We start from the raw sequence: 53,116 nt of genomic DNA on the forward strand, positions 1-53,116 counted from the left end.
AGTTTATTAAGAAAATGTTCTGCATCTCACTTTGGTGAATGGCATCTGGGGTCTTGAAAGCTAAAGAGTGGTCATTTAAGATGCATCAACTGGTCCCAACCCACCTGGAGCAAAAAAGAATGAAGAACACCAAAGACACAAGGAAAATGTTAGCCCAAGAGACAGAAGGGGCCACATAAACCAGAGGGTCCTTCAGCCTGAGACCAGAAAAACTAGATGGTGCCTGTCTACCACCAATGACCGCCCTGATGCAATGGAGAGTCCCTGGCCACGCAGGACAAAAATGGGGTGCAGAACTCAAATTCTAGTAAAAAGACCAGACTTCATGATCTGACTGAGACTGGAGGAGCCCCAGAAGACACGGCCTCTGTGAGATAGGGTTAACCGTGCTGTCAGAACAAAACAGCTGTTAAAAGATTACTATCTAGAAGTTGGGTAAAAAGGAACCATACCCTGTCAACATGAGATAAGGCTGAAACAACCAGTGAATTACCATCTCCTTCTTAGTGTTTTTCTAGTCCCTTCCCCCTTTTCAGGCTCCTGTGCAGAACAAAGTGTGACCATTGTTTAAGCTTTGTTAGGCCTCCGAAGACAGTGATCCGGTGCCAAAGATCAGTATGCTTGTGCTATATCCCATAATAAGTGATGCTAAGGGCTGCCAAGAGGACTCCATCTTGAATATCAGCGGGTTCCATCTTGGATTCCAGATGCCTGGGCAACCTAATTAACATACATCGCCATTCTGAGAAGTACCAACCCTTGAAAGATGCCCGCTAAATATTCATTACTCTATTGTCTGCACGGAACCCATATAAGCTCTAGCCTTGCTTCCCTTTTCTTTTGGAGAGGCTTAGATCACCTCTGACTCCTTTTGGTTGACTCAAGCAAAAAAAAGGTTGCTGAAGATAAAGTTTGTCTTTCTCGTATATTCTTACTCGGGAAAAGACAAGGACCCTTTGTGTAAGGTTGGCAGTTGGCAATTGGTAACATCTGGGCTCTCTGTTAACCCAGAACTAACACCATTACCAAAGCCAACTCTTCAGAAAAAGACTAGACTCGACTATAAGACACAAGGAAACCCTGGTGGCGTAGTGGTTTAAGTGCTAGGCTGCTAACCAAAAGATCAGCAGTTCAAATCCACGAGGCACTCCTTGGAAACTCTATGAGGCAGTTTTACTCTGTCCTGTAGAGTCGGAATCGACTCAATGGCAATGGGTGTTTGGGTGTATAAGACACAAAATGATACTTGTGAAGAGTGTGCTTCTTAGTTCAAGTAGATGCATGAAACTAAGTGGGCAGCTCCTGTCTGGAGGTGAGATGAGAAGGCAGAAAAGGATAGGAGCTGGGAGCTGGTTGGACACGGGAAATCCGGTGTGAAAAGGGGGAACATACAGTCACATTATAGGGATAGCAACTAGGGTCACATAACAATGTGTGTGTAAATTTTTGTATGAGAAACTAACTTGAGCTGTAAACTTTCACCTAAAGCACCATTAAAAAAAAGAAAAAATAAAGGAAAAAAAATTACTATCACAAAATGGAGGACAACCGCACAACACTGGGAATCACGGCCTAACCAAGTTGACACGTATTTTTGGGGGACACAATTCAGTCCATGACAGTTATCTGTTTCCCCAACCAGAATACAAACTCTGTGAGGGTAGGGCCCCATCTGTTCATTCCACAAATATTTATCATGGGCCTACTAAACATTGGTCCCTGTCATAGGTGACCAGGGAGGGTGGAGTTGTGGTGTGGAGAGAAAGGGTGTGGCAGTCATGTGTGGGACAAGGACCACCCCTAAGTTTGAGCGGCACAGGTATGGAAGGTGGATCTTCCCCCAGAGTCTAGGCTGTGGAGAGTAGATGAAATTGAGGACGCTGACTTGCTGGCAATTGCTACAGAGTGAGGCGTGAGGTTATCGCCGCGGTATAAAAAACCAAGTCTGTTTAAGATAAAATCACAAAGCTTTATTCCAAGCAACGATTACAGTTCCAACTGAGAATAGCACAGCTCATTAAGATGAGACAGTGGTATCCAAAGAAGGGGGTCTGACTCAGGGATAATCGTACTGCTACAGCAGACATCAGCCACAGGTTCTTCTTGATTGGTGCATCTCTGATTAGGGCGGGAGGCAGAATCTTTGCGGGGAGAGGTACCTTATTGGTTCAGAGGGTATAGCTGCTAAACAGTGATTGGTTACCAATTAATAATAGCTACAGAGATTACAGATAGTTTCAGAGGACCCTTAGATAGTGATCATAAAATGCTTATGTGTATTTTCTTTGTCTATCTTCAAAAAATACCTTGCTGGCAACAGCACCCTGACAATACTCTTCCTGAGTACAAGTATTTTAAGGGGTGCAGATGGTCTCTTGGTCAAGACCCCTCAGGGTTGGAACCAGACCGGTTGGAAACCCTAGTAGAACTGCCCAATAGGGTTTCCTTGACAGAAATCATTAGGAAGCGGGCTGCCACATCTTTCTCGGAGAGTGGCTAGGTTTGATCCGCCAACTGTTAGCAGCCAAGCGCTTAACCACTGCGCCACTGGGGCTCCTTTGAAGTGTTAGATAGTACTAAGTTTTAATAATTAGAATGAGACTGAGATGCTTTTTTTTTTTAATAGACTCTCGAGAGGGGTTAAACAATCTTTGAAAGAAAGAAAAATATTTCACTTTTATATCTCACAAGTTGAGACAGACCTCTCAATCAATATAAATGTAAAGAGCCTTATGATAGAAGTACAGGGAGCTTTAAGTACATATAGCACAATGACCAGAGCCAACCTAGGGAAATGGTGTTTATGTTGAAGAGCTTCTCATTCCCAAAAAAGCCTGGCCTTTTCACATCTCCCTACCTTTGGATTCTGTTCCACTTCCCTAGATGCAGTGCTCTCTCCCCTCCTCCCTACCAACTCCTACTTATTCTTTAGGATCCAGTTCGTGAAGCCATAGCCACCTCTCCCCAAAGGAGTAAGTAACTCCTCTGAGCTCCCGCGACACGTGGGCGCACCGTGTTAAGGGAGTGTGTGCACTTGCTTGAGTCCGCCACAACACTGTGAGCTCATAGCAGCCTCAGAGCCAAACACAGGTCAAGCTCACTAGGTGTCTGCTGAATGAAGGAATGAACGAACGACTGGATTTTTAAACAGGGTTAGCGCTAAGCTGGGGGTAGGAGAAAATGACTCAAGGCGGTGAGCTGAGCTCCTTAGAGCGGCGTCTTCACGGAACCGAGTCTGGGCTGGACAAATGCAACAAGCCAATCTATTAGGAGCATCTCAATTGAAAGTAGGTCAGTCTCTTTCTACCTCTTTAAGAACTTGAGGCTTCGTTTCCGCGCTTGCGCATTGAGAAAGTAAACACCTCTCTTTTCACCCTCCCCCGCTTCTCCCAATTGCCCTAACCGGGCGCAGCCGTCTCCCATACTTCCCTTCTTCGGGTGGGGTAATGGTCCATCCCAGGGTGCCTGGCTCGAAATGGAGGGTGGTGAGCACAAATGGTACGCCCCACTGCCTTTATTACCTCCCGCTTTCCGCTTGCCCTATGTTCTAATTCCCCCTACTGAATGAGGTCTAATGGGCTGACCCAAAAGGGGGGGAGCCGGGCTGAGGGGACCGGTCTGAGCCGGTCTGCGACGCAGGCGCAGTGCGGATAAACAGGAAGCGGGCGGTAGGGGCAGCGGTAGAGGAGACATAAGGGCTTCGGTGGGGAATCAGCGGAAAGGAGATAATCAGGAGGGTAACAGAAGCTAACTAAAACGAGAAAAGGAGCTTTGGCCATCTGCCTTCAGAGAATAAGGGGTCGCGGCCTCGCTCTCCGCCCCGGCTCCCGGCTCCCCAGCTGAGGCTAAGCCTGCGGCTGACAAAGGGCTCGCGCGGGTGCCGCCGCCCTTCTCATCCGGGCATTCGGGCCCCTGCAGAGGAGGAGGGGGAAGGGCAGATAGGGAAGGGAACGAGCCGGAAAGGCGCGCGCTCGGAGCCAAGGCCCTCTCCAGGGCTCCGGGCCAGCGGCCCAACGGACTGAGGCCGAGGAGGACCTGCAGAGGTGGCGGCGGCCGGAGGCAGGAGGATGGTGCAGAAGGAGAGCCAGGCGGCGCTGGAGGAGCAGGAGAGCGAGCTCAGTTCCAACTCTGCAGCCGCCTCCGCCTCCGCGGGGGCATCATTGGAAACGCCGGCAGCTCAGGCCCCCGGAGATGACAACCCAACCGGGGCCTCGGGAGCGGCGGTGCCCGGGGCTGCAGGAGGGGCTCGGAGATTCCTGTGTGGCGTGGTGGAAGGTGAGCGCACGGGCGCGGGCTGGTGGGAGCGCCCTCTTTTGCGCTCTAGTGTTAAAACATTCGATTCTCGTGGGGGAGGGGGTGGCGGAGAATGCAGGTGCACCCTGGGGGGCGGTGCGGGGCGCGGTGCGTTGTTGGGGTGGAGTCCATTCCGACTCACCGCGACCCTGTGTGTGCAGAGTAGACTGCCCCATAGGGTTTTCTAGGCTGTGACCTTTTGGAAGCAGATCGCCAGGCCTGTCTTCTAAAGTGCCTCTGGGTGAGTTTGAACCGTGTGCTTTAAGCAGCTCTGAAACATTGTTGGAGTCTTCGGTTAGTGCATACTTTCTCTGCGACCAATCAAAAGGTTGGAGCTTCGTGTCCCCGCAGAGGCACCTCAGAAGAAAAGCCTGGTGATCTGATCCGATAAGTTAGCCATTGAAAACCCTGTGGGGGGCAGTTCTGCTCTGACAGACATGCGGTCGCCATGAGTCGGAGTTCACTCTAAGACAACTAGTTATTGGTTAGCTAGCTAGGTTTGAAATTTGGCCCTGCTAAAACGGAGGTAGAGGCTAAGCGGTGGGCAAGTCTCTTCTTACATTTTGAAACAGTGTGGAATTCCCTTCTGGCTACTCACGGACTTGACCCCACCCGTTCTGGGCTTGGAGCCAGGTTTGCTCCGGAGGAGACGGTGGGTAAGGAGCCTCATGTTAGGCTCAGGTTTTTACTTCTATTCCATAGAGATTTCCGCGTTCAAATGGAAAAATAAAAGTGTATAGTGGTTTTGTCCTTACCATTTTGGGCGAAAAAAAATCAACCCACACAGACGTGTTTGTACTCCTGGAGTGAAGATATGCACAGTCGGCCTGTAAAAGCCGTTGCCGTGGTTATAATGCCGGTTGCTGTCTGTGGATTCCAACACATAGCGACTCTATAGGATATAGTAGAATTTCCCCATAGGGTTTGCAAGGTTGTAAATCTTTATGGGAGCAGGCTGCCACATCTTTCTCCATCGGAGCGGCTGATGGGTTCCAACTGCAGACCTTTTCCGTTAGCCAAGTGCTTAACCATTGCGCCACTAGGGCTCCTAGTCCGCCTATAAAAAACCAAATCTCTAGTATTATAAATTTCTCTCTGCCCCCACTCCCTTTGAAGGTTTATTTGCAGCCTAGAAAATTGTCCTCTTTCCCCTGAGGGATAATGATTTGACTTTAATAACAGATTCTTAAAGTACCTTGCAATATGGAATTTTAATTTAGTGGCTGTAGAAGAGGCTGCCTTCTTCCTTTCCATTTGCAGTTTAAAAAGCACCAATGTTTTTTTTTGGGTAGTTAGGACAATTAGCAGAAGATTGTTTCAGAATTTCTGAATATGAGTGGGCAAATATTCAGCCCAGCAGTCTATAGGAGCATGTATCAGTTGGTCTTTCCTCCAGTTCAGCGATATTTGAATTTTCTGAAGTATTTTGACTGACCCAGGGTTGCTTGGAGGGGCCCTGTGGTGGCGCAGTGGTTAAGTGTTTGGCTGCTAACCAAAAGGTTGGCAGTTCGCATTTACCAGCTGCTCCTTGGAAACCCTATGGGGCAGTTCTATTCTGTCCTGTAGGGTCGCTATGAGTCGGAGACAGCAATGGGTAGGGTTGCTTAGTTATCTGATTTAATAGTCTTTCTTTTCTTTATATGTGTAATTGTGTGTATAGGAGTAACACTGTATAAGATTAGTTTTTATAAAAAAAAAAAAAAAAAAAGCACGAAGGTATGGAAAGGAAAGAAGGGTTACCCGCCTGGTTAAGAGCTTCAGCTTTTACAGCCTTGTCACCGTATAAGCGTAGAGTAAGATGGGTGGTAGTTACGGTATATTAGATAAAAGTTTAATTGTAGGGGAGAACAGACTAATTTGCGGCTGCTGTAGGACGCAAAACAGTTTGTTCAGCTTAGAGTTAACTGTCTTGCAGAATTTGGAGGATAGAAAGCTGCTTGTTATATTCGATTGGGGTCACTGTTTATGAAAACATGATTGTTTTGTGTGACTTATGAGCTAATGTATTTATTGGGCTTGTTTCAGTGCAGTCAGGGAGATTCTGGAAAACGAATCTGTATTTTGTCATCAAAGACCTTGAGGTGGAGGGTGGAGAGGGAATGCTGGGGATACAGAAATTTTAGAGCTAAGCTAGAGTGAGTTTCTAAGGAAACTTTTGCCTGTCTGTTATCCCTTTGTTCGTTGTAGAGAAAAGCTCATTGTGTTTAAATAATCTGGTTTGTTTTTCAGAATAGTATTAAAGGGGGGACTCTTCTGTACTAGAGTTGTCTTCAATTTTGTAGTCTGTTCTTTATGCCCTCTCATTCCCTTCCGTATTTCCTTGGTGATTGAGCACCTGAGTTGGTGCTGGTTTTTTTGTTTCAGTTTGGCATCATTCCTAAATGAATGAGGATAGCAGATACTACTGTAGGTACTGCCAGAATGCCTTTTTTGTTTCCCTTCCCTCACAAACCTTTGTTTGGTTTTAATCCATGGTAACAGCACTGCTTTCTGTTTGTGGGGCCCATCTATCAAAACCACAAACCTGACTTTCAAAGAGCAAAGTTAGGGCTTCTGAAGATTAAAACGTAAGACACTTGATGGAAAATCATTATTTTGATATTGGAGTGGTTCTCAGTGGATGTTTAGTGCCTATTTCCTTTAACAGAAAAATGACAATGCTGAGCACTGTAGGAAAGCTAAAGACTTGTAGAAATTTAACTTAAACAAGAATATTTTAAACCACCTGTAAGGGCATTATAGGGTCGCTATGAGTCGACTTCCACTGCAACAGGTTTGTTTTTTTATAAGACGGAAACATTGAATTGTCAAGCTTGGAAGTGCTACAGTTTCATATCTTAGTATATGATGAATTTTCCTCTGGTCTGTCATTGTCCTTGTTTGTGGCACACAGTAATCATTCTGTCTAGAGATTCAAGGTTAATACATTTCAGAAATTTCAGTTCTAGGTTTGTCTTCTATGTAGTCTCTGTGTGTGTGTGTATAAAGAGCATTTACATGTTAATTAGCCATCTTCATGGTATCCCTTAGAGGTTGTCCTTATCACTTGAAGATGAGATATAGGTGGAGATATAGATGAGACAAGATGTGAGTTCTGTGTCGTGGGGCACACTAGGGAGCCCCAGCACCACTATTCACACCATCAGTCAGTCTGCAGTGTGCTTTACTAGTGCCCCGCCCTCTTAGGGGATGCTCTGGGGCAGGTCACATACTTTAAATTTTCAATTGTTAAAACCTTTGCTTTGGAATTGAGATTGCTTGAGAGATCTCCCTTTGGGCCAGCTCCACTGCTCAATTTGTTGTGAAGGTGGTTTCAGGCATTTTTTATTCCTTTGATTATATCAGGAATTTAAAAAAAAAGTGATCATGAAATGAGGTCAGTCAGATTCCTTTCTAGATCCTGTTCTGATTCATTTCCTACCTTACTTATCTCTTGTCTCCCTTTTAAAGCAATTTAACTCCCCTCCTAGGTAGGAATTGTTATTATTAGTAGATTTGTATTACTTTGCTCCTCCCCCCTTTTAAGATGGAGGTTCTTTTAAAAAGTTAGATTTAAATGTTTGGTTTTTATTGGCAATGAAAAGAAACGATATGGTTTAGCTGTTTTTAAGTAACTATTGCTTAGATAATAAATGTTTATGGTAGAAAAATAAATTAAGCAAAAAGGGAGTAAAAGTCACCTTATAATGACACCACCCTTAATGTTTTACAGCCTTCAGATTTTGTTTTGTTGCACAGTTTTTACAAAATGGAATTGAATGTTTTTTTTAACCTGCTCTCTCAATAAACAGCTTGTCATGTTTTAAAACTTGAAAATAATTTCATTCTTGCTTTGAATCTAGGATTTTATGGAAGACCATGGGTTATGGAACAGAGAAAAGAACTCTTTAGAAGGTGAACACTTAATATTTTCCTTTTGTTTGAAAAAATATTAATGTCGACTAGGTCAGGTACAGTTTGATGACCTTAATTGCAGAAATTATTTTACCTTAGTCTTTTACTTCTTCTTCACCTAGGCTGGTGGTTTAACTTACCCTTAGGAAGCTGAATAGGTTTTGGGCTTCACCTAACTCACCCGGTACTATTGTATTTTTACTTAAAACTGTTTAATATGTGACATTCCTTGTAATCTTTCGAAATTCTACTGATTAAAAAAAGGTTAAAAACCACTGTCCCAGAATATTACTAGCTTTGTTTGAGATTGTGATACTCCAAGTAAAGGGAAAATTTGAGATTTACAGGTTATCTGTAAGTGTTGCCTGTTTATACATATGTAATTTTCTTTCCTCTAAGGCTACAGAAATGGGAATTAAATACATACTTGTATGCTCCGAAAGATGACTACAAACATAGGATGTTTTGGCGAGAGATGTATTCAGTGGAGGAAGCTGGTAATCTTTTTCTTTTTGATCCGTAAATTCAGAGTATGTGAACAAAACTACATTTTAAATGTAGCTGTGTGAGAATTAAGTATTTCATTTTCATCATGTCGTACCTGTTGACTGTTTAGTTTATGTGAGTTATCGACGATTGAGTGGCACTGGCAAAGTTAAGGCTATAAGTGTGATTAATGGATGGGCCAGTCTGACTCCGCCTATTCTTTGGTCATAGATTGTACTTTTAATTGCAGCCAGTAGTCTAAACAATGGGCCACTGGGCAAAGAGGTGCTGAAACAGGGCCAGGCCTAGGGCAAGGCAAGTGAGGTGTTCTTGAGCACAAAATTTAAGGGGCTGAAAAATCAGTAACCAAGATAAATAATTTTTATGCAACATTTAAAAAAACCACAATTAATGCAAAAATTGAAAAAAAAAATCCACAGTGAACAGAATATCACAGTTTTAAGTGAAGACAGAATCTGTATTACTGATTGTTCTTCTTGCTTTAGACTGTAGTGTGGCTTGGCATGGCACTGTTACTGGTCCTGTCTTTATTTAAAATAAAGACCTCACCCTAGCCCAGGCTTGTACTGAAATAAAGAGCCATCATAGATTATCCTTGCTATATGTGTTCTTACATTCATAAATAAGGTAGTAATCAGAAAATGTCCATGTAAATTAGAAGAAATGCTGCTTTTCTTGGAGGACTTGAGTGAATCAGGAAACATTGTTATACTTAAAATTAAGTGATACATACTTGTCGCTAACAAGTTTTTGGTTACCAGGCCCATACAAAGAACTGGAAACAGAGAAGTTTTCTTGAGTTACGAAGAAGCAATTAAAACTTATCCCATCTCCTAGTGTTACTGTTTACTACCTTATATAATTTAAGTGTGTCTTCAACTTAATTGTTTTCTGTGGTGCTGGTAATGAAATTTAATGTGTTCAATAATCAAAATATAATCAAATGACTATCTTGAGATACCACAGAGAGAGTTATTTAAGGCTATACCCTGTGGTTTGGAGTAGGAGTTTTAAATTTATTTAGAAAAAGAGTTAACACATTTTAAAAGCTTCAAGATTTGCAGTGAATGTTTGTCCTGTGGTTGTAAAGATGAGTCAGGATTGTTAGGGACCTCACTTAACTCTGATTCTGAAGAAAGCATTTTCTCCTTTCCAAGTTATAAAGTAGTATATGTAGATTTGTTTGTTTTGGAATTTCAGTTGTTCAGAGACAGCAAAAAAAAAAAAAAAAAAAGATGAAAAAAATTTATACCTCTCAAATGCTGTAGGAAATAGAAATGGTTTATGTACACTACAAATTGACACTTCTTATTTTTGAGAAATGGCAGCGAAAGGAAGAGAATATTGTTTTTTGCCTGTTTCACAAAAAGTATAAGACTCTACCATTTGGAAGTGAAAAAGAGGGGCCTTTTATTTTCTGTTGGTTCAAATAAATTAAAGGTGTGAAATCTGTAGTTTTTTTTTGTCTTACTGTGACATTAAATCATATTAGGCTTGTGCCATTTTGTATGGCCTATTGTTGTGTTGAACATGACATTTTGTGAAATTTAAGGAACTTCTCCTTTCTTGCCTCATAATAAATTAGATAAAATGGCCTTCTCTTATCTTCAGTTGAAAGGTGTAAAGGTTCTTTTAGTTTTCTGTGCTACTTTCTGAAAACATGGGCTCTATTCTTCAGAGCAACTTATGACTCTCATCTCTGCTGCACGGGAATATGAGATAGAGTTCATCTACGCTATCTCACCTGGATTGGATATCACCTTTTCTAACCCCAAAGAAGTATCTACGTTGAAACGCAAACTGGACCAGGTAACATCCATGCTTTTTAATTATGCTTCCTGATTCATTACTTGAAACTACGTTTTGAGTTTTTATGATGTAAAAAGGAAACCAAATTTATTCTTCTTCGTTTCTGAAGGATTTTTTTTTACTTTAATGCTTCTGAGAAAGGAATATTTTTCAAAGTGATTCCAAAGAGCTTTATTAGATGTACCAGTGCTTCTCAAACTTCAGTTTGCATAAGAATTGCCTTAAGAGAATGCTGATTATTAGATTCCATCCTGGCACTGTGGGGTGGGGACCAAGAGTCCAGGCGATGCTGAGATTCGGATTCAAGAACCACATTTTGGGAAACTCACACATACCATTGGATGCTTCACGGAATTTTTTACTGAGACTATAGAAACAGGGTGTTACCTGTTAGACATCAGTTTTTTCATTTATATGGACAAGAGATATGATTCAGTCTGGGAATGATTGGCTAGTTTCCCAAAATGAAAAGAAAAATAAACTGTTGGGAAACCTGAACATATTCTAAATTCTACTTAATGCAAAAGCTGTTTTTGTGACGTTTAAGACTTCCATTTTCTGTAGACAGAGATTTATATTACCCCTGTCATTAAAATGGCTGGTAAAAATTTTAAGGTAGTCAGAATTTTCATGAGTGAGCTTTTAAGAGGTTATTTCCCTATTTAATTAAATTCCACTAGGATGTTCTGCTTCAAATTCTTTCTGATTCATGCATGAATTAAGCTTATCTGCAAAGGGTTTAGTTAGGAATAGAAGTAGCCAAAGTGTCCCTCAACAAATGAATGGATAGCCAAATTGTGGTACATATTTACAATGGAATACTTACTGTGCAACCGTAAAGAACAATGATGAGTTCTCAAAACATAACATGGTTGGACCTGGAGGGCATAATGCTAAGTAAGATAAGCATATAAGGACAAATATTGTATGATCCCTTTTTTATAAGAAAACAAACATAAAAAAAATAGAGACCAGTGTTCATTGGTGGTTTCCAGGGAGAGGAGGGTGGGGAAAGTATGCTTTATACTGTAGAGACTAGTTATTTTTGGTGATGGGAAAAGTGGCACCGAATGTGGATGTAGTGAGCATAGCACAACCAAAGTAAAAAAACAAACTTTTCAGTACATAGGGGCGGGTATAGGCAAATTAGTGTACAGGTAGGTATAGGTGTGTATATAAAAACGAGAACACCTGTACGTGTAAATACAAATACTTCACCCATAAATACAAATATGTAGGTGCAGGCCATATATTCATTGACAACACAAATACGGATACTCCTTAGACAACCAGACGCCCTCCAACGTTGGTTTTCTGGGTTTGAAGGCTTAGGACGACCATAGCCTCATGGGACAATTCAGTCAGTTGACAGCTCACAAAAATGATCTGCTTCCTAGTGAAATGAGTAACCATGTAAGATACAGCTACAGGTCTTAACTCACCAGAAGCAAAAACAGTAAGAAGGTAACCAGAAGCACAGAGAAGAAACAAGTCTGCAGGAGCCACAACCTCATCTACTGTGAGACCAGAACGACTAGATGGTACCCGGCTACCACCGCTGACTGTTCTGACCTGAGTCACAATAGTTGGCCCCAGATAATACGGGAGAAAAATACAAAGTAGAACTCAAATTCTAAAGAAAAAAAAAACAAAAAGTCAGACAAACTGAAATAGTAGAGAACAGAGGACTCCCTGAGACTATAGATGTGAGATATTCTTTAAACCTAGAACTGAGTCTGTCCCCTGAGATCACCTCTTATAGAAATAGCAGAGCCCGGCACACAAAATAAAGGAAATTACCCTTAATATCGGTGTCCTACTTAAAAAACATGGACATGAGACCAAAAGGTCAACAGTTACTCAAGAGAAAAGATGAGAAGGTAAGGGAGCAGGGAAAGTAGAGTACCAGAAAGGGAGCAAACTGAACACAATTAAAGAGAATGTTGACATATTGTAATAAGTGTAACTAATGTCTTTGAACAATTTGTATGGAAGTTGGCAAATAGGAACCTAGGTTGCTGTGTAAACGATCACCAAAAACTCAATAAAATATTTTTATAAAAGGGAGTTTAGTTAGGGTTAATATGCCTTTTAGAACTAGAGCAAGGCCTGAGTTTTTCTTTTTTTGAGTTTTCTATTGTTCCATGTTTTAGAATTTTTCCGGCTCTGTTGTGCTTCTGCAATTAGCACCAAAGGAGATACTTTGTTGCAGGAAATTTGTTGGAACATGTTGGCATATTGCATCCAAACACAAATGAAAAGATGGGTTCCAAAACTATCGTCTAGCTCTTTAACTTGTAATTTCTTCCGTTTGAAATATAAAAACAATAGGTCTTGCTTTGAACATTCTGCTAAGGAAGGTATTTGACTTTAAATTATTTAGAGTATGCTTTACTATTTGGAACCCTGTATTTTTCTCTCTAAGATGAACTCATGAGTATCTTGCTTTTCTCTCTTTCTAGGTTTCTCAGTTTGGGTGCAGGTCATTTGCCTTGCTTTTTGATGATATTGACCATAATATGTGTGCAGCAGACAAAGAGGTATTCAGTTCTTTTGCTCACGCCCAGGTCTCCATCACGAATGAAATTTATCAATACTTAGGAGAACCAGAAACTTTCCTCTTCTGTCCTACAGGTATAGTATATAATAGCGTTACATTTAACCTGTCGTTAGTGGACGTTGATTCCGACTTGTGGTGTACCTCATGTATTTTGAGTAGAACTGGTGTATAAAGGTAGAAATCCTTTTTCTGGAAGACATATCTCAAGATCTTAAGTTGGGGAAACTTTAAGGACTAATAAATGACAACTGAACAGGCAAGGAGTCCCTGGGTCATGTAAACAGTTAACATGCTTAGCTGCTAACCAAAAGATAGGAAGTTCAAGCCCACCTAGGAGTACCTCAAAAGAAAGGCCTGGCGATTTATTTCTGAAAAATCTACCGTTGAAAATCCTACAGAGCACACTTCTGCTCTCACACACACACAGGATCACCATGAGTTGGCATTGACTTGACAGCAGCTGGTTTACTGGTTGGAATAGGCAAGAGATAAAAGATTTAGTTCTTAGTATTGGAACTGTATGAACATTACATTTTCAGTATTGAAGGAAGGATAGGATTATTGAAATGAAAACTGGAAAAAAACAAATTTACATTGCTTTTAACTTAGTCGCTTCTCATTTCCTTCTGCTTGTTCTTTTCATTGCGCGTGCATAAATGTATCCTTTCTTCACTCTTCCCACTCCCATCTAGGCTCTTATTTCCAGTAGTTAGCATAGAAGGCTTCATTTTTCTCCTTTTTCCTTTCTTTCCTCCACCCCCCTTTCCATGGTTCCTTCCATTTAAAACATTTTAGTTAATTGCTCTTCAAAATTCAGCTTTTAAGTTTTTCCCCGGACTTGACTTCTTGTTCAAGAAGAGAAAAATAAGTTAGTTCTAAGAAATTTTGGACTGAATTATTTAACTTAGCGTATATTTGTCTGTCTGAGAGTATAATGAGCCATGAATGTTATCGCAGTAGTCTAGTACTATATGAGTACTCAAATAATGTTTGATAAAGTCATACTCAGAATTACTTAATTCAAGCCAAGTTATAATTTAAGTTGCAGTTGAATGCTAATCGCCATGGGCATAATCTTGTATTAGGTCTACTGTGATATTATCAATTCATTCTCTTTGGCCTCTGAGATTATTGAGAAATGTGGGCAATTCAGAATTATGTTCAAAATGCTAAAATTCTAATTGTTTCTTTAGTAAACTCATATTTCTAGTGAATGTGGGACAACCTATACTGTGGCACTACTGTTGGAGGAAGAATATCAGATTTTATGAATTGATTCTTAAATGAACTACCCACTTGAGTTTATTTTGGGCATAACATGGGGAGACATCATTTGGATGAATAGAACTTAGAATTGGTAGAAATTTTTCCCTACTAAAAAACCCATGACTATTTTGCTTTTTCCCCCTGTTTTCAGAATATTGTGGCACTTTCTGTTATCCAAATGTCTCTCAGTCTCCTTATTTAAGGACTGTGGGTGAAAAGCTTCTCCCTGGAATTGAGGTACTTTGGACAGGTAAGCTTTTAATTTTAAGATTTATACAGTAAAACTTGGATTAACCAGAACCTAGAGAATTGGCTATGCCGGGTAATTGAAAATTTTGTGTGTGTGTGTGTGTGCGCGCGCGCGTACCTTAACCAGAAAATTTTGTATTCGTTGCTAAAGTACTCTTTCTTTTAGAAAACATAGATTCTTTGCTTAATGCAAAAAACTATAAAACACTTCTTTGAAGATTTTGCTGTGAATCTAACTGGGTAATTAATAGAGACTTATAGAGAACTGAGCTAAAGGGTGTTGATCCCAGTCCTAGGAGACTGTTCCATTTTACGAAAATGAAAGTTGCTAGGCAGATTAGCAGCTAGTAATCACCTGGTTGATTAGCTTTCATTCTAACAAAAGGCAGAAATCATTCCAGAGTTTAGATTAATTAGAGTTTGTTTCACTGAGCATTTACTGTATTATAATGGACATAGTGTGAAGAATCGTTTCTTACTAACATATCAGTGTAAAGAAGCTTGCAGAAGTCTTACACCTTTTGTGTACTAATTCCATTTCTAGAATCTAATTCCATTCTAGAAATCTTTCTGGGGAAATAAAACAAACCTTTGAGTAAAAACATACTTGTTTCTGTGTTTAAAAAGGAAAATTATTGTGAGGTTTATATATAATGTGGAAAAATACAATAAAATGAAAAGTTTTATGTGGAGTGTATTTTAAAGACCCATGTGAGGTTCTTTTAACAAGCAGTGGTCATTACTTCTAGGTCCCAAAGTTGTTTCTAAAGAAATTCCAGTAGAATCTATTGAAGAGGTCTCTAAGATTATTAAGAGAGCTCCAGTAATCTGGGATAACATTCATGCTAATGACTATGATCAGAAGAGACTATTTCTGGGCCCATACAAAGGAAGATCCACAGAGCTCATCCCACGGTTAAAAGGAGTCCTGACTAACCCAAATTGTGAATTTGAAGCCAACTATGTTGCCATCCACACCCTTGCTACCTGGTACAAATCAAACATGAATGGAGTGAGAAAAGATGTTGTAATGAGTAAGTAGACTCTCTTTGGCCCTTGATCTTGGAGGAGAGCTGGGGTTAACCAGAGCCATTGGCAAGTATGTATTCCTTTGTCATCACAATTCAATAGCTTTTATTAAGGTATATTGTTTAATCTTGTTAATGAGGTATGTGTATGATAGAAGAAATTCTGAGTGACCTTGAATAAGTCGCCTAATAACCTCTTGGTCTCAGTTCTTCATTTTTAAAATAGGACTCAGCCTTTGAAGTCTTTGTAGTCTTTTAAGTTCACGCTAACCCTGATTCTATTTGGGTTTCTGGATGATTTTATTAAATGGGATATTTTGGATGATTAGATATTCTTGTCTGAGTTATGCCATATACTATTTAGATTCAGCTTACGTTTATGGAAAGTACTTCATTTTAGACATTGGCTTACTAATTTATATTTGGAAAATGCCAAATAGGGTTCTAAGAGAATGCTGACTATTAACATTTTTTTATTGTAAAAATATATATAATAAAACATTTGCCAATTCAACAATTCTTACATGTACAGTTCAGTGACACCAGTAGCATCATCATATTGTGCCACCGTTGTCCTATCCTTTTCAAAATTACTAACATTTTTCTTTTAAAATATATAAATACGTAGGTAATAAAACGTACGTGGGCTCTCTGTCGGTTTTCTCCCTCCCATCTCCCCCAGGCATTATTATTTTTGTATTTTTTCCCCTCCCCATTAAGATATAAGCCCCTGAAGGGTAGGGAATATTATCTTTATGTAAAGGCAAAGTGCCTTGCACCTTGCATTACAAATCATTTGTGCTCAGTGGACATTCATGAATGACCGTCCCAGTGATTCTAAAATTAATCTCATTTTTACATTTAATTGCATTTTAATTTTACATGTATTTAGCAGTGTGTTTAGGTGATTTTTTCTGGGTGAAATGATTTTGTGAAAGGTATTCTTCATGTTTGTGTTTTATGTTTAAGATTCGTTTTTGTTCCACTTATTGGTTGTACTGTAACAAATAGTGTTTTGCATTTATTATTCTCCCTTGCCAGGAGGCTTTTGTAATCAAGTTTTTTTTTAATGCTCTTTCTCTTCTTTTGCAGCTGACAGTGAAGACAGTACTGTATCTATCCAGATAAAGTTAGAAAATGAAGGCAGTGATGAAGATATTGAAACTGATGTACTCTATAGTCCACAGATGGCTCTAAAGCTAGCTTTAACAGAATGGTTGCAGGAGTTTGGTGTACCTCATCAGTACAGCAGTGAGTTTGGCTGTGCTTTGTAAGGGGGTTGGATCACATGGTTGAGTCATGAAGTAAGGAATACCGTCACGTGCCTTACTTTAGAGGCTTACCACACAAAGTGAAATTAGATGAAATTGAGGGATCTAGAAAATAAACTTTTAAAAAAAATCTTACTTTTGGTCTTAAATGGCTTTTATCTTGATGGAATGGTAATTTATATTGAAATAGCTACTTAAGTGTTAATAAATACAATTTTTTAAAAAAAGATAATAATAGATGTTGGCATGTTTAGGGACGTTTTATCACCTCTACATCCCCTGCCCCAGTGGTCTAGAGAAACTGCACTTTTTCACAGGCCTCAAGTTATTTGATACTCCAGTTACAAATATGATATGGAAGCATTTCTCTAAATCTGATTTGCTCTGTTGCTAATTCCTCATTATCTTTGTGGCAATTTTTTTTTGGTAGGTAGACAAGTTGCACACAGTGGAGCTAAAGCAAGTGTAGTCGATGGGGCTCCTCTAGTTGCAGCACCCTCTATGAATGCTACGACTGTCGTTACAACGGTTTACCAGGAGCCCATTATGAGCCAGGGAGCAGCCTTGAGTAGTGAGTCTACAGCTCTGACCAAGGAAGAAGAAAAGAAACAGCCAGATGAGGAACCCATGGACATGGTAGTGGAAAAACAAGAGGAAACAGACCACAAGAATGACAATCAAATACTAACGGAAATTGTTGAAGCTAAAATGGCAGAGGAATTGAAACCAATGGACACTGATAAAGAGAGCATAGCTGAATCGAAATCCCCAGAGATGTCTATGCAGGAAGATTGCATCAGTGATGTTGCCCCTATGCAGACTGATGAACAGACAAACAAGGAACAGTTTGTGCCAGGTCCAAATGAAAAGCCTTTGTACACCGCAGAACCAGTGACTCTGGAGGATTTGCAGTTACTTGCTGATCTGTTCTACCTTCCTTACGAGCATGGACCCAAAGGAGCACAGATGTTACGGGAGTTCCAGTGGCTTCGAGCAAATAGCAGCGTTGTCAGTGTCAATTGCAAAGGAAAAGACTCTGAAAAAGTGAGTATGCTTAATTTACCTGCTTTTCTAGCCGGCATGACCCCCTTTCTGGTAATATGGAGGAGGTTCATAAGTGACTACCCTGGTAACTGGCAGAAAATTGACCACATTTTTTTTTTTTTTTTCCTGCCTTCTCATCTTGCCTCTGGGCAGGAGCCACCCATTTGGTCTCCTGTATCTGCTTGAACTAAGGAAGCACACTCTTCACGAGTATTAATTTATGTTTTATAACCTAGCCTAATCTTTGTCTGAAGAGTAGGCTTCCGGAATGGCTTTAGTTCTGGGTTAACAGGGCTTCTGGGGGCCATGGCTTCGGAGGTTCCTCTAATCTCAGTCAGACCATTAAGTCTGGTCTTTATACATGAATTTGAGTTCTGCTTCACACATTTCTCCTCCGCTGTCCGGGACTCTCTGTTGTGCTCCCTGTCACGGTGGTCATTGGTGGTAGCCAAGCAGAAAATTGACCGCATTTTATTATCTAAAGAGTTTCAGCCAGTGATTCTTTAATATTTAGGATAAATTGCAGGTACCTGATAACAAGCATTTTAATTTATAACATTGTATATAGATTATTTTGTTAAGCTTGCCAATTTTTGAGTCTTTTTATTGATCCTCAATAGATTGAAGAATGGCGGACACGAGCAGCCAAGTTTGAAGAGATGTGCGGACTGGTGATGGGAATGTTCACACGGCTCTCCAATTGTGCCAACAGGACAATCCTTTATGACATGTACTCCTATGTCTGGGATATCAAGAGTATAATGTCTATGGTGAAGTCTTTTGTACAGTGGTTAGGTAGGTGCACCAGGAATAATCTCTTCTCCTCAAACATAGTCTCTTAAAAAAAAAAAAAAAGACATTATCCCACAGGGAGAAAAACATTTTAGGGAATTGGCAAGTTTCCAACTCTTAAATTCTTTGCCTAAGGTTCTTTCAAAGGTAGGCATTGTTGCAGACTTGAGATGGCAAGTCTCAGTAATTGAGCAAATTAATTTTTCTCCCTTGGGCTAATTCAGCATAAATATCTTGAAAATATGTTAGAAAGTACGGACTTTAACTTGCTCTGACTGAATGCCTCCTGGATGGAACCCTCTATACCACTTTTATCTGATTTGGAGATGAGACACTATGAAATGTGACTCCATAAGCTCTCTGCTGCTTCCTGTGTCTTGATAACATTATTGCTGTGTTTAACAGAATAATTACTGAAATGACCTGAGGGGCCTGGCAAGAGGAAGCCATCCTCCCAGCCCTGTGCGCATGCGAGCTTTAGTGGAAGGCTATTCTGGTGCTACTTGGTATTATTCCACATGGTTTTTTTTTTTAATCCTGCTACCAAGTAATTGATTTAGCAGGGGATAGAAACTGCAGTCCCCTAAAAACTCTGCTTCACTAAATGGACTTCTTTGTGTCTCCCTTGAAAACTGATTTTCGGAAATTCTCCAACTTAGTGAAAAGCACCAGCATGGCCGCGTTTCTCCAAGGACTTCATTTCATTTCCAGGTTTTCAATCCAGCTGTAAGGAATATGTGATGGACTCACATATAGCACACAGCAGGCAGCAGGGCTGACTGATAATGTCATAGTTTTCATAGTAGTCATAAATACTCTGATGGGCTACGTGGTCTTGGTTGTGAAACAGGTATCTGAAACACTGTGAGCTTAGATTAAGCAGTGGTACTAATGAGATATCTCACTGCTTTTTACATGTTTTGGCTCTTTAATATTAAAAAGTAACAGTTTTCCTGTGGTAGGAGTAGGTAAAAGAAAAGGCTTGACTGTTAATTTAAAAATATAGTGCTTTCTTTGGGTTGCTGATAGAGCACAGCAGGTAGAAGAGAGAATTTTGACCCTCTTGTTAAAAGGCTCCAAAACATCTCTTGTCTGTGGTAGCTGGCTGCCCTTAAGGTCATGGAAAACTTCTATATTGGTTGTTGGATGAAGGCATTTGCTTTCAAAGCCTCTGGCCAAACCAAACCACAACCAAGGCAGCTGCCGTTGTGTTGATTCTACTTTGTGGTAACCCTGTGTGCGCAGAGTAGACCTGCATTCCGTAGGGTTTTCAAGGCCATGCTTGACCTTTTTGAAGCAGATCTCCAGGCCTTTGAAGGTACCTCTGGGTAGGTTCAGACCACCAACCTTCCAGTTACTAGTCAAGCCTTAACTCTTTGTGTCTTCCAGGGAGTTTCTTACGCTTCTGGTCGGGGGCAGAGGGGGGGGGTGGAAACAACCCTGTTGCCATCAGGTCGATTCTGACTCATAAGCGACCATGTAAGACAGAGTAGAACTGCCCCATAGGGTTTCCAAGGAGCAGCTGGTGGATTTGAACTGCCCATTTTTTTGATTAGCAGCTGAGTTCTTAACCGCTGTACCACCAGGGCTCTGGGCTTCTGGTCAGGGTGGGTATAATTAATTCTTACAGGGATTTAAATCTCAAGTTTCTAAGGCCCCTAGGAATTTTGAACCTGAAATCTGGATCACTGAGCTTAATGAAGTATATCACCTAAAAATTTGATATTCAAGTTTTAATTCAAGAATTATTAAAAATTAAATTTTTCATTGTGTACAGTATTGTTTCTGTCTCCTCTCAGGCTTTACAGCTGTTTTATGCAGTTACGAGGCTTTACAGCTGTTTTATGCAGTTACGGGGGTAGCTTTCCAAAATTGTATAGAGAACCATAATATAGTCTCAAGGTCAAAGCATTTTAGAAGTTTTAAGTAATCCTGTTGGTATTCACATACCTTTACAAAAGCTCATGACAGGGAGAGTGTTTTCATAGTTACGTAGTAATTCCAGGGGGTCACTGATTAGAACTCTTTGTTTTCCTCCTCTGTCCAGTCCAGTTGGCATTCAGTCCTTTAAAGAATGTGGCTACGGAGTACTTTTGATTACTAACGACTTCTATTATCTTCTTCCCCATTGTGTACAGATGGGAGAATCCTCAGCACAAGTGTCTACTGCTATTGGATGGACAGCGGCAGATGTTCACAGCGCGTCATGATTAATTAGTTTAAGTTGAAAGGTTCTGTCTGTGTGATAGCTCAGGTAGCTTTAAGGACAGGAGGCATGAACTGAAGTCACGTTTGCGCAGCGACTGAGGCATTAACCATGTTTTCATTTACACAGCTCTTCGTATATGCAGCTTTTTGTTGTAATAGTTGAAAGTGCTAGTTATGCTGTGGTCTCAAAGTAGGGGGTAGGGGAAATTGGCTGGTCTTAAAGTTTGAGAGGTATAGTCACCCTCCACCCAGGTGTAAATTACACTTAGTTATGGGGTGGGGCAGGTTCGCTTCCTAACCTAAATTTTGACCCTGTTTATTTTACAAATACTACATGATACATGTTTTTTAAACAAAACAAAACAAAACCCCTACCCCTAAAATTTGACAAACCCAGGTAGAACATTTTAATGGGCCTGAATTGTCAAGGAAAATTGGTTGCTTTGGGACTGTCTGACTAGCACACTATATCTTGTACTGATGAGACTGTTAACTTGAACAGGAGGTAGAATGCTGTCTTCAAATGGAAAAGAACTATTTTGCGCTGCTTTATCTTGTCAGAAGACTAGGCAGGTGATTTTGATTTGGTCTCCAAACATTGCCTTTAATTATCTCTTGTTAGCTACCCTTAATGCCCATGAAGTTGCTTAAGCAGCGACCTTACTGCTGACTTCTGGGCCTGAGAGCTTGCCATTCCATGCGTGCATTCCGTGTATTGTACAGATTATAATGGTTGATGAGAGGAACTGGATGCTGTCATACTTTTAACAGAAGGGTCTTAAAAGGAGCATCAGTTGACTTCCCTTAGTTCTCAGAATCTGACAGACTATGGTATTAATAACTAGCTAAGTCTGAGCTTGGATTGTCCTCATCAGAAAAAAAGTTTTCATTGTGTTTGGTTCAGCTTTTTGAATAGTTTCTTTTAATTATTCTGCTGACCTTAGTTTTCTGACAAGATTAACCCTTTTCTCCCTTTTTTCCCTTTCCTGTACCCTTCCTCAAAATGTAAAATGTGACTTCAGACAGGTTTAACTCCTTCATGGGCTGTGATAATAAGATTTGTCTCATCTCATTTATTTCAGATTATGTTACTGAAATTTCATTAAAGAGCAACTAGGTGGCTTGATTTTTATAACTGTATCCAGGGGCTATATAAACTTTATTCAAACTCAGGACTTCTTCCTATTATCTATATCAGTAGAACTGATAACAGTGATTATTTATTAACCAGAGGAAGGAACATCAGTATTGGAACTCCATTACTTATTTTTAAAAATAATTATTATCACAGCCTTGCCCTGAAACCCTGGATGATTATTGTTAGAGAGCTAGTTCCACAAAGTGTTTGTTAGTTTGTTGGACATTTGAGACCCCAGGAAATCCCCTTTCTCGTAACATTCTTCGCTTGGATCTGATCTCAACAGGGTGTCGTAGTCATTCTTCAGCACAGTTCTTAATTGGAGACCAAGAACCCTGGGCCTTTAGAGGTGGTCTAGCAGGAGAGTTCCAGGTATCAATATGAATTCACAACTGAATTGACATTTTCTTTGTTTTATGAGAAACCTTATGTTGCGCATCAGATGGCTGGAAGGATTGGTCTGCCGAAGGCTTTCTGGTCCCAAATTCAATTTAGTTACATAGCTGGATTTTAAATCAAATTTTCCTCCTCTTTCACAGTAATTTCTGAAGGAGATGCTGCCAATTCCCCCGCGCCCGCGAAGCGCAGCGGCTCTAGGTATACACTTCACATTGTTTCTTTGCAGGTCGCACAGCATTTTAATCTGCGCCCGCAATGCACAATGCGCGCATGCTTGTCTGCCAGTGGAAATTCCATGAGCAAAATAGATGAACAACCATGCAACTGAATGGTGAAAGATCTTTGGATACCTTTTCAATTATTTTATAAATATAGCTTGTGCTTGAAAGAACAGTCCATTAATGACAATTTGAATAAACTGTAAAGCTTCTTTGAAATTAAAATTTGTTCATGGACTTTTCAGGTGCTCTACTTTTCTCCCCTCAACAGGTGCTCTGCTGCGCACAGCAAACTGAAGCGCATTGCTTTGGGGATAAAGCGTCTCCTGGACAGATAACCCTCTTCAGACCAAACCTCTCCTCCTGACATTCTGTTCTGCCATCTTTTAGTAGAGAGATGGTCTATATAAGATTGGTTTAAAAAAGTAGATTTGTCATAATTGGAATAGTTTTTTTTGTTGTTGTTATGTTTTTTTACTGTAAATTTAAGCCCCCATTAATATGCCACTAAAGCTATGTAACTCAGTTTGGGTAATTTCTGTTCTGAGGCTCTCCCCTCCCCCAGCAAAGAGGTGTTTTTATTAGTAAAGCATAGTACACCCCTCTTCTGTAGGTCTGCCTGCAGTAGCCAGTTAGTGTTAAGTTGGTAATCTGCAGTGCACACCCATTTGAGTAAATGAGCATCTTCCTAACAGTGATGTATCTCCTTTTTTTTCTTCCCACAGCGTTTGCTGCCAATTGATGGGGCAAATGATCTCTTTTTTCAACCACCCCCGCTGACTCCTACCTCCAAAGTTTATACTATCAGGCCATATTTTCCTAAAGATGAGGTAATTGTCTACATACCAAGTTGGTATATGGCTGTGGTGTACACTTACTGCTTTCCTTTAAATTCAGTGGTTAAAAGAGTCTGTTCTGCATCTTAACATACAAAATTTAGATGAAGAAAGTAAAAAAAACATCGACCACAGGAGGGAGAACATGTACAGAGAGATTTGAGAAATAACCTGAAGAGTTCAGATTCTTAACATCTTGTGCTAAACACTTTAAGTCCTCCCCTCAAAAAGTCAAATGAAATACATTCAAGATTGGAGTTACTGAAGAGTCAATGTGTCTGAATGTGTCGTCCTTAGGTAGCTAATTTTCTCCAGTATATATTAATATTCTCTTAGGTTTTGGTTGTGAAGTGCCTGTAGGCTATTGGCTCAGCCAAAGAAAGAAGTAAGCCTATTTAAAGGTTTAAAATAATCTAGAAGTATTGTTAACATATAGAAGACTGATAACTTTTAGTCTCATAGTTTGGTAGATTTTGTGTCTATTACTTATTACTGAAATTATTCCCTACAAGGCAATTCTCATTATTTTCTGAAACCATGCTGTTTTTCCACTGGTTTTATGAGTCTAACTCAGTGCATAAACCTTTATTTAACAGAACTGAGGTGGTATCTGTAACAGGCCAGCTCTTTTGATACTCCCTCTTGTAGAGATCCAGACAGACTTATGAATCATATTGCTATTAGATTTTGTTAACATTTTTCTTGATGTTTTGCTTAACTAGATTATATTTTCAGGCTTCCGTGTACAAGATTTGCAGAGAAATGTATGATGACGGAATGGGTTTACCTTTTCAAAGTCAGCCTGACCTTATTGGAGACAAGTATGTGATGAGTCTTTGGATTTGGGAGTAGACATTTGATAGCCAGGTGTATCATAGCTCTTGAGGGGAGGTAATGAGTGAAAAAAAAATTTTTTTTAATCCCACTTTACTTCAGTAAAACCTGAATATTAATGTGTACATTTCTAGTTTTTTCTGACATGAAATATAGTTTCCATAGGTTGTCATTCAAGTGCTTTAAGGTCTTGGTATATATTAATGAAGTCTGAGATTTTGTGTTAATAACTTATAGACTTCACTCTGGCCTCTTTCTTTCTGAGCAGGTTAGTAGGAGGGCTGCTTTCTCTCAGCTTGGACTACTGCTTTGTCCTAGAAGATGAAGATGGCATATGTGGTTATGCCCTGGGCACTGTAGATGTGACCCCCTTCATTAAAAAATGTAAAATCTCCTGGATTCCCTTCATGCAGGAGAAGTATACCAAGCCAAATGGTGACAAAGAACTCTCTGAGGCTGAGGTAATGCACAAGTTTAGAATTATGGGAATTTTTTTTTCCGTGAAGTATTTACTAAAATAGAGAGGTAGGCAGATGCATCATAAAATCTCAGTGCTTTCTGATTTAATTTCTCACAAAAAAGAATTCTCGGGGCTTTTTTTTTCTTTTTGTGGTAAAATATATATACCGAAACATTTCCCATTTCTACCATTTTACGTGTACAATTCAGTGACACTAATTACATTCATCATGTTGTGTAGTAATCACCATTTAGGACTTATTCTTAGCATGACATTGTTCACTGTTCCCTTTGTTAGAACAGCTTTTTATTATATAAGAGTATTATAATAGTTCCTCAATATATAGACCGTGGTGTGTGCATTGGGTACTCGGGAAAAGTTTAGATAATTAAAGTATCTCATTTGGTGGTTTGACAGGAGGCTAGCTTGCCTTTTCAGTAATGCATATTTTAGTGTGATTAAAAGATAATAGGGCTGAACTTCTTGAAGAGTTGCCTTCTGTTAGGAGCAGTCCTTGATCTATGTCAATGAATTTTTTCTCCTAAAAGAAACGTGCCCCACATTGTTGAGTTTATAATTTTTTGGTTTATATATGAGCATATGTTTGTTTTTTATAGTTCCTTCTTGAGGGTAACTTTTATGCTCAGCAAATAATTTTAGATCTATATTTGGACTCTTATTCTTCCATGTTGTGGCGCTTCCCATTTTCTAAAATTCTCCACCCCTCTTGCCCATACCAAAATAATTCGCATTCTCTGTGTAGTTTATTGCTATTTATCTTCTGTCCTTAGCCAGACAGTTAGGTAATACAGAGAGGCTGATTTGGGGTGACCTTGATGCTTGGGATGGCCTTGACACTGACACTACAGCATGCTTGTGATTGAGCTGTCGATGTGTTCTGTTCCACATCTGACAGTTGCAGTTTTCGGCATAGGAACATGAATAACCAGCTTGTCTGTTACAAACTTTTATTATAATAAATGTTTTATTTCGAAGAATTTTAGATTTACAGAAAAGTTTACCAAGATAATACAGACTTTTTGTATCCCCTCCACCCTTTTCTCCTTATGTGAGCATCTTACGTTACCATCATGTATTTGTCAAGTCTCAGAGACCAGCACGGAGCCCTGGTGGCACAGGGGTTGAAGGCTCTGCTGCTAATCAAAAGGTCGGCGGTTTGAATCCACCAGCCACTCATTGGAAACCCTATGGGGCAGCTCTACTCTGTCCTGTAGGGTCGTTATGAGTTGGAATCGACTCAACAGCAACGGGGTTAAGAGACCAACATCGGTACATGAGTTTGAACTAAACACCACACTTTATTTGGATTTCAACAGTTTTCCACTAATGTCTTTTTTTTAGTCCGCAGGATTCCATCCAGGATACCACATTGCATTTAGACAAACTTTTTAAAACTTAAAATGCTTCAGCTGGAATTACAAGCTATGCATTCATCATGTGATAATTATGTAATGGCAGGAAGAGTTAGTGAATATTGCTTTCCTTTTCCTATTTGATGAGTTCTATACTTGGGATATACATAAATAATGGGTAGCTCCTGAAAGTCAAGAGATTCTGATTTTTTTCAGAAAATAATGTTGAGTTTCCATGAAGAACAGGAAGTATTGCCAGAAACTTTCCTTGCCAACTTTCCTTCTCTGATAAAGATGGATATTCATAAAAAAGTAACTGATCCAAGCGTGGCCAAAAGCATGATGGCTTGCCTGCTGTCTTCACTCAAGGCTAATGGTGAGTACGTATTTGCAGAGTTGCTGGTGTTTGGGCAAGGTGGGGACAGGACTATGTTATAGGATAAAAAAAGAAGTGAGTTATGGTGAATTTACACTCATTTACCCAACATGCATGCTTTGGTTTCTAAATTGTTAGTGGTGCAAGAAGGCCAGGTAGTAAATATTTTAGGTTTTGAGGGATACATACGGTCTCTGCTGCATAGTCTTTTAAACAACGCTTTAGAAACGAAAACAACATTTTTTGCTGTTGGGTCATACAAAAACAAATAGTTTGCTGACTCATTAGAGGATGCTGATATTTGCAAATGCTCCTGGTTTATTGTTGCATCTGTATATTATTTGAGTCAGTTGTGTCCCTTTTGTGGATGAATTTAAACAAGCCCAGTTCTCAGCATTGTGCTTGGAACTGAATCACATAGGTACATGAGGTGTGTCTTAGAATATACAGCACAGTCTGCTTATCTTGGCTTGTGACATGTGCTGGGATAGGTCCTGCCCTTCAGGCGCCTCAAAGGCATACACCTTTATATGTTTTGAACTGAGGTGTTCTTTGCCTTGAAATTTCTTACACCCTCTTCCCTGAGAGATTTTTTTTCTGGGGAAGAGATTCAGTCACTATTGAATGTTAAACCCACTGACCCATTGCTGTCGACTCAAATCCCGACTCAGTGACCCTATAGGACAGAGTAGAATTGCTCCATAGGGTTTTCAAGGCTGTAGATGTTTACGGAAACAGATTGCCACATCTTTGTCCTGTGGAGCAGCTGGTAGATTGGATCCGCCAACATTTTGGTTAGCAGCTAAGCACTTAACCACTGCACCGGAACGATTAATCCCAATTCATACCCACAGTTCTACTAATTAAGTGACTTATTTACGTTTTGAATATTTGTTCTATTTCTAGGCTCTCGGGGGGCTTTCTGTGAAGTGAGACCAGATGATAAAAGAATTCTGGAATTTTACAGCAAGTTAGGCTGCTTTGAAATTGCAAAAATGGAAGGCTTTCCAAAGGATGTGGTTATACTTGGCCGGAGCCTGTGACGTTTATTGGCATTGTGAACTGTCCAAAGTCTCCTAACTACCTGGTGGGTGGTGGTTGGGGTCTTCATACAGTTCAGCTTATGGAGTGGCAACAGATCAGCTAATTGGATAGGAAACAAAGAAGACTATGTAAAACAGATCCATCACACATTCAGAATACTCACTGGTTGGAAGAAGGTAGTATTGCTGCAAACCCTGTATGAAACAGGTGTGGGCCTCCTTTTTGGGTCTTACGTTAGGTGCCAAGACCTCTTACATGGGCTTATAGCGAAGGGGTCTTCAATAAATGTAGTCAGCACTGTGTTCTGAATCCAGTGTGGTTGCATTTCTCACCTAAGAGTAATCAAAATCATTTCTGTCATTTTCTTTGGTTTATTGAATGAAATGTTTCATTCTTTGGGGACATGGCAGAGATGAGAAAGATTTAATGGGTTTTGGAGGCTTCAGGGTGGAGATTCCAAAGTGGGATGGTTGTGGCATTAGTTTAAGCTGAATAAATGATTTCAGTTTTGGGCAGTTTTTTTGCTTTTTGTAAAGCCGTAGCCAGTTGTCTCCTGTAGCGACCTTTGGTTTAGGCATGTTGTGCTTTGTAGGGACAAATGTGCAGTTGTTGTGGCAAAAGCCTCAAAATGACAAACTTGTAAATTTCTTTGTATATAAACTAGCTGTAACCTGATTATTCTTGTGTTTACTGTTTTTGTAATTTTTTTTTTCTTTAAAAAATGAGAAGGTGTTAGTTCAGGATGGCACTTTGAATAATGTAAATCATAGTGGAAAATGGATTTGCTTCTATCTTTGTGGGTTTTTTTTTTTTTTTTGAAGAAGTTTTTTTATTTTTAAAGTGCCTCCCACCTAGGGCTAGGCTATGACCATTTGGGGTACGAGAGCCTAACTTCTGTAAGTAGGACTCAGTCTGTTGCAGAGTACAGTCACTTTGGGAAATTAACAATAGCAGGTCAGCATGTGAAATGTTAGTTTTGACACCTGTCAAGTAGGGTTCAGGGACTAATTGGTCTCATTTCCTTCAGATCAGTTGTCCTTTAATTTCAGGACCTGTTAGTACTGGTTTTATTAAATCAGAGTCTTTAATTCTTGCATGTTTGTATCTAATTTTTAAAAGAAAGAATGAGTACATTTTAACCAATGCTTTATGGTTACTTTTTTTTTTCCCCCTCTTTAACCACCAATTCTGAAAGCTTCATGTATTTTAATTTGGACTTCATGTTTTTAAGGGGCCTGAGCATGAGGCTGGCAGGTAATCTCCACGGGAATCATTTTTTCATCATGGCTGGCTGACTTCTTCATAGATTCGTGAAAGCATTATGTTATTTTGCTTCCCTACAGTTTTACATCAGCTGTTCAGCTTTGAGCTGAGTGAGGCAGGAGGGGCAAGAAGAAGGAAAAGTGAAATATTTTCCTTCATAGAACTCCCATCAGTGTGGGCTTTGAGAGAGTCTTAAAGTTTTATACCAAGTTTGACTTCAACCAAGGCATGAGAGTGCATTAAATGGGTGAGAAGGGAAGGGAAGGGAAGGAAGGAGTCCTCTTCATTTTCAGAGTAGAAACCTTTACCTAATAGAAAGATAAGGTATGTTGGAAAGCAAGAACCAAGTTTGCTTTTTTGAGGGCTGAGAGGAAGTGAAAGGGGAATATACCTGCTAGATATTGTTTCCAACAGCTGAATATCACTCAGTTTTCCTTTTGAGTGTATTTCATACACTAGTGGACAACACTAGCATTTTATCTGGAGGATTTTAGGGTCAGCCTCCTGTGGAATCAGGATTTTTATCAAGTTTGCTTTGGCTTTATCTTGGCTTTCAATAATCATTTTGGCCAGTATTCTGGTCACAGATGCTGAACTGTGAAACAGATGTCCAGGCCTAAACCTTCATCACTGTAGGATAGTAAAAGTGCTATGCTGACATCTTCCATGGTTATGTGTTTTTACTAAGGTTGGAATGACACTTTTATTGTTTAGAGCACATCTCGGTTTCTGTAGCAAACAAACTGTAAAACTATCTGAAGACCATGCAAGAGGCAAAATAAAACTTGAAGTAAACGTGTGTAGTGTTGTGTTGTGTGAATCATGTTCCTGTTTCTGCCTCCTACCTTTTTTCAGGTCCTTCACACCTTGCCTACAAGCAGGCATTACTTATTTCCACAGCTGTTTGAAGTTTGGGCCTAGATCTTGAAGGCAGTTTTCCCCACTGCTGTCTGTCTAAAGGGTTTCCTTCCAGATTATCATCAAGGCAGGGGCACAAGCCTAAAAAAGCAGACCAGTTCCTGGCCAAGTCACCTCTTGCCACAGTTGTAACCTGGGTGTAAAATAGGAAAGCTAGTTTGAAAGATTATCTGCCATCTAATAGGGTAGGGAATGCAGAATTCGCCTGATTCTTGCTCAAAAGGTGAAAGATAGGGTCGGGTGGGGGGAGTAACCCAAATTGTGTGAGGTTGGGAAGAATCCAAGGAGGAAGGATGTGCTTGGGCTATTTTGGAATCAAATTCAAAGACGGTGTAAAGGGTGGTTCTGTCAGAGCAAGCAGTGGGTCCCACATCTGAGCTAACTTGTGCTCTACTAGCAAGGCAAGCATATGATGCTCAAAGAAGACAGTTGAGGGGGGCAAGTGTGCTACAGGAAAGTGTCATTTGGGCAGGAAGCGTATCTTGGAGATGCTTAGGCTAGGAAGATGGAGGAGTTGGGGTGAGTTTGAGTGGAAATAACCTGGAATGGAAAGTCTTCAGGCTCCTTGGCTTCTCTTGGGTCAAAAGTTACACCAAGCATGAAGCTGTTAAGTACATATCCTTTTGTAAGAACTCAGGCTGCCCTGAAACCTGCCTATGCTAGGGAAGGGAGTAGGAAAGGCTTACCTCCGTTCCTCAACAAATCTTACTCTGGGTTGGAAGAGTGGGCAACTATAGAGGGTGCTAGGAGTAGTCAAAAAATCAAACGACATATTGCATTGGGCAAATCTGCAAAAGACCTCTTTAAGTGTTAAAAAGCAGAAGTGTCGCTTTGAGGACTAAGGTGTGCTTGACCCAAGCCGTGGTATTTTCAGTTGCATCATATGCATACCGAAAGTTGGACAATGAATAAGGAAGAAAGAAGCATTGATGTCTTTAAATTAGGGTGTTGGCAAAGAATAGTGAATATACGACAGCCAGAAGAATCAACAAATATTGGAAGAAGTACAACCAGAATGCTCTTTAGAAAGCAAGGATGGCGAGACTTTGTCTCACGTACTTTGGATATGTCAGGAGGGATCAGTCCTTCGAGAAGGACATCATGCTTGATAGAGGGTCGCTATGAGTCGGAACCCACTTGACAGCACCCAACAACAAGGGGCTGAAGAAAAGGGAGGCAGAAGATGCTTTCACAGAGCCTTGATCGTGGAAATAAGCAAGGACGTTAACAGTAACCCCAAATCCATGCTTCTGTAATGTTACGCCCTTTCTTTGCGGTCTTGACACAGGTCTGAGCAGAAGCCTCCTGGGCGGGAAGCCAGGCACCGGTCCCACCTCGGTCCATTCTCAGTCTGGGAGTCTCCTTTAAGAGGCGGGGCCGGAACTGGCCGTGTGTCACTGGCTTTGTACGTGTCGGAGGCGGAGTTTCAAGAAGGTTCTTGCAGCATGGCCGCCGCCACCGCCGCCGCCGCCTTAGCGTTCCTGAGCCGGGAAAGCCGAGCCCGGGCGGGGGGTATCGGAGGCCTGCGCGTCCCGGCCCCAGTCACTATGGACAGTTTTTTCTTCGGTATTGGGGAAAGGAAGGGATGGGGGTGGAGCTGAGGCGGCCTAGGTAAACGGCGGGGATGAGGCACAGGAATCCGTTTGGGTGCACGACGTGGGTGGGGATGGAGGGACTCCGTCGCCGACCTTGACGACAGCGGGCCCCGCGCGCCGACGCTCGAGCGGAAGAAGACGGCGGGCCCTGAACCCAGTGGGGAGCGCCCCAGGTGTTTCTAAGAAGGGACGTTTGCTGGGCGTGTAACGTGCCGGTCAGTCGATGGTTGCACGTGACGGGGGCTTGGTGAAATGTTCCCGCCCCACGCGCACACTTCCACTGTTCTTTCTCCCAGGTTGTGAGCTCTCTGGGCGCACCCGCTCCTTCACCTTCAAGGTAGAGGAAGAGGATGATGCCGAGCACGTGCTGGCCTTGACCATGGTGAGGGAAAGGCAGGAGGTAGGGGGCGGCGGGTACAGCGAAGACTAGCTCAGCTTAGGCAAGCCTCTCCCTCCTCCACTTTACTGGGAGTCACCTCCTCTGCTTCACCCCCACATGGGCAACTCCGTCGGCAAGGTTATCCAGGCACCTTTGAGTTTGAGCAAGTTCTAGGGCAGATGGCTCCACCTCAAGCCTTGCAAGACGTAGAAGCCCTGTGTACCTTTCCCAGCTCTGCCTCACCGAGGGGGCCAAGGATGAATGTAATGTGGTGGAAGTTGTAGCACGAAACCATGACCATCAGGAGATTGCAGTCCCTGTGGCAAACTTGAAGTTGTCCTGCCAACCCATGGTGAGTTCTTAAGCCATACTTGGGGGCAGGGGCGAATTAGCCAATAGGCAAAGTAAGCATGGTGTTTATCATGCTTAGCAGATCATCTGTAGTGAATAATTTCACATTTTTCACCACATCAGTGATTTTGCTTCTAGATATGGCTGGCATTTGTCTCTCTTTCAACCCCACAGCACCTTCTTAGAGAATCAAAGCCTCTCTTTAAATTTGCAATCCCTGACAGGGGTGAATGACCCAGCAAGCAAGGTAAGCACGGGCTTACTTGTGCTGACTTAATAGTCTACAGTGAAAAGTTTCACATGTGGTATGTTCACTACAGATGATCTGGTAAGCAAGGCAAGTGCTGTGCTTATCTTATTGGATAATCCACCCCTGCCTGGGGGGGTGGGAGTGGGGGTTGGCTGGAGATTGAAAGCTTTGGGACTCACTACCAGACAGGGTGAGGACTGGAAGGGGTCAAGCCTTTATCATTTTCTTCCTCCAGCTCAGCCTCGATGACTTCCAGCTCCAACCACCTGTAACCTTCCGCCTAAAGTCAGGCTCTGGCCCTGTGCGAATCACTGGGCGGCACCAGATTGGTGAGAGTGAGGGGAGGGCCTTCTCCTTTGCCTCCAGTCCACTCCAGGCCTCCCCACACTCCTGCCCCATTTCCACTTCATTGCGCGGTGCAGTCCCTATACAGACCCTACATGCTCCCCTCCCCTAGGCTATGCCCCTTGCATCATGTATCCTCCACTCTTCTGCTCAAGCCCACCTCCTTCATGGAACCTGGCCCAGCTTCTCCTGCTCCATTGATGTGTACTCCTGTAGCTCTTTGGCACCCAATTGGTGGCTAAGACTCATTCCAACTAGACTATAAGCTATGGGCGGTCAGGGTCCCTGTAAGCCTAGCACCACAAGGCCTATAATTAAGAATTGCCCAATAAATGACGTGGTGTGAAGGAGGAATGGCTTCAGCCTTCCTCCCGTCCCCCTTATTGCTTGTGTGTCTACCAGTTACTATAAGCAATGATGTTTCTGAGGAGGAGGAGAGCGAGGAAGAAGACAGTGAGGAGGAGGAAGCTGAGTTGTGCCCTGTCTTGCCTGCCAAGAAGCAAGGGGGCAGGCCCTAGCCCACCTTGGTGAGTCAGGGACGGAGCAGGGAGGTGTGGGCTGGGGAGGAGGCAAGAGGAGCAGGTAGGGGTCTAGATGCTGAGCCCTTATCTGCTCTCCTCAGGTCAGCTAGCAGCCTGTGACTTGTGCCATGCACCATGTTCCTGGACAAGTCTCAAGAATTTGAAATGTTTCTTCTCTGTTGAAGAGGGGGGTTTGGGGCAGGGGGTGGTGGGTGCTTGGGTTGGTGCTAGGAGAAAAGGGGGCCCATTTTACTTAGGGTCCTGTTGTAGACCTAGCCATGTCTGGGGCTTTCCTTCTCTCTAGGGGTGGGAGGAATTTGGGACTTCTGACCCTCTCTCCCACCCACCTTCCCATGAAGATTGGAGGTCAGTAGTTGAAGCTCAGGACTACGCATTTTTACCCCTTTTTATATTTTTGGATAAAGGTTGAAATAAAATAGCATGAGTTTTTTTGCAAATCATGAGTGGCTTCTTCCTGTGCTGGGATGACATTCCCCTAGGGACCACCAGGTGGCACTGTGGCAGCATCGAGGGTGGCCCTGGGCCTGGGAGAGTATAGGGAAATGTGGGATCCTGGTATCCCTGGGGCCTGGGCTCCAACTCTCTTGCTGGAAGGGGACCTCCCAACACCTAGACCTTTACCAGCCCTGTGGGTGGGGGAGGGCCATTCCAGGAGGTTATCAGTGTCCAAACAAGGGGTCTGGGCCTCTGTCAGCACTCAGGCTGATGGGCAGGGGGCAGATAAGGGGGCTTAAGCTGCCTGAGGAATGTGCATCCCTAGCCCCATGAAGGGGGCTCAAGTCCAGGGAGGGCCTGTGAGGGGTCTGGTGGGGGTCAGTCTTTGCTCCTCCTTTGAGTCTTGCAGGCAGGCAGGGTTGGGCGCTTAGAAACCTGATTCCAGGTGCCAGATGGAGGGGGTTGGCCAGATTGGGTGACAAGGAAACCAGAATCCGGGTGGCCTGGCATATGGGGGCAGAGAGGGGCTCCTGGGAATTGGCCTCCTGGGCTAAAGGGTTCCAGCATACTGCCTGGTCTGGGGGTCTCTGGTACCTGGAATCGCGAGGTTCTGGGCCTTGGCTGCTGCTGTGCCAGGAAGAGACCTGGATGTACCTGGTGTGCTCTAGAGTGTGTGTAACCAGCCCCGGGGTCAGCAGTTCAGCAGCTGTGTTGAGGGGAGCGTCAGTGCCCAACAAACAAACAAAAAGTTACCTCCTGAGACAGCCAGGGGCCAGACAGGCTAAGGATGCACAGAGACCAGGGCCTGTGGGGAACAGACCACAGTGCCACCAGCTGCTGGGGAAGTGAGTGGCCAAGTGAGAGGGAGGCCTAGATAACTGAAAGGGGCCGATACTGGTCCGGTGAAATAAACTGGAGGGAGTGCCCCCACAGCACGGAGAAGTCCTCCCTGCTCCACAGCCATCCCTGGAGAAGGAGGTTCCCTTTCCCACAAGGGTGAGAAGCTGGGGGGCGGGGAGGGGGGGGTCTTATTTTCAACTTCCCTTCTTCCTCAAATTGAAGACAAGGAAAAAGACCCCTTTGTGTTGCGACGGTCAGGGTCACAAGCCGCATTCCCCGCTCCATGAGGAGTTTCCTGAAGTGTTTCCCCCAGGGAGCCAGGGTGGAGGGGGCAGTCGAGCTCGCAGCCATTCGCCTCTTCTTGGCACGTGGCGGGGAGCTGGCGCCCTCTGGTGGGCGAGGCTGAAACAGCCGAGAGGACGCCCCTGACCGTGTCGCTCCCCAAGCGGCCTCTCTAGGGGTGCCAGGCGCGCGCGCCTTGGTGCAGGGGCCTATGTGCCTGACTAGGCGGCTGGGCGACCGGCCTTCAGGCGGAAGGCGAGGGGATAAGTCACTAAGGCTGTCATTCACTCATTCATTCGTTTCTGGGAAGGACTTGGGTTAGAGCAGGGGAAGCCGGCGGTGGTGGTCCTGCCCTTCCCTTCTCTCGCCGTCAGCTTCCTAACTTTCGGCACGTGCTTTGTTGGAGGCGCGGGAAACCCGCCCAGTGCAGCGAAAAGTCATCTCTCGGGGGATGCCTCCCAAGCCGACCCATCTACCCCCTGCGGTGGCCCCGCCCGGATATTAACCCCCCGCTTGGCCGCTGATGGCTCCGTGCCTTCCGCCGCGGTTTGCCTGTTCTGGCTTCCCGAGGGCCCCGGCGGCGCTGACCGCGCTCCTGCCCGCAGCGGGGGCCCAATCCACATCAGCCTCCTCGTCCTGGAGTTTCCAGGCCCGTTCGGGTGCCCGGGAGACAGAGCTGGGAATTGTTTCTTCTCCTCACCCCTCCCCCTCAGTGCACAGTAGGTGTGCTGCCAATTCGCTTTGGCCCTAAAGCGCTGGGGGCTGAAGGCGCACGCTGGGGCTGCCGACCGCTGTAGGAGAGACAGACCCGTATTGGGGGGCTCCGGGCAGAGAACTCCCAGACAGATACCCCAACTGTTTAACGCTGTCTGGGCGATTTGCATTTGAACGGTGGGCAGGAGTCCGCGGCGCTTTGAACTCGTGGCACAGGGGGCGGCCGCCAGAGCTAGCTGCAGTCGGGGCGGCAGTGGCCGGTGGGTATCTGACTGGCCCGCACCTGGTCGCGGCCAGGGGTGCGTTTGGGAAGAGGCAGAAGGTGCGTGTTTGGGTCCCGGCGAGGGCGTGTTTGCGTTGGCGAAGAGTGTGTGTTTGTGTTTTCAGGGAGTGTGTGTGTGTGCGTGTGTGTTTGTGTTTGCGGAGTGTGGGGGCACCAGGGGAGGTGGCCGGGCTGTCACTCAGCGATCAGGTTGACAGGCGCTCCCTCGTCAGGGCCCGGGAGCTCTGATTGCAGATTCTAGGAAACAAAATAGCAATTGTAATTACGGGGCTTTGATAAGATAAAGGAAGGAGCGAGTTGACCGGGAGGCGAGAGAGCGCGGGAGGGAGGGAACGGCCTGCGGGGGCCCCGGCCAACATTTGCATCTGTCTGTCATGGGGCTGTGCCCGGAGAGAAGGGGCGCCTGCTGCGAAGGTGTCCCTATCGCCCGCCCCCCGCCCCCCGGCCTCCAGAGACCCCGACTCTGGGTCGGAGGAAAGGATTCCCTCCAAAATGAACTATGACTAGGGGTGAGAGTGCAGTTGTTGGAGGGTCTCCAAGTGGAAAGCAGTTCTCCTGCAGAGGCCCCTTGGCAGAGGTGAAGGCGCAGGTTTGAAACCCTGACCTCGGCCTCTTCAGGCTCCAGGATCCCATTTTCTCTGGAGGGGTGAGGGGGTGAAGAGCATTATGGTTCAGCTCAGGGCCCTCAGAGCCTTCTAGGGGCTCCAGAATCAAGACTGAGGCTATTCTGAACCAGGTGCTCTGCCCCGCCCCCACCCCCACCTCTGTAGGGAAGGACAAGTGCCCAGAGTGGTCCTGGCTGGGAACCCAGGACCTATACATACTACAGGCAGACTGGCTCCCCTGACCTCTGCCGGGGTCCTGCTTTCTGCTGTTCCCATCAGACTTTTCTGAGGGCTGGCTCCGCAGTGGGGAGAAGACTCTTCCCTTTCCCCTGCTCTCCATCTCTCCGCTCATTCATTCACTCGTTGATCCATACAAATAAACATTTTCAGATAACAAACATTGCTATAGGCAGGGCATGAGATTAAGATGCTGAGCAAACAGTCATCGTTTCTGCCCTCCTGAAGCTTACATTCCAGTGCAGAGGGGGAGGTAGACACTTAATAAGCCACCACGCAGGCTTCTAAGAAAGTGATGACACCTTGAGGAGGGCTGTGAGCACCTGGAGACTGCCTGACCTCTCCTCTGATGGGCCTGCCTCCCAAAGCGCTGAAAGGAGACAGGCATGCCAAACCTTTGGCAGATACAAGTGCTCAATAAATGGTGGTGCTTACAATTAATATCTATGGCGGGGGGGAGGATGAAGACAAGTCTCACTGGGGAAGTTGCACATGGGCTAAGGTCTGAAAGCTCACCCAGTGTCCCCATCATTCATTTATTCATTCAGTAAACACTCAATGCAGAGCAACTCTACCCAGTTCTGGCCCATGAGCTGTAAAGTTCCGAACTAGTAAGACATGGCCCCTGCCTGGGGTCAGTGTGGGCAAGAGCTAGCTGAATGAGCAGAAACCTGGAGAAGGTAACAAGGAGGCAACTTCTCTGGGAAGGGAGCCTGGGACAAGTCCCCTGGCTCCCCTCCACTCATTGCTCAGTGTTTCCGTTGATGGCTGGGAGTGGGAAACATGGGGTACAGGGAGTGGGGAGGTAGGCAGAACTTGGCTGTGCTACTGGACAAGGGCCTGCCTGCCACCTCTGTCCTGATGGCTTCCTGGACCCATCCTACCCCCTCCAGCCCTGCCCCCAGGGACGTGGGGGCCGGTTGAGGGGGGTTGTGGGTGAAGGCAGCAGCTGGGTAGGGCACCTGTGGCTCCACCTGCTTATCAGAAGTACCTGTCTGGGGCACCTCTACCCACCCAGGCTGCTCCCACAGAAGCAGCACTATTCAGGGGTTCCAGGAGCCCCTGTGGAAAAGCCATGATTTTGGGACAAGGAAAGGCTTAGACAAGCCCCTACCTTCTTTGTTGCCTACCTCACTAGCTTGTTGACACAAAGCACAGGTTAGTTCCTAGTACACAGTGGGTGTGTAAATACCCGTTAAATGCACAAAAGATGGGCATTCAGAGGGACAGGGCCGCAGCTCCAAGATTAAGTCTCTTAAGAAAAGCAGCTGAGGGTCAAGAAAAGCAGCTAAGAGTCATTCTTTGCTCCCTCTGCCTGCTAGTCTGCAGAGCAGTGAGCTCTCTCAGGAACCTCTGGGCTCCCCTTTCCACATGGGTGCTGATGGGTCCTCCCAAGCTTTGGTCTAGTGTGTGTGTGTAGGGAAAGGGGGACAGAGACACGGGTGATGGCGATAATAGGCAGGCATTTCTTGCTCCCAGAGCCTCCTTAGAAACTGAGCAAGATAGGCGAGACCGGCAGGGCGGGGCACTCTGCGGAAAGATGGGGGGAGCTGGGTCCCCCCATCGCACACGCAAGCACTGTGCGAGAGACGGGCGCACTGCCGGTCAGTCACTGTTAGGGACAGCCGCCACCCGCAGGCCCGGCCCGAGCACACAGTAGGTGGCTGCTCAGAGGCATCTGCGGACCCGGCCCCAAGGCGGGGAAAGGGCACCGTCGGACTCAGGCGCACGGGCGGTACAGGGAACTCCGGCCGAGGGTCTCCCGGGCCCCACAGAGCCGGCAGCCCGAGGCGACCACATCCCCGAGTGTCCGAGCCCCCAGAGCGCGCGAGTGGACAGGCCGGGGTGGGGGAGGTGCCCACAGGGCCGTCCCCGCCCTCCTGCGGGTGCCTAGACCCCTCCCCTCGCCCCGACCCCCAATCCCAGCCCCGTCGGCTGCCCCGCCCCAGGCGCCCCGCCCCGCCCCGGGCTGCGTCCCGGCCCTGCTCCCAGCCGGGGGCTGCGGCTCCGGCCGCCCGCCCGCGCTCCCCCCTCGCACCCGGTGCGGCGCCCCCCGCCCACCCTTCCCCCTCCCTCCCCACCTCCCCACCCGCCCGCTGGCCCGTTACCCTCCGCCTGCTCCGGCTCCCGAGCAGCCAGCCGCCACCGGCTCCGGCAGCGGCGCAGGCGACTCAGCGCGGCACCGCGCGCGGGAGAGCACGACAGTCCACGGGCCCCGCGGAGCCGCGTCGGCATCGCCGCTGGGCTCCTGCGCCCAACCTTTCCTCGGCCGCCACCGCGCCCCGCTTGTCCCCCCGGACCGCCTGCGGGACGGCGTGATCCCGCCGGGCTCTCCGCGCTCCCGGGCTGCGCGCCATGGGCAGTCCCCGCTCCGCGCTGAGCTGCCTGTAAGTCCCCGCGCCCCGGTCCCCGCCCGGCCCACGCCCCCGCGCCTTCGCGGCTCACCCCGCGCCCCTCTCCCGCCCGCTTTTGTCTCCCGCAGGCTGTTGCACTTGCTGGTTCTCTGCCTCCAAGCCCAGGTAAGGAGCTCTGCGCGGAGGCGGGAGCCGGGTGGGGACGCCGATTGGCAAATGTCGGGCAGGGGCAGGAGGACGCACCCTGAGGCCAGGGCGGCAGGGCTCCTTAGAAACCCAACCACGAGCTACCTCGTGGAGGGAGCTGAGGAACAGAGAGGTAGCGCTCTGCCTAAGGTCACACAGCAAGTGCCTGGCAAGGCTAGAACGCAGGGGCTGAGTCCAGCGCCGTGTCCCACGCATCCTATAGGTCGGGGTGCACGGGGACTCTGTGGGCAGCCGTACCTGCCCGCTGAGGAAAGAGGCAGCCGACCGGGGGTGATGTCTGGAGAAGTCTGGGTGATTGTCGCTGGGAACCTCTCCGGGGCACTCTGGGGAGCCTTGGCCGACCCGGCCAAGCGATCCGGCGCCCAGGCCCTCTGCGCTCGCAACATTTGCTCCGTAAATTTGTCTTTATAAATGTCACCGGGCGAGTAACGCTACCTCCCCACTTAAAAGCGCCCTGCTCCTCTAGGAAGGCTGGGTGGAGACCTGCCCTGTTTAGGGGCTTGCTCCCCTCTTCCGAACTGGCGCAGAGCGCAGGGTGTTTCCCAACAGGTGGGTCTAGATCCTCCTTCATCCCAGGCTGGGTCTGCACGACTATCTTAGGTGGGCTGTGGTGCCTGAGCCGGTATGTTGGGGTCCAGGCCCTGCCGGCTGTCTGGGGCAGCGGAAGGGGTGCGCAGGGCCATGGGGGCCGCTTGGGCCCCTGGGCAGAGTAGCATTATAATGGCGTGTTGTGTATTTTTCAATTTCCTAAAGGTAACTGTTCAGTCCTCACCTAATTTTACACAGCATGTGAGGGAGCAGAGCCTGGTGACGGATCAGCTCAGCCGCCGCCTCATCCGGACCTACCAGCTCTACAGCCGCACCAGCGGGAAGCACGTGCAGGTCCTGGCCAACAAGCGCATCAACGCCATGGCAGAGGACGGCGACCCCTTCGGTAAGGCGGGCTGCGGTGCACCATGGCCGCAAAGGTAGCTAGTGGAACATGACCCGGCTCACAGGCTGTGACTGGACCGCCCAGTCCCGTCTGCGCTGGCTGGAGGCCCGCAGGCTTCCCAGCTCAGAGATGAAGGAGTTAAGGCAAAAAAAGGTATCTTAAAGGTCGGCTGGAGAAGGGAGGGCTGGGGAAGGGACCTCCGGGAGTACTTGGCCCACAGGTGCCCCCTTCCCTACCCGGCAGATGAATGAATCCAGGAATCTCCCTTTACACACCCCCCTTCATACACCCCACCTCCACTGCAGGTGGAGGCAGGGGGTTCGGGGGAGGGGGCCCAGATTTAAGGGAAGCTCTTGAAAGAGGATATGTGGTTAGGGCCCACAAAAAGGGTGGGAATGAGGAGAGAAATCCCCCCAACTCTCCCAACTTGGAAAAGGGGGTGCTGTGAGCCTTTAAAGACTTGGATCAGAAGGGTCGATTTCACCTGGGAACTAGTCTTGAAAAGGTCCCTCGAATTGCCTAGGGACCCCAGCAGCTAGGGCAGAGCTCTCAGCTCCCCGTGGGGTGTTAAGTCCAGGGAGCTACTGCCTGGTGGAGAGGCTGAGGACTGATTGATTTCTAAAACATTCAATATTCCTGCCTTGAAACCGGGCCAATTTCCAGAGTCCTGGATGCACCAAGAGAAAAGCAAGCCCTCTGGGCGGCGGGTGTTGTTTTTAGAGAATGATTATTGTGAGTTTAAAAACCTTTAAATAATGACCAAGTTAAACAAGCATGAAAGGAGAGGGGAAGACTCTATTAAAATGTAATAAAAAGGTGAGGCTTTTTAAGAGCTAAGAAGAAAAATGAAGACTGATATAAAACAGAAAAAGAACAAGCCTTTTTTCAGATGTGGCGTTTGAAAGGAGTTGCAAGTCTGTAAATGTTAAAAAAGAGGTTCAAGATTGTTCTCTATGAATCTCTGGAGAGACCCCCGCGTCTGGCAGAGCGATTAAAACTCTTCTTACTTTCACCTTTTTTAACATTTCCTGAATACTTTCTCCTCTTCTCGAGCCAGTTTGGGGGATCGAGTATGTCTCGCTGCATTTTTTCTGCATCGACGTAGCTGACTTCCCTTCAAAGCCAGGGAAGGAGACATAATTTTCCTGGGATAAATCTGTCACTGGGGTGGAAGAATAGGTTTGAAAATGTTAAGCTTTCCAAAAACCCGGTTGGGAAAGCCGCTGTAAACTGTGGCCCCAGCTCCCCAGATCCATCTGGGAAGGAGAGTGGGGGCTCTCAGAGTGGGGGGTGGGGGTGGGGGTGGGGGTGGGGGGGTGGGGGTGGGGGTGGGGGTGGGGGCTGCCTGCCCGGTGGCCCAGCTCCCCTGCTGGGCTGGCAGGGCCGGCCTACCGTCCCTTTGTCCCTCCAAACTGGCTGCTTGCTGCCCTTCTCAGCTTCCTAGGAAAGGAAAGGAAGGCCTGGCTCATCCTGGGTTTGCTCCGATGGAGCAAATGGCCCGACATCCTTGGATTCTGAGGAAGGAAGGGGAAGCTAAATGGTGGCAGGGGAATTAGTCTTCAGAGCTCAGAGTTCTGGTGTCCATTTCTCTCCACAGACGTATAGGAGGCTTCCTAGGTCCTCTGGTTCCTGCTTGCAGGGCAGATATAGAGTTGGAGGCCCCAAGAGTCAGAGCAGAGGTTTGGGGTGTGGAGCCAGGACAGGAGGAGTCTGGGGGAGCACAGCAGAGAGATCCCAATTGCTTCTTCATGGGTTCCAGGAAGGAAGAGAGGGACCCACTCCATCCCTAGCTGTCCTGTGTGGCCAGAATCCTCAGAGTGAGGTCCCCTCACTCTGTTTCTATCGGTGTCCTTAGAAGTGGTTGCTCCTTGTTCTGGGAGCCAGACTGGGAGAGGGGTGAGCAGCCTGACTGGGTCCAAGAGAAGGTGGGCAGGAGGGAAGGTGACAGCTGCATTTCCCCAGCTGACTTGGGGCCAGAGTGGGGACTTAGCCATTGAGTCCCAGAGCAGTGTCTGTGTGAATGGGGGGCAGCCACAGGCTGGGCAGTAAGGCTGCCTTAATGACCTTGGTGCCATCCCTACCCTCTGATTCATCTCAGGCACAGGGAAGGTGCCAGTGTGTCAGTGCTGGTTGGGAACTGCTTTCTCAAGGAGAGAAGAGGCTGGGCTCTGCAGTGGGGAGGGCAGGAGACCTAGCTAGCCCCTTCTGCCCCATCCCAGACAGCTAACTCAGCCCCCTCCCTTCTTGGGGTCAGCCTCAGAGGGAGGAATGTGCTCTGGTGGATGGGTACTGGGGCTTCTGTGGCCAGCTGGATGTCTAAAAGGGGTGGGTAGGGAGGGAGCACAGAATTCAGGCCCCATCTTCCAGTTTCCAGACTTGAGAGGCCAGCACACCTGATTGTCTCCTCTCCTTGCCCATAGAAAGTGTTTGGTCACTGCGGTAAGAAACACACCTCTGACAGGGGTTATTGGAGAAAAGGCTACTGAGTCGTCGATTTCTGGACACTGGGGCTAGGGACGATGGTGACTGGGAAGCAGTGGGGAAGGGACATGGTCCTCTCAGCTGGTGTCTGCAGTTTTGGAAAGCAGCTGGCTTTGGGCTGTATATGTAGGGAGGGTCAGCTCCATCTCTATCCCCTTCTCAGCAGACAGGACTGCTGCAGGGCTGGGGGATGGCCAAGGCTGAGTTAGAACCCAAAGTGGCGGAAGCAGGAGAGAGTGCTGTTATATTCAGCCTCCGGCCTTGAAGTCACTGCTGCACCTGGGATGTTGGTCAGGAGCTGTGCGGCATGTGCACATGATATTTCGAGCTGGAAGGAACCTCAGAGATCTTTTGGTTAACAGTGGCATGCAGATCAAATAAAATTTTACTTGGAGCCTTGACATAAAAATCAGCACTGTCTGGTTTAAAAAGAAGTTGGGAGGAATCAGCTTTTTTGATTGAATGGACCCAAGACCCCTCTGCAGAACCCAGTTTGTAAACCATGATCTCACCCCAATCCCTCTGTAAACCCAGGTCAGAAGCCCAAAACTTGACTTTCTCAGGGTTGCATAGCCCATCAGTAGCACCTCTTGGGTGCCTGGCCCTTGGAGCGGTGACTGCTGGGATGTGACAAGTCTGCAGGCCAGGTAGGGTGAGGACATGGAATGGTGGGGGTCAAGGTCCTTTCAGTAACTGGCCCTCCTACCGTCCCCGATAGCAAAGCTCATTGTGGAGACAGATACCTTTGGGAGCCGAGTGCGAGTTCGAGGCGCTGAGACCGGCCTCTACATCTGCATGAACAAGAAGGGGAAGCTGATTGCCAAGGTGAGGCCCCAGAAGGAAGGTGGGCCCCTGGGGCCTGCGGAGACCCTAGGGTCTGGGGAGCAGGCTGAGCTGGCTGAGTTCCTACAGGACAGCCTTGTGCCTCCCATCTCAGCATGGTGGGCAGAGAGACACACAGAGCCACCTTGAGCTACCTAATGATTGGAGTGGGGGCGGGGGAGGAGAGGGAGAAGGAAACTGCATGAGAGACAGACGGAAAGCTATAAAGGCTAAGGAGGAAGAAGGAAGGCTAGGGAAGGGGCTGGAGGTGGGGGGGTTGGTAAATTCCATATATCTTTTTAACAAATCGCCAAATTGCTTTGCTATTATGTCCAATTACATGGTACCAGCATTTGGAATGTTCAGTAAGCCGCAGGCCCAGCCCCTCAGCCTAGCTCTGAAATGGCCCCATTAGTCACGGCTCCTCTCCAGCCCCAAGCTCCCCTCTTCCTAGGCTTCTGGGGCTTGGGGCTCAGAGCCTCCCCACAGGCCTCCCCTCCCCCATAGGGTGGCTGCCCTAGGGCCAGGGAGCTGGAATCCTCAGGGACTGAGGGGGCAGGTGGGGAAACGGCCCTAGCAGCTCTGGCCAGACTGGTGGGCAGGAGGCCAGAGCAGGCAGGGTCTGGGCCCCTCTCTCTGCCTCTCTGTGTTGGGGCCCAGCCCCTCTGTAGACAACCATGTGTCACTGCTGCCCGGGAGGACAGGAAGTTGCCGGGTGGGCTGCGGGTTGTGAGGGATTAGAGAGCGGGTGCCCACCTCACCATCTGCTGGGGTGCCCACCTGCTGTCTGGGGCCGCTTGCCCTCTGCCTCTGGTGGGGGGGCCCTGCACGGAGCCCAGTAACACCGTGTCTGGCCCCCCTACCTGCAGAGCAACGGCAAAGGCAAGGATTGCGTCTTCACGGAGATCGTTCTAGAGAACAACTACACGGCCCTGCAGAATGCCAAGTATGAGGGCTGGTACATGGCCTTCACTCGCAAGGGCCGGCCCCGCAAGGGTTCCAAGACACGGCAGCACCAGCGTGAGGTCCACTTCATGAAGCGGCTGCCCCGCGGCCACCACACCACTGAGCAGAGCCTGCGTTTTGAGTTCCTCAACTACCCGCCCTTCACGCGCAGCCTGCGGGGCAGCCAGAGGACTTGGGCCCCAGAGCCCCGATAGGCGCCTGCCCAGCCCCTCCCTGCAACTCCGAACAACGGAGAATTTCATCTTGATGGGAGCAAAATAAGAGAAACTTGAGCAAGATGAGAGCTGCGCTGCTGAAGGCTGGGGGAGGAGCTGGGGGAGCCCCGGTTCTAGTTGTTGATAATTGTTTGCTGTTGGTTTTTTTTTTTTTTTTTTTAAACAAGAGAGGCTCTATTTTTGTATTCCACTTGGTTGTGGTGTCCTCTGTCTTCTTCACTCAGGAAGGCCTGTTAGTGGCATAGACTGGGATTCTGGCAGGGGATTCCCTGGGGATGGGGTGGGTAGGGGAGCCTTATTCTAGCCTAGGAGAGGTACACTGCATCCCCAGGACCCACAGAGTGAGCTGGCCAGGCAGCCAAGGACTCCACTGCACCCTCAGGTGGGAGCAGGGAGGGAAGGGTTGCGACATTGGTCAGTTCTTTTAGGGGTAGGTGTCAGTAGAAGGAAGTTGTGTACTAAACCCAACGCTGTCAAGTTGATTCAGACTCATAGCAACTCTATAGGACAGAGTAGAACTGCCTCATAGGGTTTCCAAGGAGCGGCTGGTAGATTTAAACTGCTGACTTTTTGGTTAGTAGCTGAGCTCCTAACCACTGCGCCACCAGGGCTCCATTAAATGATCGAAATATTTTTTTAACTTGCATATTAAAAACGTGTGTTGGAGAGAGAGAGTCCCGCCAGGGTCACTTCCCTCCTCGTCCTGCCCCTTCAGGCAGGCAGCTGGGAGATGCAGCAAATTAGGCCCCTGGAGCCTTCCTCCAGCCTGACTGGGTGACCCAAGCCTACCAGGCTTCCCCATCATTGTCACTAGAGGCGTTGTCTGGGAGGATGGAGGCAGGGAGGGGCAAGAAGACTCTTAGCTGGTCCTAGGAGCTCTCAGACATGGACCTCCTCTCTATTGGCAGGAGTCATTGCTCAGGCTTCCCTGGCCACCTCAAGGCCAGAAGTGATGAACCTTTTAGGACTGGCAACCATGCATGGATTCAGCAAGTCTCAAAAAAGTGCCTCTCTCTGTGTGCCTACCTAGGTCTCTGTGAGGGACAGAGTTGGTTTTCTCTGAGTATCAGGCTCCAGAACATGAGTGAAAAGAGCTGCTGCCAGAGTCCAAGGTGGGGGGATGTAGGAGGGAAACCCCCAAGGCTGGCGTTGACAACTGTGATGACACAGAACAAGCATGAGCTTTGGGAGATCTGGGTAGAGAAGCTATTAGCAGAAGGTGCTGAGCTCAGGCGTTGCAAACAACCCCACAGGACTGTTGTCCAGGAAGGACGACGTCCACCTCTGGAGAGACAGGTCTATTGGGCAGGGAGTTGAGCCTGGGATGGGAAAGGAAGGGAAGCTGGGCTTGTTTCTTAGTGGGGGGCAGGAGAGGAGAGTGCAGAGCAAACAGTGTATAACATGGAATATATCAGACACTCAAGCCAGCCATGGCAGCAGGGAGAAGCAGCTGGTCATACGTTGGCAGGACCAGCCTGTGAGGGAGGACTGCTGAGGAGTAAGGAAGACAAGGTCAGCTGGGGTAGGAGTGGAGCCAGTCATGGTAGGATAGAAGGCATGGGCCATGGTGTATGTGTGAAGCAGTGATGTCATCACACCATAGAGGGCAGACTCACCATAATGAAGGAGAGTCCAAGCCTTGAGGAAGCAGGTCTCCTGAGGGCAGAACTGACCCCAGCTTCGTTTCTGAGGCTCCCACTTTGGATACTTCTGCTGCTGCCTTCTTCAAGGGGGCCCCTGGTCTGGTCCCACAGCCCAGCTACTGGCCCAATTCAGAGACCTCCAGATCCCTACTTTTTGGCACTGCTGGTGGGAGACAGCCCAAGGCTTCCTAACCATGTGGGCTTCCCAGGGTTGCAGCCACAATTCCCAGGTTCATCCCATCCAGCTGGATCCAGGGCTCTGCGGAGAGCCTTGGAGTCGAGAGGTTGGGGATACACTTCTTCTGCTCACCTCGTCTCTCCTGGTCTGCCGGGGGGGTGAGGGTAAGAGGCTCTGAATAGAGTGGGTTTCTCCTGGCGCATGGATACTAGCGATGTGGGGAGGGGGTTCTAGATATTTCTTTTCCAGCTCTCCTAGCTTTTAGCATCTCCTCCTCCTCTCCATGCCCTCCCCTCCCCCTTTAATTAATTCTGGGTGAGCAGCCTGGCTTTATTGTGCAAGGAGCTGGGGTCTCACTGTGGGAAAAGTCACACCTTCTGAGCAGCTTCTGATGCCATGTAAATGAAGAGACCGTCCAGGAAACGCTTTCATCTACACGGCCCCCTGTCCAGCCCCCAGCCCAGTAATTACCCACATTTCATTTGTTTGAGAGTAATTCCTGGGGCAAGCCACAGGGTAGGAGGGAGTCTGGGGGGAGTGGAATGTCAGGCTCTCTGCTTGTGATCCTGGCCACAAAGTGGGGCCAGGTTGGGCCAAGTCTGGTCACTGGCTAGGCCAAAGCTAATCCCCAAGCCCCCAGACTGGGGATGCCTGAGTACCCTGGGGGAGAGGTGGTATCTTACCATGTTTGCTAACAGGGAGAAGAGATGGGCTGCCCAGAGAGCCAGACCTACCTTATGGAGAGGAGAGAGATGAAAGGAGGGAAGGGTAAGATGTGGACAGGTGGGTAGAGATCTGGTCACTGAGGCTGCCTGAGGTTGTGGGAAAGGGTTGATTCCCAGGAGGACCCCAAGCCTGAGACCTATGGGAGCAGAGTCCAGAAGCAGTGGGGTTAGGCTGGGCTAGGGCATCCACCAACTTGTTTATCTTTGAGTTGTTGCCTCCACAGAGCCCTGGCTAATGGGGTTTTACAGCCCACTCAAGCTGCAACTGGCCAAGAATCAATCATTACCGGCACTTAGTGGTTTGATAGTTAACAGCCTGAACTGAAGCCAAACTGGTTGTTAACTGTGATAACAACTGATTTCAAGGGGTTATTGCCGGCCCAATATGCTCAGCCCATTTATTTCGGGGCAAACAGGCAGGGAGCTGTTGCAAGGCCCAGAAAAGGGAGGAGGAGTGGGCTTTCCTCAGCCAAAAGGCCTGCGCTCTGTCTGGGAGTCAGTGCTGGCCATGAGGGCTCCACGGACCTGCTGAGGTCTGCATGGAGGCTTGACGACACAGCCTCAGTGAGGACCCATGGGCAGGCCCAGGTGATCCATGCAGAAGGCCCTCTCCAGGCCTCTCTTCTCCCCAGCTCTGGTCTCCTCCTGACTCTCCACCTTCCCTCTCCTCCTGTCTTACAGCAGCACTCCTCATGGTGCCCTCACAGGGACTGACTTTCCAGGAGGAGGGGCCCAGGCCTCTACTTGTCCCCACTCAGCAGGTGGGGTGAACCACTCATTCCTAGGATGGCTCCCAAAATCCTGCCAAGTCCAAGCTGAACCTTGCCTTTCATTTCAACACCAGCAAAGTCTCCACTCAGGTCTTGACTAGAAAGCAAGAGTGAGAGTTCTCTCCTCCCACCCCATCAGGTCCTGTCCATTCCTAAAACATTCTAGAATGCTGCTGCTGCTGCGAAGGACCTCCGAAGTCTTTACAGACGGGCAACCTGAGACCCAGAGGTCATATAGTAGGTGTCAAAGCTAGCACTAGAAGTTAGTTCTTGACTCCCCGACCCAGACTGCCTCTTGAGGACCATAGGTTTTTCCTCATTCTATTCATTCATTCGGTAAATAGTTATTGAGTGCCTATTGCATGCCAGGTTCTGTTCTAGTACAGAGGACAGAGCAGGAGACAAGAGACAAAAATTGCTGTCATTACAGAGCTCATATTTAAGTGTGGGGGGGGGAGTACAGAGCAAACAGTATATAATATATCAGACACGATAACCATTATAGAGGAAAATGCAGAGAAGAGGATGAGTACAAAAGGTAGGGTAAGGCGGTAGCTATTTTAAACAGGGTGGTCAAAGAAGGATTCACTGGTAATTTACATTTATGCAGACACCTGAAGGAGGTGCAATAGAGAGGCATTCGAAATCTGCCGGAAAGAGAAATCCAAGTAGAGGGTATGTGCAAAGACCCTGAGGCACGAGCATGCTTCTTCCATTAAAGGAACAGGAAGGAGGCCAGTATGGCTGGAGCAAAGTGAAGGGAGGGTGTGAGAGTGTGTGGGGAATGATAGCAGCTGAGGTGAGGCCAGAATGATAGAAGGGGCGGTGATGAAGGATATATCACGTAGGACCATTGAAAAGACTTTAGTTTTCACCCTGAATGAGACAGCAAACCTTGGAGGGTTTTAAGCTATAGAGTAACATGATTTGACTTAAGTTTTGATAAGACTACTCTGGCTGCTGTGTTGAGAATAGACAGTAGGGGGGCAAAGGAGACCAGTTATGAAGTTATTGCAATAATCTTGGTGAGAGGTAATAGGAGGCTGGAAATGGTGAGAAGAGATTGGGATTTTGGACTTTTTTTTGAAAGTAGCGAGGACAGGATTTGCTGACCGATTTGAATATGCGGTGTGAGAGAAACAGAGGAGTCTAGGGGCTTTCAAGCTTTCTGCCCTGAGTGATTGGAAAGGTGGAGGTGCCATTTGCTGAGATGAGGGGGATTCTAGGAGAGGCCTGCTTTAGTTGGGGAGAGTCGGGGTTTGGCTTTGGACATGAGAAGTCTGAGTTGACTAAGTAAATATTCAAGTGGAGATGTTGAGTAGGCAGTTGTGTGTTCATCTGGAATTCTGGGGAGAAGTGTAGTGTGAAGATACAAATTTGGGAGTGTTTGGCACACACAGATGATCTTTAAAGCCAGGAGATGTGATGGATTCTCTAGGGAGCGAAAGTAGATAGAGAAGAGATTCAAGACTGAGGCTCGGAATATGTACTCTAAACATTTCAAAGTTAGGGTGAAGGAGCAAAGAAGATTGAGAAAGCATGGCCCATGAGGTAGGTGGGAAGGAAAGTAGGAGACTGATGATATAGGAGGAAGACAGAACAGTTTCTGAGCCTACCTCTTGAAGTGGGGTAGGGAAAATTTTACTGTCATTGGACAGTGAACAACAAACAGGGTTGGTTTAACCTGGGAGTCTCCTTGACTCCTCTCTCAGCCTCACCTCTGCCTCCCATCAGTAGGTCCTGCTGGCTTTACTTCTAGGACATATCTCCAGTCCAATCCCCCTACTCTTCTACTTACCCACTGTCATACCCTGGCCCAAATCGTCATTAGCTCTTACCTGGCCTATGGCAGTAAACTCCTAAACTGTTCTCCCTGGGTCCTCTCTTATTCCCTTACCATCCATTCCGTATTCTGTGGCTGGGATTTTCATAGGACAAACCTGCCTGTGTTATTTCTACTGTACCTAGAATCAAATTCAAACTTCTTTCCATGCCCTGCTTGATGGCCCTTCCTATTCTGGGCCCTGTCTGCCTACCTAACCTCATCGTTTCACCGTTCTCCTTCTCACCTGCTGCACTCTGTCCACACTTCCTTTCATTTTCCCAAACAAGTCAAGCTCCTATCTGCTCACTGCTACGGGGCCTTTGCATTTGCTGTTCTCTCCATTTGGAATGCCTATATTCTAAATCACTGGGTGGGGGATTCCTCATTATGTAGATCTCTCTGCTGTCCCCCACTGCTTATTTTCCTTACTACACTTACCACTATCTGATATTATCTTGTTGTTGTTGTTTTTTTAATTTATTTACTTATTTTTGGTCTTTCTACCCCTACCTCCCAGGAGAACCTATACTTTGTCTGGCTTGCTCATTGATGCATATCCAGTGCCTAGAACAGTGCTGGAAAGGAGCCTTGGTGGCTCAATTGTTAAGTGCTGAGCTGCGAAATGAAAGGTAGGCAGTTTGAACCCACTGGCTGCTCCACAGGAGAAAAGACCTGGTCATCTGCTCCGGTAAAGATTACAGCCCAGGAAACCCTATGGGGCAGTTCTACTGTGTCCTGTAGAGTCATTATTAGTCTAAATTGACTCTATGGCACACAACAACAACAGAACAGTACCTGGCACGTCATAAATGTTCAGTAAACATTGTCAAAGCCATCAACTAATAAAGTAAGAAAAGACCCCTGAGGCTGTTGAGTAGGGAATGTGGGTTGGGCATTCTCTGAATCCAGGACATAGGTCAGGTATCAGGAAATGTCTGAAGGGCAGGAGGCTTGAGGATGGTCCTGGGATGGGTGACCCCTCTTAGTCATCCAGACACATACCAAACCAAACCCGTTGCCATCAAGTCAATTCCAACTCATAGCAACCTTATACAACAGAGTAGAACTGCCCTATAGGATTTCTAAGGAGTGGATGGTGGATTCAAACTGTTGACCTTTTGGTTAGCAGCTGTAGCTCTTAACCACTGCATCATAAGGGCTCCAGACACATACAGTCTTACTAACAAGAAGGCTCAAGGCTGTGTGAAACAGGTTCACCCCCTTTTTCTAAGGTGACAAAAATGTTTCCAAAACCTAGACAAACAAACATCTAAGCAAGGGCTGTTGGAATGGACACTCAAGAACCTCCCAAAATTCTGCTTCCTTCCCCTCCACTGGTTTCCATAGCAACAAAGGGACTTCAAAGGGGAGAGTGAAGGGGAGTTCAGAGCCAGAGAGAGCAGAGGAGAGAGGAGGAGTAAGTGGTAGTAAGACAGATGGGGAGCTGGCAGAAACTCCAGGGGGATCCCCCAAGTCCCAAGTTACTGTGAAGGGCTGTGCCAATAAGGCCCCTTTGGTTGTCTTCCTTCTCCATCTGGATCTCTTGCTGACCTCAAGAACTAACTGTCCATCTGGGTGGGCGCAGAACTGACCCCGAATGCATGCTCCCCCTCCCCACCCACACACAGATGCTGAAAAAGGCCCTAGCTCAGCCCTGTCGTATCTCTCCCTCCCTCATCCAGTCTAAGGAATCTTGAAGCAAGCTGGAGCCACTGGGTTGGTTTGGGAAGCTGCGTTTTTTTCCCCTTCCTACTTTGGCTGTGTCTGGAGGTGGGGAGAGGCAGGCACTGTCCTGTGCCAAGCGAGGTCCCTGGCTTTGGCATTTGGGGATTGAGGCCAGGCCCCCAATCAGGTGGGCTCTGACTTCGGGCCAGGCCTGGGCACTGCTTTCAGAAAGCAAGAAGCCTGGGCCAAGCTCTGCGGGATTTGCAGCTTCTCTTGACCTTGGGCCCAGAGGACCAGAAAATGCTCAGGGCCCTGGGCCTTAGGGGTAGCAGAATAGCAAGCCCTTGAGGATCCGTGGCACTGGAACCCTGAGACCCAGGTCAACAGGCTAGATAATGAGTCAGTGACTTTGGAGGGTGGGAGCGGCCAGGCCCACCACTGAATTCCAGCTATCCCTCTCTGCCCACAGGTGCATAGCTCCCAAATACCCAGATTCAGAATCTTCTATCCTCTTGGACTCCTCCTGGTTTGCAGGACATTCAATCATTTCAGTTTGACAAACATCATTGAGTGCTGCCGAATCTTTCTTCGCAAAGAAGCCCCCTGTCCCACCATAACCTCCACCTGGGCCACCTCACAGCCTTCCAGCTCCCCTCCCTGCGCTATCTCTCTCTGAGCTTTGCCCTGTCCCCCTCCCCTTTCGCAGCCCTCAGTAATGAAGAGGCAGCTCATCAAACATTTATCATGGGTAATACACCATGTAGGTCCTGCCTGATCTCAGTTCTGATAGACTAAGCTGGGGTAGTAGGATCCCAGGGGTTTGAGCAGATATCTCTACCTCGGGCTCAAATTCCAACCACTTCCCCTAAGCCAGGCCTGATCATCCTGGCGGGAGAGGGGGAGGGACCTGAGCAGAGTAGAAGAGGAGGTTTCATGAAGAGGTGCTAGCAGTCCAGGGAGGAGAGGTGGCTTTTAGGGGTGCTGTTAGTGGGGACTGATTGGCAGCTGGGGCTCTGAATGAAGGCTGGGAGACAAGGGTGAGCTGATAACCAAATGGCTCAACCCAGAGGCTGATAGTGAGGAGGGTCAAAGCCTAAACCTACAGGGTCTGAAATGGCTATTTTTGACCAGAGGATTAGTGAGATGGGGGTGTGCACAGGTGTGTGAGGCTCTTGGTGGACCTTCTTCAGGAGCCTGCACCAGGAAGTGGGCCTCCATTGAGAGCACTCAGCAGAGCTGTGGGGTGGGTAGATAGAGGGAAGTGAAGGGAAGGAAGTCTTCCGTGTTCTTACTCTTCCCAGCGCCCCTGGAAAGTGCACTGAAGCTGATGTTGAAACTCCCTAAACCTCAGCAAAGCCAGAGAAGGCTTGGTATGGTTGTTGGTGTCCCTGGGTGGTGCAAACACTTAAGCACTTGGCTGCTTTCCAGTCAGTCTAGAGGTACCTCAGAGGAAAGCCCTGACATTCTATTTGCAAAACATTAGCCATTGAAAACCCTGTGGTGCACAGTTCTACTGACACACATGATGTTGCCATGAGTCAGAATTGACTCGACAGCAATGGTTTTTTTTTTTTTTTTGGTGTGATGTTTAAGAGCAAGGGCTTTGAAGTCAGAACTAAGTTTGAATCCTAGATCTATCACTTCCTAGCTATATGACCTGGGCAATTCAAGCCATCTCTCTAAGCCTCCATTT

General features: G+C 46.5%; 3 protein-coding genes across 4 annotated transcripts; all 3 read left to right on the top strand.

Moving 5' to 3' along the window:
- Positions 1-3,640: 3,640 nt before the first annotated feature.
- Positions 3,641-29,661, top strand: OGA (O-GlcNAcase). 2 transcript variants are annotated; one of them, XM_003409163.4, is made up of 16 exons: positions 3,641-4,275; positions 8,136-8,187; positions 8,587-8,684; positions 10,373-10,503; positions 12,966-13,137; positions 14,481-14,579; positions 15,328-15,612; positions 16,699-16,857; positions 17,308-17,921; positions 18,542-18,716; positions 22,346-22,431; positions 23,402-23,506; positions 24,248-24,333; positions 24,615-24,807; positions 26,396-26,555; positions 27,462-29,661. In XM_003409163.4, exons 1-16 carry the CDS (start codon positions 4,068-4,070, stop codon positions 27,596-27,598), a joined length of 2,760 nt encoding a protein of 919 aa, XP_003409211.1. In that variant the 5' UTR covers positions 3,641-4,067; the 3' UTR covers positions 27,599-29,661. The 2 variants fall into 2 exon arrangements, 1 of the variants encoding a protein (XP_003409211.1); XR_010318074.1 differs by lacking the exons at positions 22,346-22,431; positions 24,615-24,807; positions 26,396-26,555; positions 27,462-29,661.
- A 119-nt stretch (positions 29,662-29,780) lies between these two features.
- NPM3 (nucleophosmin/nucleoplasmin 3) lies at positions 29,781-33,948 on the top strand. Its single transcript, XM_003409165.4, has 6 exons — positions 29,781-31,346; positions 31,672-31,757; positions 31,987-32,106; positions 32,591-32,684; positions 33,103-33,227; positions 33,323-33,948. Exons 1-5 carry the CDS (start codon positions 31,226-31,228, stop codon positions 33,216-33,218), a joined length of 537 nt encoding a protein of 178 aa, XP_003409213.1. The 5' UTR covers positions 29,781-31,225; the 3' UTR covers positions 33,219-33,227; positions 33,323-33,948.
- A 5,045-nt stretch (positions 33,949-38,993) lies between these two features.
- FGF8 (fibroblast growth factor 8) lies at positions 38,994-44,696 on the top strand. The gene is made up of 5 exons (XM_064269104.1): positions 38,994-39,025; positions 39,121-39,340; positions 39,986-40,133; positions 43,333-43,439; positions 44,306-44,696. Exons 1-5 carry the CDS (start codon positions 38,994-38,996, stop codon positions 44,594-44,596), a joined length of 798 nt encoding a protein of 265 aa, XP_064125174.1. The 3' UTR covers positions 44,597-44,696.
- The last annotated feature ends 8,420 nt before the right edge of the window (positions 44,697-53,116 follow it).

Source organism: Loxodonta africana, chromosome 16 (assembly GCF_030014295.1).
Source record: "Loxodonta africana isolate mLoxAfr1 chromosome 16, mLoxAfr1.hap2, whole genome shotgun sequence".
Lineage (NCBI taxonomy): Eukaryota > Metazoa > Chordata > Mammalia > Proboscidea > Elephantidae > Loxodonta > Loxodonta africana.

Excerpts from the sequence above, each read along its gene's own strand:
- OGA (XM_003409163.4), top strand. The coding sequence starts at position 4,068 with ATGGTGCAGAAGGAGAGCCAGGCGGCGCTGGAGGAGCAGGAGAGCGAG. Across the intron at positions 8,685-10,372 it reads GTATTCAGTGGAGGAAGCTG|AGCAACTTATGACTCTCATC; the intron begins GTAATCTTTTTC and ends TCTATTCTTCAG. Across the intron at positions 26,556-27,461 it reads GTCTTCACTCAAGGCTAATG|GCTCTCGGGGGGCTTTCTGT; the intron begins GTGAGTACGTAT and ends TTCTATTTCTAG.
- NPM3 (XM_003409165.4), top strand. The coding sequence starts at position 31,226 with ATGGCCGCCGCCACCGCCGCCGCCGCCTTAGCGTTCCTGAGCCGGGAA. Across the intron at positions 31,347-31,671 it reads TATGGACAGTTTTTTCTTCG|GTTGTGAGCTCTCTGGGCGC; the intron begins GTATTGGGGAAA and ends TCTTTCTCCCAG. Across the intron at positions 32,107-32,590 it reads AGTTGTCCTGCCAACCCATG|CTCAGCCTCGATGACTTCCA; the intron begins GTGAGTTCTTAA and ends TTCTTCCTCCAG.
- FGF8 (XM_064269104.1), top strand. The coding sequence starts at position 38,994 with ATGGGCAGTCCCCGCTCCGCGCTGAGCTGCCT. Across the intron at positions 39,026-39,120 it reads CGCTCCGCGCTGAGCTGCCT|GCTGTTGCACTTGCTGGTTC; the intron begins GTAAGTCCCCGC and ends TGTCTCCCGCAG. Across the intron at positions 43,440-44,305 it reads AGGGGAAGCTGATTGCCAAG|AGCAACGGCAAAGGCAAGGA; the intron begins GTGAGGCCCCAG and ends CCCTACCTGCAG.